Here is a 72,089-nt window from a genome sequence, read left to right as displayed (position 1 = left end):
TATAAATGTGACAGGTTAGCAATGATAATACACACATATACACAGAACTAGGGTAATAGGAATCAACCAAGCTCTATCGCAGTCTAGGGGTAAAATGATCAGGCTTAAGTGACGCAGAGTTCAGTTCAGTTTAGTGCAGTTCGCAGTAATCACTGTTGTGGTACCATTGGAGAGAGAGAGAGGGATGGAATTTGGATCAGACAGACCTTTGATGACTTCGCAGTTGGTTTCAGGCCGAACCTTTTATGTCTTCTATCCCACTGTGGTCACCCACTGTGACCGCTCCGTTCCGGATACGATCGTTCTTCCGCGGTGAACCTGGCACCCAGGCAAGGGCGGACACACACCCTAGGTTCCCACCGATCGTACCTTTACACCCTGTGAGCCTCTGGTCGGTTCCCGCGAACTGGACCTCCAAGCTCCCACCACTTGTGGGGGCACACCGCTCTTTCCAGGGTCTCATTGTATCGTGGTGTCATGGTGTCGTGGTGTGCCTTAGCGAACCTGCTCTTTTCATCCCCCTGCTGGGGTATCACCTGTCCATCAAACTTCAAACAGTTCAGGTTCAAAGTAACCTGTCTGTCAATATTCTGAATTGTGTTTCTTTTCCGTTAATCCCTCTCTTCTCTCTTATTAGCATTTTGAACATTCCTCCATTGTCTCTCTTATCTCTTTCATTAGCATCAATCGTCCGATAGCTTTGTTTGGCGTCACAACTCTTAAATGAAGATAAACTGTCTAATTCAAATGAACAAGGCCACTTTTCTTGAGTCTGTAACTTCGAGAACGCCCATGGATTTAACGCTGAGGTGGAAAGAGAAGCCAGGTGAGCATACAACCGACCTCCAATAGCTCCCTGACCTCCTCACTGCTGTTTGTAGGTATGGAAGTCAGGAACGGTTACTACCACTAACTGGTCATGCATTTTGGCCAATTATAAATGTCTGAGGTTTGTAATCTAATGATGGAGAGTGCAATTTGCAGAGGTTGCTTAAAGCATCAAGTCTGAAAATAAATTTCACAACTGTACAAGAGGGGAAGGAAGAACTACAAATACTCAGAAGAGATGCCAGGTATCTCTTTTAGTATTTGTTCACAGAGAAGTTCGCTTGAAGTGCTGACAATAGAACAGTATTAGATTGGCCACTAAGTGGATAGGTTTTTTCATCCATTAATGTCTGATGTAAGGGAAATAGGGTTCAGTATTCAATAGGCACTTTGTATCTCTACTTTACAGTGTCACTCAGAATTGAAATTACTGTCAAAAATTAAAATGTGAGCTATAGACTAAGGTTTCCATAAAAAATTATGTGATTGAAAGAGAAGCAGGAATGAGCAATGCTGTAATCTGGGAGTTAGGAGAAAGCTGCAAGAACATTGTTAAGGGTGAGGTGAATGTCATGTTGTCAACACCCAAAGGTTAAGGGAAATGGAAAGAGGTAGCTTTCTTCAGATTCTTTTCAACAAGGACACACAGAAAGCAGGCAGATCACATGTTTTCTGACATTTCCCAGGTTTCTGTTGGGATAGACAGTTATGGTCAAATGATTAGATATCACAGATAACAGGCTGCCAGTACTGAGAAAACAAACACTTAGTGAAAAGGTGAAGGTAGAGGAAGGGAGACTGCTGCCGTGATAACCCACTTCTGCCCAGATAATAAATGACAAGCTAAATCAGGTTTGATACCAGTCATTTCAATCCCAGTACCCTTCACAAATGTGGACATGGCAGGCAAGTCTCCATTGTCCATCCTTAATATGTCCTGGACAAGGGAAGCACTTTAGAGATGAATTGAATTCAATTCAGTTGACTTTATTTCTTACATCCTTCACATACATGAGGAGTAAAAATCTTTACGTGATGTCTCTGTCTGAATGTGCAATATGCAAATTATAGTAATGTGTAACAAATAGTATGTACAGTAAGATATACAACAGACCAGTCAATATAGCTAAGAATTACTATCGGCGTGAATTAATCAGTCTGATGGCCTAGTAGAAGAAGCTGTCCTGGAGCCTGTTGGTCCTGGCTTTAATGCTGCGGTACCGTTTCCTGGATGGTAGCGGCTGGAGCTGTTTGTGGTTGGGGAGACTCGGGTCCCCAATGATCCTTTGTGCCCTTTTTATGCACCTGTTGCTGTAAATGTCCTGAATAGCAGGAAGTTCACATCCACAGAAGCAATATGCTGTCTGCACCACCCTCTGCAGAGGAAGCACAGTTCTAATACAAGGCAGTGATACAGCCAGTTAGGATGCTCTCAATTGTGCCCCTGTAGAAAGTCCTTAGGATTTGGGCACTCATGCCAAACTTCTTCAACCTCTGAAGTGAAAGATAGGCTTTTGCGCTTTTTTCACCACACAGCCGGAATGTACAGACCAAGTGAGATCCTCAGTGATGTGTATACCAAGGAACTGAAAAGCTGTTCACCCTCTCGACCCCAGATCCATTGATGCCAATAGGGGTGATCCTGTATCTGTTCCTCCTGTAATCCACAACCAGCTCCTTTGTTTTTGCGACGTTGAGGGAGAGGTCGTTTTCTTGACACCACTGTGTCAGGGAGATGACTTCTTCTCTGTAGGCTGCCTTGTTATTATTTGAGATAACGCCAATCAAGGTAGTATCATCTGCAAATTTAATTAGCAGATTAGAGCTGTGGGTGGCGACACAGTCATGGGTATACAGGGAGTAAAGGAGGGGGCTTAGGTCACAGCCAGGAGGAGCTCTTGTGTTGAGGGTCAGAGGGGCAGAGGTGAGGGAGCCCACTATTACCACCTGCAGACCATCCAGGATCCAGCTGCACAAGGCAGGGTGAAGGCCAAAGTTTCTGAGCTTCTTGTCAAGCCTGGGGGTATTATGATGTTGAATGCTGAATTGTAGTCCAATAACAGTTGCTGGTATTGTTGACTGTTGAGTCACACATATGCCAGACCAGGTAAGCAAGGCAGGCTTCCTTCCCTAAAAACACATTAGAAATTAAGGATGATTATAAACACTGGTAAATTCATAGGTACTGTTTATTAACTTCAGATTTATTTGTTTTATCTGTTTATTTGTTTTACATAAATTCTCCTTTAGCATTCTGAGATTTGAACTCATGTCACTGGATCAATGATCCAGACCTCAAGCTGATGGTTAGGTATCCATCATACTACTCCTTCCATTCGTTACTGGTTCCACCATTTGTTTTTTCCTCCAGTACTTACTTTCACAACATTCCCTTGGTTAAAAAGCAAAAATAAAAGCTAATACAATAGGAAACCTAAATTTCTACATGAAATCATACCAAATTGCTTGCAGACTTAAACTAATCAATTTAGAGGCAGGAGGAGAAGATGGTGGCGCGACGCAGCGCGCGCAGCCTTTCCGGTGAAATGATAATCATAATTGTTAAATAGTGTACCGTGCACAATTCTGATTTGATGGAGACAGCCGTGAGAAGCACAGCGGAACATCTGGAGAAACTTCAGAAATGCCCGGTTCGCTGCCACTGCTACTGTGCGATTGAGAATCTCCAGAGGGAAGGCCCCAAAATACTTGGCTTTGCCTGTTGCTGACGGCCAGGGTTGGGGTCGAAGCGTTCGGCAGGGATGGTGGTCAGTGTTTGGTATCAGAGGGCTGGTTGGAGACTTGAAATTTTCAAATGACTCAGAGTCGGACTGTGGTCGGGCATAGCAGACAGAGTTTTCTTCCTTCTCCCGTCTGCGTGAGATGTGGGTCTTTCGAGAGACTTTGAACTTATTTTTACCGTGCCCATGGCCTGTTCTTCATCAAGTTATGGTATTGCTTGCACTGTTGTAACTATATGTTATAATTACGTGGTTTTTGTCAGTTTTTCAGTCGTGGTCTGTCCTGTGTTTCTGTGATATCAACTGGAGGAATATTGTATCATTTCTTAATGCATGCATTACTAAATGACAATAAAAGAGGACTGTGTGTCCTCATAATCTAATCTAATCACCCCTGTGCAATTTCTAATGCTTGTTACTTGTCTGTGCCAGTACATGCAGATAGTTCTGCACTGCTGGTTGCTGAATGACTGATAGAGGAATATTGGCTCCCAATGGAAAAGATTCCAAGCCTTGAATCCCCAGACAGCACATCTTGCTTTTTTTATATCAAAGTAAACTTTATTCATAATAAAGCATTATTTACAAGGATAAATCGTGCAGTCTTTTTCATTAGTCAATGCTTTAAGTAGATTTCCATTGCATTCCTCAAGACCAATAGGACTGTTGCCACTCAAATGGGCCCCTGGGGTGATGCACTTCTACAATAATTGAGAGAATTCCTCACCCAACCCTGGTCCCTCCCTGTCCAGTAAAGGGAGAAGCTTAAACTGTGGTTTCTCCCCCACCGGGCATTGCGGTGACTGCCCCAAGCTTCAGCATGTACTCCCGCAGCCTGGAATGTGCCGTCAGCAGCATTCCAATACAAACCTCTTGATGTGCGGTGTTCAGGCCGACCAAAGAGCATCTTTCGCCAAGCTGATGATCTGCCAGCAGCACTCATGACGTCTGTGATTATGCGTGCCCCTGGGAACAGCCTGTAGATCAGAAAGTCCTCTGTCACTCAGCTGCTCAGAGTTAACTGTGACACAGGTCCTTGCATCTTTCTGTACACCCTTTTCACAAATCCATGGCGGCAAGTGCCTCATTCCCACCACCGTCACCCTGCCATCATCCCGCAGTGGAAGTAATGGTCCAGGCATGCAGGCAGGATCTGACTGGGGGGCCCCCTCTCACTGCCAGGCAGGCAAGGTCTGGTGCCTGTTGCTGAGATCCAGCAGTGAGGCATTCTGCCAGATTGTCTGGCTGGTCTGCTCAGGGATCCACCCCACTGTGCCCATTGGGTTCTTCTCCTGCAGTGTCTGCATGATATCCCATGCTGGTTAAAGGTGTTGGTCTGGAAGAACTTTCCCACAAAGGACAGATAGTGTGGCAATGTCCAGACGACTTTGCAGTATGGACAGCTCCTGATAACCATAGGGCACTGTGAACTAACAACCAGAGCAGACACAGCCAACCCCTCAAACCGATCTGCCTTTTAATATTATGCTGATGTGATTGGAACTACAACTTCACATTCCTGTTTACTAGTGATAACTTTTTAATCATTTTGCATATTATTTATCTACATCTACCCTTAACATACTCATAGTCTTTCCTTCCACTACTTCTTATGGAGATAAGACCTCTGAAAGAAGACATTATATTTTACATAGAATACAGAATAACACTACATTACATGAACAGGTCATTTATCCCACTGTGATCATGCTGACCATGATGCCAATTTAGACTGCGTGTACTTGATCTGCAATTTCTCTATTCTCTGCCATATGTCTACCCACATGCTTCTTAAAAATTGCTATCACATCTCTTCTACCACCTCACCTGCTGTGTTTTAAGCCCCTACCACTCTATGTAAATTTCATCTCACAAATCTCCTTTAAATTTTCCCCCTCTTACCCTAAAGTTATTAACTCTGATGTTTGATATTTCCACCTGGAAAAAAAGTGACTATCTGCATTTTGTATCTGTCCATGGATAATCCCTTATGTTGAAACAGTGATCCACCAGTCCTCTCCCAGATCTTACGTTTTAAACTAGTCCCATTTCACTCTTCTAAACTTTCCTTAAGTCTACCTTTTCCTTAATCTATTCTATATATTGGTTCAGTAAACTTTCACTGATTTGCTTCCATGTATTTCCTCTAATAAGACCAATACTGCACAGAGTAGTGGTCTCACCAATGTCTTACATAACTCAAGCACAATCCTCCTTCTGCATTCAATTCCCATCTGAATACCAAGTAGCATTGTTCTCACTTTCTTAATTATTCACTGCATCTACATATTAATCTTCTGGCACTCAGATCCCTCGGCATTCTATCTGGAGTTTTTTATTCTTCCTGCCAAAGTGAGCTATTACATGTTTTCTTTCACGATCCTCCATCTGCCAGCTAATTACTTGATTACACAACCAACTTTATTTCCCTTTGTAGTCTGCACATATCTTCACAGCTCTCTTTCCTACCAACATATATGTGCCTTCAATAAATTTATTTTTTTAAGGATACTTTGTGGAATCGCCTCTTCCAGTCCTTTGAGCTACATCGCCCCAGCAGCCCCAGAACCTCAATTAACCATAACCTAATCACTGGACAATTTTACAAAGACGAATTAACCTACCCGGTATGTCTTTGGACTGTGGGAGGAAACTGGAGCACTCGGGGAAAACCCACGTATTGCACGAGGTGGACATACAGTGACTCCTTACAGAACGGTGCTGGAATTGAACTCTAACCTCTGGAATGCCCCGAGCTGTAGTAGCATCACGCTAACTGCTACACAACTGCGGGCAAATTTACAATCTCTGTAAGTGGGGCTGACACAGTACTGAATGCAGGGTGGCATATTGGAGCATAAATATTGCCATCCTAAAATTAAATTGTCACAACTATAGTACTGTTACTCCTTCAAAGTGATGAATCCATAATCTTCATCATGTATTGCATGACAGAGAGCTATCTATAGTTAATTACAAATTTTAAACACCAGCAAACACATTTCCTTTGACCTCAGTCTTAGCTAGTATTGCAACAAGCCAGACTTTGCTTTGAGCCCATAACACAGCATTCAGACCTTCCTGCTACAATGAGGTTTTGGCCACCACTCCTTAGAAAAGAATAGGCTTCAAGTTCTGTGTTAGCTTCTAGTGCCAAGTTAGCTTCAGGCAACATCAGCAACTGAGCGTTGAGAAATAACACTACTCTGGGATCAGTGCATGCAGACACATTTCTCCCTTGCCTGTCATTCCTGGTTCCTTCAATTGTGTGTCACCTAAAAGAGAGTAAATAATTTATTTGGCTATTATATTAATATTGCAGAAGGTATAATGGACTGTGGGATCTGGTGAGGAAAGATAGTTGCTGAAATTTTGTGGATGGTGTAATGCCTTTGATTTTCAGTGTTATTTCTCAGTGCTGTGTGTCCATAATTGATGGTTTTATAAATGGTAAATAAAAAATCATTTCTTTTTAATCTGTCACAGTTCTGTGGCTATTTTAACCCAATTTCATGTGAGATGAAATTGAACCAAAAAAAGATTCCAACTCTCACTCCTGCAGTACACAAATCGTCATTTTCTAGTTTGTCTTTTACAAATATGGAACACAATCTAAACATTCAGAAATGACCATTCTACACTGACACTTTTCTAACAGCCTTGCTTACAGGCTCTTCAGTGAAACAGAAAATATAACTTTACTGGATGTCTAATGTCGCTATCAATGGGGAAGCCTTAACATTTTTTATCAATCAAATTTGGTAATCAGTACCAGATATGTAATTAGAAAATGCATGGGGGTGTGTGGAGATAATCCAAAGGTGAGGAGAAGCCAGTTAGAACGAACATGTGCAAGGTCTGATTTTTCCCTTCACTGGATGGTTCTCACACCGGAAAGCTGTGAAAGAAACATTTGAATATACTCTGCCTACAGCTTTCTGATTTCTCAGCTGATGTCCAATAATAATCAATTATAGAGAAAAAAATAATCAGAAGAGCCAGAAGGGGCTATGAGAGGGCCTTGGCAGACAGGATTAAGGAAAACCCCAAGGAATTCTACAAGTATGTGAAAAGAAAGAGGATAAGATGTGAGAGAATAGGACCAATCAAGCGTGACAGTGGAAAAGTGTGTATGGAACCGGCAGAGACAGCAGAGGTACTTAATGAATATTTTGTTTTAGTATTCACTACCGAAAAGGGTCTTGGCGATTGTAGGGATGACTTACAGCGGACCAAAAAGCTTGAGCATGTAGATACTAAGGAAGAGGATGTGCTGGAGCTTTTGGAAAGCATCAAGTTGGATAAGTCACCAGGACCGGACAAGATGTACTGTGGGAGGCGAGGGAGGACATTGCTGAGCCTCTGGTGATGATCTTTGCATCATCACTGTGGACAGGAGAGGTTCCGGAGGATTGGAGGGTGGCAGCTGTTGTTTCCTTATTCAAGAAAGGGAGTAGAGATAGACCAGGAAATTATAGACCAGTGAGTCTTACTTCAGTGGTTGGTAAGTTGATGGAGCAGATCCTGAGAGGCAGGATTTATGAACATTTGGAGAGGTATAATATGATCAGGAATAGTCAGCATGGCTTTGTCAAAGGCAGATCGTGCCTTACGAGCCTGATTGAATTTCTTGAGGATGTGACTAAACACATTGATGAAGGTAGAGTCGTAGATGTAGCGTATATGGATTTTAGTGAGTCATATGATAAGGTACCCCATGCAAAGCTTATTGAGAAAGTAAGGAAGCATGGGATCCAAGGGGACATTGCTTTGTGGTTCCAGAACTGGCTTGCCCACAGAAGGCAAAGACTGGTTGTAGATGGGTCATATTCTGCATGGAGGTCAGTAACCAGTGGTGTACCTCAGGGATCTGTTCTGGGACCCCTACTCTTCATGATTTTTATAAATGACCTGGATGAGGAAGTGGAGGGTTGGGTTAGTAAATTTGCTGATGACGCAAAGGTCAGGGGTGTTGTGGATAGTGTGGAGGGTTGTCAGAGGTTACAGTGGGACATTGATAGGATACAAAACTGGGCTGAGAATTGGTAGATAGAGTTCAACCCAGATAAGTGTGAGGTGGTTCATTTTTGTAGGTCAAATATGATGACAGAATATAGCATTAATGGTAAGACTCTTGGCAGTATGGAGGATCAGAGGGATCTTGGGGTCTGAGTCCATAGGACACTCAAAGCTGCTGTGCAGGTTGACTCTGTGGTTAAGAAGGCGTATGGTGCATTGACCTTCATCAATCGTGGGATTGAGTTTAGGAGCTGAGAGGTAATATTGCAGCTATATAGGACCCTGGTCAGACCCCACTTGGAGTACTGTGCTCAGTTCTGGTCACCTCATTACAGGAAGGATGTGAAAACTGTAGAAAGGGTGCAGAGAAGATTTACAAGGATGTTGCCTGGATTGGTGAGCATGCCTTATGAGAATAGGTTGAGTGAACTCGGCCTTTTCTCCTTGGAGCAACGGAGGATGAGAGGTGACCTGACAGAGGTGTATACAACGATGAGAGGCATTGATTGTGTGGATAGTCAGAGGCTTTTTCCCAGGGTTGTAATGGCTAGCACGAGAGGACACAGGTTTAAGGTGCTTGGAAGTAGGTACAGAGGAGATGTCAGGGTTAAGTTTTTTTACGCAGAGAGTGTTGAGTGCGTGGAATGGGCTGCCGGCGACAGTGGTGTAAGTGGATATGATAGGGTCTTTTAAGAGACTCCTGGACAAGTACGTGGAGCTCAGAAAAATAGAGGGCTATGAGTAACCCTTGAGTAATTTCTATGGTAAGGACATGTTGGGCACAGCTTTGTGGGCCGAATGGCCTGTATTGTGATGTAGGTTTTCTATGTTTCTACGTTTCTATGCCCTGTGTAGTCTTGTTAGTTTATCCCACTCACAGAAAACACAAACTGGGTATTTGTGAGATTTACACTGAGTTAGTGATGATAGCTGACCTTAATCTTTCTTGTTAAGCAATTTTATATCCTAACATGATTATAACATTTTATTGGTAACATGACTTTCCATAATTATACACATATTGATTTGACAAGTTCAATTGCTTGTATGTAGTATTATTGTTTTGTGAAATGTAAGCATCCCTAACAAAACCATTAAGAAGGAGTTGTATTACAAGTTTCATGCTCTCAAATCATCCCTCTATACTTAAAATCCAAGTCAATAATTTAAATTGTGGCCGTGATCATAGCATATTAAACTTAACCGACAATCGCGTATAGTAAGGGCCCTTGGAGATTAATGGGCTTAATCAAGCTAATTAATAGCCATGGTCGTCAACCATTCGTAGCTCATCTTTTTGTAGACTTTGACACATGCTCGGCCAAACACAGTAATCCTAAATGAGCTGTAGGTGAGTTTCTGATGAACCTGACCTTTTGCTCTGCCACTGTGCTCACCATTGATTGTAGATAGAAGAATCAGCTACTTGCATTCATGAGAATTAAAGGTGTTTGGGTCATCTTAGGTTCCTAAGCCCCCACTACCTATTAGATGCTCCCAATGGTGTGTGCTTCAATAGCCTCTGACATCCAAGTCCAGTTCCTGGCCTTCACTGTGGCTCAGAAGGGGCAAAGGAGACTTACTGGTGCCTTAAAACCAGTAATGGTTTGGGTAGATGGGGCTCATCAGCCTTAGTTGGTAGCTGATCTGGGAGAAGAAGAACTTTGATCTCGAGCCTCTGCTGCCTTGCGGCCATACACGTTCACAGAGAAGGCTTCAGGAGTAAACCCCGAGGGAAAAATCTGGAGCTGGAGTCTCTTCAGCAGTCCTACCATTGAGTTCAACGTTGACTGGCAACTCCTGCAACACTGCTGGTGCCAAATTGTATTGGTCTCTACAGTTCCTTGGAGCTCATCTGATGGATGGAGCAGGAGTTCTTGCTACATGAGCAACAGCTTGCTCTTCATATTGTACTGCCCTGAATGAGTATCTAGACAGCTAGGACACAACATCCATGGCCTACCCTGACCGACAAATGGTTATCTTAATTTATTTTTATTTTTTTATTAGTATTTATCTTCTCCCAATATTTACCTCCTTTCAGTATGTTTCAATTATATTCACTTATTTGAAATAGTTTAATATCTCCAAATATATTATTAGACAGCTGAAATGGTGGATGTGGGTTCAATTTTTGATTGAGAACTGACTGCACAGGTTCGTGGACGTCAGCGAGTTAGACCGGCAGGAAGAGTATAAAAGGTGATCATTTTTTCTTCAGGGTTTGACTGAGGAACGACTGTGCAGGCGTGTGGACGTCAGCGAGGTAGACTGGCAGGAAGAATTTAAAAAGAAGACAGCTTTATAGACCGGGCAACGGAGTAGAGGGAAACAGAGTTGGAGGGCTTTGTCTCAATGGGGCTTCGACGATAACGGGTCGAGTCGAAGTAAGTTACTTGTGAAGAATAGGAATAGGAAGTATGTCTGTGAGGACAGTGTTCTGTACTGAGTGTCAGATGTGAGACGTTTGGGAAACTCCCAGCCTCAAGGACAGCCATATCTGTGCCAGGTGCGTCAAACTGCAGGGGGACTGGGTTGGGGAAATGGAGATGCAGCTCGATGATCTTCACCTGAGCAGGTAAAGTGAGGAGATGATAGAGAGGGGCCTCAGGAGACAGATAAGTGGGTAACAGTCAGGAAAGAGAAGGGCAAGAGTTAGATAATAGAGAATACCCCAGCGGCTGTCCCCCTTAACAAAAAGTACTCCCGTTTGAGTACTGTTGGGGGGGATGACTTACCTGGGGGAAGCAACAGTGGCCATGCCTCTGGCACAGGGTAGGGAAAGGAAGAGGATGGCAGCAGTGATAGGGGACTCTGTAGTTAGGGGGTCGGACAGGCGATTCTGTGGATGCAGGAAAGAAAAGTGGATGGTAGTTTGCCTCCCAGGTGCCAGGGTCCGGGACATTTCTGAATGCATCCATGAAATCCTGAAGTGGGAAGGTGAACAGCCAGAGGTCATGGTACATATTGGTACCAACGACATAGGTAGGAACAGGGACGAGGTCCTGAAAACAGACTACAGGGAGTTGGAAGGAAGTTGAGAAGCAGGACCTCAAAGGTAGTAATCTAGGGATTATTGTCTGTACCACGTGACAATGAGTGTAGGAATAGAGTGAGGTGGAGGATAAGTGAATGGCTGAGGGGTTGGAGTAGGGGGCATGGATTCAGATTTCTGGATCATTGGGACCACTTTTGGGGCAGGAGGGACCTGCACAAAAATGACTGATTGCCCTTGAATCCCAGGGGGACGAATAACCTGGCAGAAAGGTTTGCAAAGGCTATTGGGAAGAGTTTAAACTGGAATCACTGGGGGGATGGGAAACAAACTGAAGAGACAGAGGGAGGGGTGGTTGGCACACAAATCGAGAAAGCTTGTAGACCATGTGAGAGGGAGGATAGGCAGGTGATTGAGAAGGGATATGCTCAGTCTGATGGTTTGAGATGTGTCTTTTTTAACACAATGAGTATCACGAACAAAGCGGATGAATTTAGATTGTGGATCAATACTTGGAGCTATGATGTTGTGGCCATTACAGAGACTTGGATGGCTCAGCAGCAGGAATTGCTACTTAGAATGCTAGGCTTTAGATGTTTCAGAAAAGACAGGGAGGGAGGCAAAAATGGTCGGGGCATGGCACTGCTGATCAGAGATAGTGTCACGGGTGTTGAAAAGGAAGAAGTCAGGGAGGAACTGTGGGTGGAAGTTAGGAACAGCAATGGGTCAATAACTTTATAGGATGTTTTTTATAGACCACTCAATAGTAACAGGAACATCGAGGAGCAGATAGGGAGACAGATTCTGGAAAAATGCAATAATAACAGGGTTGTTGTAGTGGGAGATTTTAATTTCCCCAATATTGATTGGCATCTCCCTAGAGCAAGTGGTTTAGATGGGGTGGAGTTTGTTAGGTGTGTTCAGGAAGGTTTCCTGACACAACATGTAGATACGCATACAAGAGGAGAGACTGTACTTGATTGGTTACTGGCAAGTGAAACTGGTCGGGTGTCAGGTCTCTCAGTGGGAGAGCATTTTGGAGATAGTGATCACAATTCTATCTCCTTTACCATTGCATTGGAGAGGGATAGGAACAGACAAGTTAGGAAAGTGTTTAATTGGAGTAAGGGGAAAGATGAAGCTATCAGGCAGGGACTTGGAAGCATAAATTGGGAATAGATGTTCTCAAAGAAATGTATGGCAGAAATGTGGTAAATGTTCAAGGGATACTTGCCTGGTATTCTGCATAGATACGTTCCAGTGAGACAGGGAAAGGATGATAGGGTACAGGAACCATAGTGTACAAATGCTATTGAAAATCTAGTCAAGAAGAAAAGAAAAGCTTATGAAAGGTTCAAAAATCTATGTAATGGCAGAGATCTAGAAGATTATAAGGCTAGCAGGAAGGAGCTTAAGAATGAAATTAGGAGAGCCATAAGATACTACTCCAGGCTACTGTTGTAGGTGAGGGAGGAGATTGCTGAGCCTCTGGCAATAATATTTGTATCATCAATAGGGACTGGAGAGATTCCAGAGGATTGGAGGGTTGCAGATGTTGTTTCCTTATTCAAGAAAGTGAGTCGAGTTAGCCCAGGAAATTATAGACCAGTGAGTCTTACTCCAGTGTTTGGTAAGTAGACGGAGAAGATCCTGAGAGCCAGGATTTATGAACATTTGGAGAGGCATAATATGATTAGGAATAGTCAGTATGGCTTTGTGAAAGGCAGGTCGTGCCTTACAAGCCTGACTGATTTTCTTGAGGATGTGATGAAAGACATTGTTGAAGGTAGTTTGGTAGATGTAGTGTATATAGATTTCAGCAAGGCATTTGATAAGGTACTCCATGCAAGGCTTATTGAGAAAGTAAGGAGGCATAGGATCCAAGGGGACCTTGCTTTGTGGATCCAGAGTTAGCTTACCCACAGAAGGCAAAGCGTGCTTGTAGATGAGTGCTTGTAGAGTTTGGTGACCAGTGGTGTGCCTTAGGGATCTGTTCTGGGACCCTTCTCATTGTGATTTTTATAATTGACCTGAATGGAGGAGAAGATGGCGGCACGACAGCAGCGTGCGTGGCCTCTCTGGTGATGAATATCTGTTATCTGTCAAGTAGGGGACCGTGCACAATTCTGATTTGATGGAGACAGACGTGAGAGTATGGAGGAACATCTGGAAAACTTCTGAAATGCCCACTTCACTGCCGCTGCTACTGTGTGGTAACCGGAATCTCCAGAGCAGAAGGCCCCAAAATCCTGGGCTTTGCATGTTTCAGTGGCCGGGGCAAGGTCGAAGGCGCTCGGCAGAGGATGGCGCTCGGGAGGCTGTATCGGAGTGGCTGGTCGCAGGCTTGAAGTTTTTGGACGGACGGACCCAGTATCGGCTGTGGTTGGCTGCTTCCAAGGCATTGGCAAGTTCATGGTGCCTGGAGGTTTATGGCAGGGAGTTTCTCCCTTTTTGCCGCCTGCTATCGGGGACTCGGAAGTTGATTGACTTGGGGACTTTGAGACTATTTTTACAGTGCCCAAAGTTTGTTCTTCATCAAATTATGGTATTGTTTTGCACTGCTGTAACTATATGTTATAATTATGTGGTTCAGTCAGTGTTAGTATTTGGTTTGTCCTGTTTTCTGTGATATCACTCTGGAGAAACATTGTATCATTTCTTAATGCATGTATGCGTTTCTAAATGACAATAAAAGAGGACTGAGTGTTCTCATGATCTAATCTAATGTGGAAGTGAAGGATGGGTTAGTAAATTTGCTGATGACACAAAGGTTGGCATATTGTGGATCATGTGGAGGGCTGTCAGAGTTTACAGTGGGACATCAATAAGATGCAAAACTGGGCTGAGAACTGGCAGATGGAGTTTAACCCAGATAAGTGTGAGGTGGTTCACTTTGGTAGGTCAAATATGATGGCAGAATATTGTATTAATGGAAAGACTCCTGATAGTGTGGAAGATCAGAGGGATCTTGGGGTCCAAGTCCATAGGACACTCAAAGCTGCTGCGCAGGTTGACTGTGTGGTTAAGAAGGCACACGGTCCATTGGCCCTCATCAACAATGGGATTGAGTTCAAGAGCTGAGAGTTAATGCTATAACTGTATAGGACCCTGGACAAACCCCACTTGGAGTTCTGTGCTCAGTTCTGGTCACCTCACTACAGGAAGGATGTGGAAACTATAGAAAAGGTGCAGAGAAGATTTACAAGGATGTTGCCTGAATTGGGGAGCATTCTTTATGAGAATGGGTTGAGTGAACTTGGCCTTTTCTCCTTGGAGTAACAGAGGATGAGAGATGACCTGATAGAGATGTATAAGATGATGAGAGACATTGATCATGTGGATAGGCAGAGGCTTTTTCCCGGGGCTGAAATGGGTAACATGAGAGGGCACGGTTTTAAGGTGCTTGGAAGTAGGTACAGAGGGGATTTTTTTTATATAGGAAGTGGTGAGTATGTGGAATGGGCTGCCAGTGACTGTGGTGGAGGTGGATACAATAGGGTCTTTTAAGAGGCTCCTAGATAGGTTCATGGAGCTTAGGAAAATAGAGGGCTATGGGTAACCCTAGTTAATTTCTAAAGTAAGTACATGTTTGGCACAGCATTGTGGGCTGAAGGGCCTGTATTGTGCTGTAGGTTTTCTATGTTTCTATATTAAGAGAAATTTGGATAGGTACATGGATGGGAGGGGTAAGAAGGGCGGTGGTCCAGGTGCAGGCCAAATAATAGCTTGATATAGACTAGATGGGCCAAAAGGCCTATTTCTTTGCTGTAATGTTCTATAACTCTAGGACTCTAAATACTAGGGACATTTGAAAGCCGTTCATAGGTTTTTGACAGCAGTAGTCTTCCAGATTTGTAGAAATGTTCTGGAGGGGAAGCCTCAAACTACACCAGCTGAAGCTTACTCATTACTTGGAGCGTACCTCACATCATGTAATGTCTTCCAAGTTGTTCAGCCATCTGCATCCAGAGGTAGTAAGCTCAGACAAAACAATATCTCAGGCAGCAAGTATGGACAAGGATACAGACCTAGAATGAGGAATAAATTTTAGACAAGTAATTGAGAATAATTTCCCAAGCTCCTTTAGGAGAATATACTACAAATAATGTGTGATACCTTGTTAACCTCCAACAATCTAATGCACCAAATTATTTAAGAAGACACAGGCATTCAAGACTAGAAAGAGCTTCCAGCTTCCAGGCAGTTTCCCTATACCAGTAGTCCCTTGGTATTTTGCGTGTTCCTATTACAGATTTCAGTTTTATATTTATTTATCACATGTGCATTGAAACAAAGTGAAATGTATCATTTGTGTTAACAACCAGCACACCTGTGTACGTGCTGGGAGCAGCCCACAAGCTTTGCCACATTCTGGCATCAAAATAGAATGCACACAAATCGAGACAGAACAACACAAGCAACAAGATTACAAAACAATAGCCCCTTACCTCCCACCCACTCATACACAGACAGTCCTCCAACTCAAGGACAGCCTCCAGCCTTCAATATCAAGTCTCCAGGCTTTGGCTATTGGGCTTTGACTTCCAGACTTCCAGATTTCCAATCGACTTTGGAGTTGGACCTTTGGTATGGACTGATGGACCAGCCAATGACAGGAGCTTGACATCTAGACTGACTCAGTGGCCCTCATGCTGTCTGCTCGCATGGACACCATATCCGGGATCCACTGATCTGGGACATCCCAACATCCACGGATGTTCTTTGTTACCCATCCATCTCACTGGCCTTTTCAAGTGCATATCAGAGGCACAGAATCAAGATATCCTTCAACACCTCTCCATGTCACTGGCCTTCAAAGCCTGAGTGCAGAGCAGAGGCTATTTAAGTGCAAAGTGTTAATGTTATGTGACACCTTATGAGGGATTTTGATAAGGAATTCCTCATAAGGAATTTTCCTGATGAGAAAGTTGCTATGACTTTTGCCAAACTATATAATAAGAAATGTAAGAATTTAAGAATAATATAAAGTTTGGTCAAGTAAACATTCATTGAACACTGGGATAACTTTCCAGTGATTCACAAGCACAGACACCTCATTGCTTTTCTCATTAGAGGAGAATGTCCCTCTGTCGCGATTTCCTCCACCTGAACCCCCACTATGAGGTCAGAGGATTTGGAGTCGGCCTTGCAACTTATTATTGCAACCATTTGTAATAACATTATGGCCAGTAATCTGATGGAAATGAATTCTTCCTTTCTTTAAGAAGCATGTTTATCCTTCAAATATGCTTGTCAAAAGAAGATAGAAAGTGTTCTAATGCAATGGACACCCTAAAATTAGGTAGGCAATTTATTCTAGAGTGAAGGCAGATTTAGGAACATTAAAACTAAAATTACATATTGATTCTGGGTCCATTTGTTAATTATTGTGATCCCACCCCATTCACCCCTCGCTCCAGAATCTGATGGAGTTAAAATTCCCATCCTCTAAACCCAAAGTTAAGGAGATGCTAAATCATACATAGTAATTCCACTAGCTGTGAATGTTACTTCAGTTCTTGTATATTTATTCTCAACATGATGGCGTAGCAGCTACTTTTTTTTAAAAAAAGTGTCACAAAAAGAAGAATATTTACAGACATAGAATAAATGTAGCTTTGAACTTTACACTTGCTGCAGATATAATACTGTGTCTCTGGGATCTTATTACAGATAATAATCATGGCAAAGTCAACACTGTGCTTCACCCTTCAAAGATTTCCTGCCTGCCTTGCCTTGTTGCATTTCCATTCTCTGTATTTATAGTTTGAACTCAAAGTGAAATTCTAAAATGCAGGAAAGGATTGCCTGAAACTATTGTATGTCAAAAACCCTTTATTGAACAGTAAACTTACATGCCTGAAGCCAGTACATTAAGGTTACTTGCTTCAGCTAAAACTCTCATGGAATCTGATGCTCCACGGTGAAGCTGAAGGCACAGTGCAGATATGAAATAAGTTCCTCCTGACATGATAGCATTTTATTATATTTATATCTTTAGGATGGACATTAAATCAAGAGCACATTCATCTGAATGGTTTATCAGCATCATTTCAGTAAGAACTTTTTCCGGATTCCTAAGCAACACTTTACTTTCAGCCAATACTCACCAAACCAAGGTCTGACTATTGCTTATGGATTACCATTATAGAAAACAATAATGATATTTGACTTTTTTTTAGTATTTAGAGATACAGCATGGTAAAATGAGCCTTCGACACCGAATTGCACCCACGAGACCAATTAACCGACCAATGCATTCGTCTTTTGAATGTAGGAGGAGACTGGAGAAAACTCACGGGGAGAACATACAAACTCCTTACAGACAGTAGCGCGATTTGAGCCCGTATCAATGGCACTGTAATAGTGCTATGTTAACTATTATGCCACGATGCTGACTACAAGCTGTATTTTTTTAAATGCCGTTTTAATTTGAAGTATGCTCTGATTTTGCATGTGGAAATATAGCACATTAAGTGTTTCAGTATAAAAGTTGGCCAGTCATGTTGCAGCAGTATAAAATTTTAGTTCAGCCACATTTGGAATACAGCATGAAATTCTGTTTGCTGCATTACAGAAAGGATATAGAGGCTTTGGGGAGAGTGCATAAAAGGTTTACACATGTTTTTTTTCTGATCTAGAGAGAGTATTAGCTATAAGGAGAGATTGGATAAACCAGGATTGTTTTCTCTGGAGCATTAGAGGCTGAAGGGTAACCTCAGAGAAGTTTAAAAAATTATGAGAGACATAAATGGGGTAGATAGACTAAGTTTTTTTCCCCAGAATGGAAATATCAGATACTAGAGAGCATAGGATTAAGGTGAGAGAGGAAGGATTAAAGGAGGATTAAAAGCAAACTCATTTACACAAATAGGGCTAGGTGCCTGGAACATGCTGCCAAGGGAGAAGGTGAAATAACAAACAATAGCAACATTTAAGAGGCATATAGACAGATGAATTAACAGGGAAAGGATGGATGAATTTAAATGACGTGCAGGCAGTTGGGATTAATTTAAATTGGCATCATGGCCACCATAAATGCCATAGGCTTTTGGGTCTGTCCTACATGCTCTAATCTAAGCCCTGAAGACTAGTGGTAAGTCTCTTTTCTCCAGCTGATGATTCCTTTCAAAGTTCAAAGTAGATTTATTATCAGAGTTCATACTTACCACCACATACAACCCTGAGAGTCTTTTTTCAGCAGGGATACTCAGCAAATCTATAGAACAGTAACTGTAAACAGAATCAATGAAGATCAATAGAATAATAACCATAACAGGATCAGTAAAAAGAGCACCAAAAGAAGGCATTCAACCAGAGTGCAGAAGACAACAAACTTTGAAAATAGAAAAAGTATTAATAATAATAATAATGGTAATAATATTAAATAAGCAATAAATATTGAGAACATGAGATGAAGAGTCCTTGAAAGTGAGTTCATTGGTTGTGAGAACATTTCAATGATGGAACAAGTGAAGTTGGGTGAAATTATCCTCTTTGGTTCAACAGCCTTATGTTTGAGGGGTAATAACTGTTCCTGAACCTGCTAATGTGAGTCCTGAGGCTCCTGTATCTTCTTCCAGATGGCAGCAGTGAGAAGAGAGCATGTCCTGGGTGGCGGAGGTCGACGATGGATGCAGCTTTCCTGCCACAGCATTTTATATAGATATGCTCAATGGTTGGGAGTGTTTTCCCCATGATGGACTGAGCTGTAATGACTATTTTTTGTAGAATTTTCCAATCAAGGGCATTAGTGTTTCTATACCAGGCCGTGATGCAGACAGTCAATATATTCTCCACTACATGTCTACAGAAAATTGGCAAAATTTTAGATGTCATGCCAAATCTCTGCAAACTCCTGAGGAAGTAAATATGCTGTTGTGCTTTCTTCGTAACAGCACTTATATGCTGGGTCCGAGACAGGTCCTCCAAAATAATGACACTGGGGAATTTAAAGTTGCTAACCCTCTTCACCTCTGATCCCCTGATGAGGACTGGTTTATGGACCTCTAGATTCCTTCTCCTGAAGTCAATAGTCAGCTCCTTGGTCTTGCTGACATTGAGTAAGGATGTTGCCTGGATTGGGGAGCATGCCTTATGAAAATAGGTTGAGTGAAGTTGGTCTTTTCTCCTTGGAGCAACGGAGGATGAGAGGTGACCTGATAGAGATGGATAAGATGATGAGAGGCATTGATTGTGTGGATAGTCAGAGGCTTTTTCCCAGGGCTGAAATAGCTAGCACGAGAGGACACAGTTTTAAGGTGTTTGGAAGAAGGTACAGAGGAGATGTCAGGGGTGTTTTTTTACGCAGAGAGTGGTGAGTGCAAGAAATGGGCTGCCGGCAACAGTGGTGGAGACGGATACAATAGGGTCTTTTAAGAAACTCCTGGATAGGTACATGGAGCTTAGAAAAATAGAGGGCTATGGGTAACCCTAGGTAATTTCTAAAGTAAGTACATTTTCGGCACAGCATTGTGGGCCGAAAGGCCTGTATTGTGCTGTAGGTTTTCTATGTCTCTATGTTTCTAAGAGGTTGTTTTTATATTTCAATTTCCCTTCTCTATGCTGATTCATCATCACCTTTGATCAGCTTATGACAGCCCGCAAACTTGACTACGGCAATGGAGCTGTGCTTCGCCATATAGTCACAAGTATAACGTGAGTAAAGCAGGGGCCTAAGCACACAGCTTAGTTTTGCACAAAAAGAAGCAATGGGGGGAAGAACAAAAGATGGCACGGGAGAGCAACTTCTCCCAGCCCAACAGCGAAACAGTTCAATTCTCCCTCCTTTTTCCTGTTCAGGGTGGCTGGGATCCTGTCAGGGGACTTTGATTTACAGTGGCATTCAAACTGCTGTTCTGCACAGTGGGGTGTTCCGCTTCTTGGAGCTCACCGTTCGGCCACATTTTTGATAGTCCTGGGTTCAGTCTAAAGTTCGGTGCCTTCAGGGTGCGGCTTTGCATGGGTCTGTGGACACAAATCCTCGCTGGCATCATGAACTAAATTGCAGCAGGAGCCGAAACATCGATGACAATGTGAGTGGCTGTTGGAGGCCTCTGCACTCAATGATTGATCGTCTCTCATTCTCTCGATGGCAAGTGAGAGTTGGCTGCCGATTCTCGAGTCAGGGAACTCGAAATAAAAAGCAAAACTTCAGACTGCCTGTTTGTCTCTCTTCTCTCTGTGGAAGGAGTGATAACTGTCGAGAGATCCTGAAGGATATCAAAATGTTGGAGAGAACGGTTAGTTTTTGATATTCTGTAGACCCTGGTCTCTGTTTGGGGCTTCTGCTATTGCTAGCATGGCTGGTGGTGGAAATGCTCATGCTTTGTGCTAGAATAAGTGGGGGGAGGGAGGGAGGAAGGTTGGGGGCTTTGCGGTTCTTACAATTTTTCTGTCATTCATTCGTTGGGGTTTTTCTTCTGTTTCAAGAATGTCTGTGGAATGAGAATCTCATGTTGTATATTGAATACATTTTCTAATATTAAATGGGGGCATTGAACCTGTATGGATAGAGATTATGGAGGAGATGCTGTTGCCAATCCGAACTGACTGGGGTCTGCAAGTCAAGAAATCCAGGTTCCAATTGCACACAGAGGTATTGAGGCCAGGATCTTGGAGCTTATTGATTAGTTTTGAAGGGATGGTGGTATTGAATGCTGAGCTGTAGTTGATAGAGAGTATTCGGGTGTGTGTGCCTTTGCTGTCTAGATATACAGGGTTGAGTGAAGAGCCAATGAGATGACCTGTTGCTCAGGTAGGCACATTAGAGTGGATCTAAGTTGCTTCTCTGGTAGCAGTTGGTATGTTTCATCACCATCCTCTGAAAACACTTCATCACTGTGGATGTAAGTGTTACTGAGCGATAGACCTTCAGCAGGACACCACACTCCTAAGATAGCAGAGACACAGAGAGGCACGTTGAGGCAGCAATAGCTTCACCTTGAGATCATAGGTTTCGGAAGAGGTTTACAGTATAAGGTTTTTAGCAATAGAACTGTTTACACAATCCTCTATAAATTGGCAACTGAAAATTGAATTTGGATTTGTATCCAACACGTTTGAAACTCCAACTTTGAAATACTGCAGTTGCTAGTAAACTAAGAAAAAACAAAAAAATACCAGAAATGCTCAACAGATCAGCAGCATCTGCAAAGAAAGGATGAACGTTAATGTTTAACGTCAATCACCATGATAACCAGTCGGGGCCATGGAATAAAATACAAGTACTAAAAGAAAGCAATTTTAAGATGCAAAAAAAGTCTAAGTGGAAGAGAGAACTCAAAGGAACACAAAGTGACAGGGTGGATCAGTAGGGATCTCTTGACAAAATGGTTGAGAGTCCATGGAAAAAGAAGGTGGGAAAGGGATTATTGACTGTATGCCAGCCTAGACAGTCTATCTACCCTATGTTTAACTCTCATAATTTTTAAGGGACTAAATGGGTGAAAGAAAAACTGTAATTACCAACTAAAGAAAAACATGGAAAATAACTTTCTGCACATTTACTTCAGCAGGTCAGGAATTGTAGAGAGGAGAAGGCAGGATTAACATTTCAGAACAATCATCTCTCATCAGAGCAGCAAGGCTCTCCAGACAGAATGAATTAGTGTTGCAGAAAATACGAAGAAACATGATGGCTCAAATGAAGCTTAAGCCCTTGTTTTAAATTATTGAAAAGTCATACTCTGATAAGATTATATTGTATAAATTAATTAGCCTGTTTCATTAAATGTTTTAAGTATTGCACATGTGTATTGTTGCTGGCGTCCATTATTCAGACATTAAAATTACAGGTCAGTGATAACTTGCTCTTGATTCTTAGCCTGTGGGACGCAGGGAGGTGGAACAGAATATAATGTGTTGACTGTTGCAGTGATAGAGTGTTGATGGGAAGCCTGGAGGCTGATATCATAGTGAATCTGAACTGACAGTTACACAATAAAGACACTCTCCTATTCCTTAAGCCCTTCACTGTAGACCATTTTTCTCCCCTTTGAGGAACTCCTGAATAAAAGTGCCTTTTGTACTGGAAACAAGATAGTACAGTGAGCTGGGAGGCATGGCACTTATTCTGGCTCAGGCAAGATGTTAATGAAGCTCTCAGTTACATTCAGTTTGCTGCCATGAATAGTAACTCCAGAGTCTCAGCAGGTAAGTGATGTAAACATGAGGTTTGCAATAACACTGGGTCTGTGATCGAGGATTTCAAGTGAATTGGATAATTTGGAGAAAGTATTTTACCAGGTCAGCAAGAAAATTTCATAGTCTTAAAATAAGTGTTCGGACTTCAGCAGGAAACTGGAAAGCATAGTTCATTATTTACAAAATTGCCATCTTTTTCCACTCATGCACCCTTGTGCAATAATCTCCAGCGCCGACCAGCATTGGAACTTTCTGATTGAGACTGACCTGATTTTGGTGGGAAAATGTATAAAAGTTAATGATAGGACAGGTAAATAGAGTTGAGAGCAGAATGATCTATAATTGAATTGAACAACAGAGCAGTCTTGAGGGACTAAATGACCTATTCTTAAAGTCTCAGACAAGGTTGTAATATTGTGATTGGTAGCAACATGCACCATTGACCAGACCAGAACTTTGACAGCAGCACCTCCGGTTGTTCGGCACAAGGCTGTCTGGTATTCAAGACATTGTCCAGAAATCTAAGCCACTGCCAAAGTACCATAAAAGGTAGTGCAGGGTGCCTCAAGACATTTTGAGGAAAGGGATTGTAGAACATTTGGTGTTACCTAAAACAGTATGATTTGATGCAAAAATATTTCAAAATGGAACGAGTGAGAGAAGTTTGGATAAGTGCATGAATGAGAGGGACTTGCAGGGCAATGGTCCAGGTGCAGGTCAATGTGATGAGGCAGAATAGTAGTTCAGCATGGACTAGAAGAGCTGAAGGGCTTGTTATATATATGGTGTAGTTTTTCATGATTCTATGACTCTAAGTGTACATGCAAGGATTCTGAATGTAAATGTTAGATCCTGAGTAGATCTTAGGAATAATAGACTATATGACATATTGACATTATTTATTAAGATTTGGAACAGATTTTCAATGATTGTGAAGCACAAGGTGGTGCCAGAGAACCACATTCATTCCCCACCTTGGATGCCTATAGAGAAGTTACATATTTTCACTGTGATTACATGGGCTTCTTCTTCGTACTCCCAACTCCCAAAAGTTCTGTGGCTCAATAGATTAATTGGCCAATATAAATTTCCCCTTGTGTGCAGGATGAATCTGGAAGAATAACATTAAATCACTTTAACGCATGATTAGTGTAAATGGTTGGTGCAGATGAGGAACGCCGAGTCTGTTTTTCCTGTTCCTCTCTATGACTGTATGACACAGGTAAAATATACTCAGCACAACAAATGATGAGAAACTAAGTGAAACTCAGATACTGGGAATGTCCTTTTAAAATTTATCTGAATTCAAATATACCCCAAAGGAGGACGTACAGCATCCTGAAGAGCCACGCTCAATAATTCAGAAACAGCTTCTTCCCCTACCCCATCAGATTTCTGAATGGTAATAAACTTCATTGTTCCTTTTATGTTGCACTATTTATTTATTGTGTAATTTATAGTATTATTTTTCTTTGCACTATACTGCTGCTCTAAAACAACAAATTTCACATCATATAAAGCAGTGAGAATAAACCCGATTTTGATTCTACAGATAGGGAGTGCTTGTAGAACAATAACAAGCTTATCACCAGTTAGAGTAACAAATAGATTAACAGCAGAATCAGTTTATAGAGGAAATGATGGTGCTGATGGAACACAAATCAGGACTGCGTTGGTGATCAGCAGCAAAGCCAATATGATGTGTGATAAGAAAACTTCAATTAGTATCTGAATACAGATGAAAGGGAGAAACTTCAAAAACATTGGTGCATGCTAGAGGACTTCTGATGGGGAAAGATGCCAAGAATTATTTTAATTTTATTTCCTCTCAATCATGCATTAGAAAATAAAAAAAGCTTGGATGACAAAAAAAATCTGATCCTTCTGATATTCCAGCTGGCATCTTGTCACACATAACTAAATTATTCAACACCCAAATCATTTTGGGAACTTGGGAGTCCCAGTGCAGGAAATCCTAAAGGTTAACTTGCAGGATGAGTTGGTATTGAGGAAGTCACATGCAAGGTTAGCATTCATTTTGAGAAGACTGGAATGAAAGAGCATGGACAAACACAGGAGGTTTTGCAGATACTGGAAATCTTGAGGAACGCACACAAAATGTGCTGGAGGAAGTCAGGAGGTCAGGCAGCATTTATGGAGAGAGGTAAACAGTCGATATTTTAGACTGAGACCATTCATCAAGACTGCAAAAGAAGGGGTCAGAAACCAGAATAAGAAGGTGGATGAAGCGGAGGAAGTACAAACTGGTAAGTGATGGGTGAGATCAGGTGAAGGATTAGGAGAGATGAAGCAAGAAGATGGAATGTGGTAGGTGAAAGTGGTAAAACACTGAAGAAGGAATCTGATAGCAGACAGTGAATCATGAAAGAAAGGGAAAGAGGAGGGGCACCAGAGAGCTGTCCTAGGCAGGTGAGGAGAAGAGAGGGGGTGAAATGGGAACCAGAATGGGAACTGGAAAAAGAGAGAAGGGGTAGGATGAGAAATTACCAGATTAAAAAAAAATGCCAGTCATGTCATTGGGTTGGAGGCCACTCAGCTGGAATATGAGGTGATTGTGGCCTTATCGTGGTAGGAGAGAAGGCCATGGACTGACATGTCAAAATGGAAATGGGAACTTAAATTGAGATGGGTGACCATTAGGAAATTTTGCCTTTTGTGGCAGACAGAGCAAAGGCATTTGATGAAACGGTACCCCAATCAATGCCAGGTCTCTCCATTATAGAGGAGACCACACTGAGAGCACCAGCACAGTAGATGACAAACTCATAGATGAAGTGTCTCCTCAACTGAAGGCCCCAAATAGTGAATGGGGGGGTAGATGTAGGGGCAGGTGTAATACATCCTGCTTGCAGAGCTATGTGCCAGGAGGGAAACCAGCAAGGGGGGGGGCAAGGGGACAAAGAGTGACCCCACAGAAAGGACAGAGATAGGTGGAAATTATTTGCCTATTCTGCTGATCTGTTAAGTCCTTCTGCAGCTTCCCTGCTTCTTCAGCACAACCTGCCTCTCCACTTGTCTTTGTATCATCCACAAACTTGGCCACAAAGCCATCAATACCGTCATCCTAGTCACTGACATATAACGTATAAGAAGCAGTCCCAAGAAATACCCTTGTGGAGCACCACTAGTCACTGGCAGCTAACTAGAAAAGGCTCCGTTTATTCGCACTCTTTTCCTCCTGCCAATGAGCCAATCCTCTCTCTATGCTAGGATCGTTCCTGTAACAACAAAGACTCTAAAAAGGCACCTTATAGGCATTCTACAATTTGTCTCTTGGAATCTAGGACCAACTTGATTTTCCCAATCCACCTGCATATTGAAATTCCCCATAATTATCATAAAATTTCCCTTTTTACCTGCCTTTTCTGTCTTCCATTGTAATTTGTAGTTCACATCCTGGCTATTGTTGGAATGCTGTAAATGATTCCCACCTGTGTCTTTACACCCTTGCAGTTTCTTATCTCTACCTACAAGGATGCTATATCTTCTGATCCTATGTCACCTCCTTCCAAGGATTTAACTTCATTTTTTAACCAACAGAAACACTCCACATTCTCTGCCGACCTGCCTGTTCTTCAATATAATATGTAACCTGAGATGTTAAACTCCTAATTATGTTCTCCTCTCAACCATGACTCAGTGATGCCCACAACATCATATCTACCAATCTCTAACTGTGCTACAAGATTATCTATCTTATTCCATATACTGTGTGCATTCAAATATAACACCTCCAGTCCTGTATTATTCAACATCTTTTTTGATGTTGGCACAATGCAGCCACCCTCAGGGTGGGGGAGCAACACTTTACATTCCACCTCCAAACCGATGGCATGAATATCGATTTCTCCTTCCAGTAGAAATATCCCTCTCCCTCCCCTCTTCTTCTATTGCCCACTCTGACCCTTCACTTCTCCTCACCTCCCCCTGGGTCTTCACCTTCTCCTATCATCCACTCTTCTCTCCTGACAGATTCCCTCCTCTCCATCTCTTTACCTTTCCTACCCACCTGGCTTCAACTAGCACGTTCCAGCTACCTCCTTCCCCTAACCCCTCATTTTCATTCTGTCACTTTCCCCCTTCCTTTCCACTCCTGACCTTTTGGCCTGAAATGTCGACTGTTTGTTCATCTTCTTAGAAGATGTCTGATCTGCTGAGTTCCTCTAGCACTTTGTGTGTGTTGCTTTGGATTTCCAGGATCTACAGAATTTCAAAGTTCTAAGTAAATTTTATTATCAAAGTACATATATGTCACCATATACAACCCTGAGATTCATTTGCCTGTGGGCGTAATTCCACAGATCTATAGAATAGTAACTATAAGAGGATCAATGAAAGATGAACTAGAGTACAGAAAACAACAAACTGTGCAAATGCAAATATAAATAAATAACGATAATAAGGACATGAAATAACAAGGTAACAAGAGTCCTTAAAGTGAGATCATTGGTTGTGGGAACCTCTCAATGGATGGGCAAGTGATTAGTTAACCCCTTTGTTCAAGAGCCTGATGGTTGTGGTGTAGTAACTGTTCTTGTACCTGGTTGTGTGATTCCTGACAGTCTTGTACCTTCTTCCTGATAGCAGCAGTGAGAAAAGAGCATGAGCTGGGTGGTAAGGATCTCTGATGATGAATGCTGCTTTCCTACAGCATTTCATTGAGATTCTGTTGGTTCAATGGTTCGGAGGGCTTTACCCATGATGTACTAGGCCGAATTGATTACCTTTTGTAGGACTTCCTGTTCAAAGACATTGGTGTTTCCATAGCAGACAGCAGTGACGTAGCCAATCATTACACTCACCACCTCACATCTATAGAAGTTTGTTCAAGTTTTAGATGTCAAGCTGAATCTTCGCAGATTCCTAAGGAAATAGAGACATGTTGTGCTTTCTTCACAATTGCACTTACGTGCTGGGTCCAGGACAGGTCCTTTTAAACAGCACTGCCCTGGAATTTAAAGTTACTAACCCTCTCTGCCTCTGATCCTCCAATGAGGACTGGGTCATGGACCTTTGGTTTCCCTCTCCTGAACGCTACATTTCCTTGTTTTTTCTGACATTGAGTCAGAGGTTGTTGTTATGACACCACTCAGCCAAATTTTTAATCTCCCTCCTGAATGCTGATTCATCACCACCTTTGATTCAGCCCACAATAAAGCTGTCATCAGCAGACTTGAATCTGGTATTGGAGCTGTGCTTAGCCACGCAGTCATAGATGTGAAGTGAGTACGATTGGTTGTCTGACTGGCCAATGGCTTCACAGCACAATTTCCAGAAACAGCTGCAACATTTTTTATTTATAGGATGATTGCATGTCTTGAAGGGAAACTGCTTTCATTAAATTTCAGCAGTATGCTCATACTGAATTCTTATCACAGGAGATGTTAGAGTTATCTGCAGGGAGTTATTCCAAGTTTTCCATTGCTTTCCTAGCAGCTGTCAGGACCAAGAGGGATATTTAACAGGGTCTCAGAGAAAAGTTGTTTTTAGGTAGTTATTGTGGAACAGGTAATTACTCACACACATACATCCATTCTCAGGTAAAATAGAAGAATGTTGGTTCATTAGTCTTTCTCCTGCAGGCCTGTTTGACCTCATGGGTGCAGTGCACACACTTTAACTGGTGAGACTGGACTCAATCATAGAGATAAACAATTATAATTTTATCAATGTAAACCATTAGGACCCTTGACTGTGTTGATATGTAGAGGGACCTTGGGGTTCAAGTCCATAACTCCCTGAAGGTTGCTGCAGAGGTTGACAGGGTGGTTAAAAAAAAAAGTGTGCTTGCCTATACTAGCCAGAGCACTAAGTTCAAGAGTCAGGAGGTTATATTGCAGCTTTATAAAACTCTGGCTAGGCTGTATCTGGAGAGTCGGATGCAGTTCTGTTCACCCCTTTATAGGAAGGATGTGGCAAATTTTGGGTGGCAGAGTGGAGGTACTTCTCTACCAAAGGAGCTGTAAAGCACTTCTTTCCTCTGCTACCCTGCAGGTCACCCTTGGGCAAAATATACACCTGCTTAGCCCCCGCCCTCCAATCAGGGCCACATGAAGCCATGGGAGTAGGCCGTGGATGGTTGTACAAGCTTCTGGTTCACATCACAAGACCTGTGATGTTATGTGACGACTGACCCCAGGAAGATAATCTCTGAAGGGTATTGATAATGGCTGGGGTCACCCATTTTGTAAAGACACTGTCCACAAGAAGGCAATGACAAACCACTTCTGCAGAGAAATTTGCCAAGAACGATCATGTTCATGAAAAGACCATGATCACCCACGTGGTACGACATGGTACATAACAAATGGTTGTTGAGACTCTGGGGAGGGTGCAGAGTAGGTTTCTCATGATTATGGAGGGCATGTGCGATCAGGAGAAGCTTGACAAACTTAGATTGTTTTCTCTAGAGTGGTGGCGGCTGAAGGGACATCTGAGAGAAGCTTAACATTCTGAGAGGCATAAAAAGGATTACACAGCAATATCTTTTTTTTCCCCAGGACCAAACAGACTTTAGAATTTACAGAGAATGGTGTGAAAAACAAAAAAAAAAACAAATCCAGTGAGCCGCGGTTCTGTGCTTAAAAATTCCAGGAAATCAGCAGTTTCTGAGATACTCAAACCACCCTGTCCAGTACCAACAATTATTCCATAATCAGTCACTTAGATCACAATTATTCCCCATTACGATGTTTGGACTGAACAACAATTGAACCTCATGTTTCTGAAACTCAATGATCAGTACAGGGTGGATCAGTTGTTAAATTCCTTGGTTAGTAAATCCAGAGGTTTGATTTAGAATTATAAGGAACATTAGATCTTTAAATTCAAGTAACTAGATAAATACAGGTTCCTGTAAAACGTTATCTTCAGAGTGATAGTAAATAGAAAGTTTTATTTCAACATAATGTTAACAATGAAACTGATGGATTCTTCTAAAATGTCACCTGGTTAATTAATGTCCACAGGTTAAGAAAATTAATTTTCTGAAATACTCTACCTTCTATGTGTCTGAAGTCCCAACATAACGAATAACTTTTTTTTCTTTTCCCAGATCAGGGGTAATTGAGAATGAATGATAGACACAAGAGGAAATTCTTAGCAACACACACAAAATACTGGGGGAATTCAGCTAGTCAAAGAGTAACTTTGGAGGAAATAAACTTCATCAAGACTGGAAAGGAAGGGGGCAGAATAAGAAGATAGGGGGAGGGGGAGGAGACAAGCTGACAGGTGATAGGTGAGACCAGGTGAGTGGAATGTTAAATGATGGGTGGGGTAGGGGGGATAATGTAAAAAGCTGGGAGTTGATAAAACCATCATACCAATGCCCAGGAAGAGCAGGATGAGTTGCTTCAACAGCTAACACCCAGTGACACTCACATCAACTGTGATGAAGTGTTTTGAGAAGTTGGTCATGACCAGAATAAACTCCTGCCTCAGCAAGGATCTGGAGCCGCTGCAATTTGTCTATCGCTACAGTGGATGCAATCTCACTGGCTCTTCATTTGGCCTTGGATCAGGACAATAGTAATACTTACATTAGCTCGCTCTTTATTGACTACAGCTCAGCATTTAACACAATCGCACCATCAGTTCTAATCAAAAAGCTGTAAAATCTCGGCCTCTGAATCTCGCTCTGCAGCTGTATCCTTGACTTCCTCACTAGAAAAACCATAGTCTGTGCGGGTTGGAAATGACGTATCCTGCTGACTGACAATCAACACTGGCACACCTCAAGGATGTGTGCTTAGCCCACTGCTCTACTCTCTCTACACCCACGAATGTGTGGCTAGGCGGAGCTTAAACACCATCTATAAATCTTCCAATGACACAACTATTGTTAGCAGGATTTCAGAAGGTGATGAGAAGGGTTACAGGAGCAAGATAGATCAGCTGCTTGAAGAGCGTGTCGCAGCAACAGCCTTGCCACTAAGACCAGAAACTGATTGTGGACTTCAGGAAGGGGAACTTGAGGAAACACACACCATTTCTCATCAAGGGAGAAGAAGTGGAAAGGGTGAGCAACTTCAAGTTCCTGGGTATCAACATCTCTGAAGATTCTATCCTGGGCCCAACATATTGATGCAATTACAAAGAAGGCACAGCAGTGGCCATATTTCATTTGGAGCTTGAGGAGATTTGGTATGTCACCAAGGACACTCACAAAATTTTACAAATGTATCATGGAGAGCATTCTGACTTGTTGCATCATCACCTGCAATGGAAGAGCCACTGAACTGAATCAGAAAAAGCTGCAGAAAGTATCCAATATACCTTCAAAAGGCAATGACTAAAAGGTGGCATCCATCATTAAGGACGCCCATTACCAAGGACAGGCCCTCTTCTCATTACTACCATCAAAGAGGAGGTACAGAAGCCTGAAGTCACACACTTAGCATTTCATGAAGTTTCTTCCACTTCACCCTCTGATTTCTGAATGAACAATGAAACCATGAACTCTTCCTCAGTATTTTTTACTCAGTTAAGTTTGTAAGACAGAGCATCCCCCCCAGAAAGCCATGTTAACTATCCCTAATGAATCTAAGCTTTTCCACATATTGAGTAGGTCCTGTCTCTAAGAATCTACTCCAATGATTTTACAACCATAAGTTGCTTTGCACATTGATTGTCAATGATTTGGATAATGGAATTGATGGTTTTGTGGCGGTTTGTGGATGATATAAAGATAGGTGGAGGGGTACATAGTGCTGAGGAGGTAATGCATTTGCAGCAGGACTTAGACAAATTGGAAGAATGAGCAAAAATGTGGCAATGGAGTACAGTGTTGGGAAATGTATGATAATGCATTTTGGTAAAAGGAACTTATTATCTAAATGAGGAGAAGGTTCAAACATCAGAGGTGCAGAGGGACTTCTGAGTCTTTGTGCAAGGCTCCCAGAAGGTTAATTTACAGGTTGAGTCTGTGGTGAAGAAGGCAAATGCAATGTTGGCATTTATTTCAAGGGGACCAGAATATAAATCAAGGGGATAATGCTGAGCATTTATAAGACACTAGTCAGAATGCACTTAGAGTATTGTCAACAGTTTGGGCCCCATATCTCAGAAAGGATGTGTTGTCATTAGAGAGAGTCCAGAGGAGGCTCACGAGAATGATTCCAGGAATGAAGGGGTTAAGATATAAGGAGAAGTTGGCAGCTTTGGGCCTGTACTCACTGGAATTTAGAAGAATGTGTGGGGACCTTATTGAAACCTACCAAATGTGGAAAGGACTAGATAGGGTGGATGTGGAGATGTTTCCAATGGTGGGGAGGGTCCAGAACAAAAGGGTACAGCCTCAAAATTGAGGGAAACCCTTTAGAACAGTGGTATGGAGGGGTTTTTTTAGCCAAAGAGTAGTAAATCTGTGGAATGCTCTGCCGCAGACATCAGTGGAGGCCAAGTCCGTGCATATATTAAAGGCGGAAGTTGATCATTTCATGATCAGTTAGGGCATCAAAGGATATGCCGGGAAGGCCAGTGTATGGGGTTGAGTGGAATCCGGGATCAACCATGATGGAATGGTGGAGCAGACTCAATGGGCTGAATGGCCTAATTCTGCTCCTATGTCTTATGGTCTTACCACTGATATAAAGCTCAGTAACATATAGAATATGGAACACAGGACAGATCCTGCAGCCCACTTTGTGGTGCTGAACCTACTAAATTATTGATCGAACGACTAACTAAACTAATCTCTTCTGCCTATGCAATTTCCATATCCTTCCATCTTCTTCACATTCATGTGCCTATCTGAACATCTCTTAAAAGTATCTAATGTTTCTGCCTCTAGCGCTACCCCAGGCAGCACGTTTCAGGCACCACCACTCTCTGTAAAAAACTTGCCCCTCGCATCTCCTTTCAAATTACCCCCTCATCTTAAATACATGCTGTCTGATATTAGATATTTCAACCCTTGGAAAAAGATAGTGTCTGTGTACTCTATCTATGCCTCTCATTATCTTATAAACCTTTAGCAGGTCTCCCCTCAGCCTCCACCGCTCAGGAGAAAACAACACAAGCTTGTCCAACCTCCTGTTGTAACACACGCTCTGTAATCCAGGCAACATCCTGGTAAACCTTTTCTGCACCCTCTCCAAAGCCTCAATATCCTTACTGTCATGGGACAACCAGCACTATATGCAATCTCCCGGATATGGCCTAACTAGAGTTTTACAAAGCTGCAACGTAACTATCTGACTTTTGCGCAGAATGCCTTGAAAAATAAAGGCCAGTGTTTCATTTGCCTTCTTAACCACTCTATCGACCTGTGTAGCCACTTCCAGGGAGCTAAGAAGTTGGACCCCAAGATCCCCCTGCGCATCAACACTGTTAAGGGTCTTGCCATTGACAGTGTACTATCTCTTTGCATTTGACCTACCAAAGTGCAACACTTCCCATTTGGCCGGTTTAAGACCATATGGTCTTATGGTCTTAAACTCCATCTGTCATTTCTCTGCCCATACTGTATCTGCAACTGATCTATATCCCGCTGTATTCTTTGCCAGTCTTCTACACTATCCACAAGATCTCCCACCTATTTTCATATTGCCTGCAAACTTACTAATCTACCCACCTACATTTTCATCTGGAGCAATAATACACTTCACAAACAGCAGAGATACCATTACAGATCCCCTTACTACACAACTAATCACAGACCTCCAGCTAGAACAAGTGCCTTCAACCATCACTCTGTCTTCTACAGGCAAACTAGTTCTGAATCCAATTGGCCAATTCACCATTGATTCCCTGCATCTTAATCTTTTGGATGAGCCTCCCATGTGGTAACTTGTCAAACACATTATTAAAATCCACGTAGACAACATCCACAGCTCTATCTTCATCAATCACCTTTGTCACCTTGTCAAAAAACTCAATCAAGTTAGTAAAACATAACTTGCCCCACCATGCTGCCTCTCCCTAATGGAACACTCACAAAATGCCGGAGGAACTCAGCAAGCCAGGCGGCCAGGCGGCATCTGTGGAAAAGAGTAAACAGTCAATGTTTCGGGCTGAGACTTTTCATCAGGACTGGGAAAAAAAAGAGGTCAGAGTAAGAAGGTGAGGGGAGGGGAAGAAGTACAAGGTGGTAGGTGATAGGTAAAACTGGAAAAGGGGGAGGAGTGAAGTAAAGAGCTGGGAAGTTGATTGCATTGGTGCTGCTTCCTGCATACATGCTGAGCTCGTCAACTTCATCAACTTTGACTCCAATTCTACCCAGCCCTCAAATTTACCTGGTCTATTTCTGACACTTCCCTCCCCTTTCTCAATCTCTCTGTCTCTATCTCTGGAGATAGTCTATCTTCTGATATCTTTCATAAACCCACTGATTTCACAGCTACTTGGATTATACCTCTTCTCACCCAGTCCCTTGTGAAACTGCATCTCTCAGTTCCTCCATCTTTGTTGCATCTGCTCGAGGCTTTTCATTCCAGAACTAATGAGATTTCCTCCTCCTTCAAAGACGGGGGCATTTGTTTCTCCACCATCAATGCTGCCCTCACCCACATCTCTTCAGCTTCACATATGGTTGCCCTCATACCATCCTCCCACTGCCATACCAGGGACAGGCTTCCTCTTGTCCTCACTTATCACCCCACTAGTCTCCGCATCCAGCACATAAGTCTCCATAACTTCCAGCATCTCCAACGGGATCCCACCACCAAGTACATCCCTACCTCATCCCACTTTTTGCTTTCCACAGAGATGACCCCTTACATGATTTCCTTGTCCACTCATCCCTGCCCAATGATCTCCCTCCTGGGACTTATCCTTGCAGGCAGAACAAGTGCCACACCTGCCTCTTCACACCCTCCCTCACTGCCATTCAGGGCTGCAAACGGTCCATCCAGGTGAGGAGATACTTCACCTGTGGATCTGTTGGGGTCATATACTGTATCTGGTGCTCCTCATGTGTCCTCCTGTGTAAAAGTGAAACCTGATGTAGATTGGAGAACTGCTTCACCACACACTTATGCTCCAACCGCCAGAAAATACAAGATCTCCTGGTAGCCACCCATTTCAATTCTGCTTCCCATTCCCATATGCCTGTCCAAGGCCTCCTCTACTGCCACAATGAGGCCACACTCAGGTCAGAGTTGTAAAACCTTCTATTCTGTCTGGGTAGCCTCCAACCTGATGACATAAACATTGATTTCTCAAACTTCCAGTAATTGCCCCACCCTCCCCATTCCTGTTTCTCTCTCACGTTATCACCTTACCTGCCCATCACTTCCTTCTGCTGCCCCTCCTCCATCCCTTTCTTCTATGGTCTTCTACCCTCTCCTATCAAACTCCCCCTCTTCCAGCCCTTTATCTCTTTCATCAATCAAGTTCCCTGCTCTTTATTCATCCCCTCTCCCTCTCCCAGTGTTACCTATCACCTACCACATTGTACCTCTTCATTCTCTCCCCCCAACTTCTTGCTCTGTCTTCATCTTTGTTTCCAGTCCTGATGAAGGGTCTCGGCCCAAAACCTCAACTGTTTACTCTTTTCTATAGATGCTGTTGGTCTGCTAATTTCCTAAGGCATTTTGTCTGTACAGATTTTCTCGAGTTTGTGACTCTCCCTGATGGTTTTCCAAAGGCTTATAAATCCTATCCCTAAGAATTCTCTCCAGTAGCTTCCCTCCTACTGATATGGGACTCAACAGTATATGCAGTAGTCTCTGAGATTATCCCTTGTTGTTCCCTTCTTGAATAATGGAACAACATTAGCTTCTTGCCAGTCCTCGAGGACCTTGTCTATGGCTAGAGAGGGTACGAAGATATTGGTCATGGCCACAGCACTCTCTTTTTTTTGCCTCTCCCAATAATTTGGTGTATATCCCATCAGGTCCTGGGAACTATCCACATTAATGCTCTTCATGAAACTCAGCACTATCTCCTTCTTTACTTTAAAATGCTCTAGCATATCAATATGCTCAGCACTGATCTTCCTATCATCCATGTCCTCTTCCTTGGTAAATACTGATGTAAAGTACTCATTAAGGACCTCACCAATACCCTCCACACCCAAGAAAATGTTGCCCCTTTATGCCTTAGTGGACCCACCCTCATCCTAGTTATCCTCTTGTTCCTGAAATACTGTATGTTTAGAATACCTTGCAATTCTCTTTAATCCTTCCTGCCGATGTCTTTTCATGGTGCCTCCTGACTTTGTTAATTCTCTTCTTGAGCTTTCTTCTGTCTTCTTTAAAATCCTCAAGGGATCTGTTTGATTCTAACTTCCAAAGTTTTACATACTTCTCCTTTTTATTCGACTAAATTCTTCACCTCTCTCAATATCCAAGGTTCTCTTACCTAGCCGAATATGTCCTTCCTTCTGACTGGAGTATACCTGTCCTGTACTCTGTGCAGTTGCTCTTTAAACACCTTCCACATGTCAGATATGGACTTGCCAAAAAACAGCTGCTCCAATGAACTCTCCCTTGTTCCTGCCCAATGCTTTCATAATTTGTGCTGCTCAAATTCAATACTCTCCTGCATGTCCATATTTATTCCTATCTATAGTTATCTTAAAACTTAAGGAGTTGTGGTCACTGTTCACCCACTGAAAGGTCAGTCGCTTGGCTAGGCTTGTTAACCAACATCAGGTCCAGTACAGCCTGATGTACTATCTACATATTATTTTAAGAAACCTTCCTGGATGCACCTAACAAATTCTGCCCCATCTAAGTCTCTTGCACTTAGAAGGTCCCAACTTATATTAGGGAAATTGAGGTCCCCCATAACAAAAACCCTGTTGTTTTTACATGTTACCTTAACCTGCCTGCATATCTGTTCCTCAATGTCCCAGTGGCTATTAGGTAGTCTGTAGTACAATCCAGTCAGAATGATTGCACCCTTCCAATTTATAAGTTCTACTCATATAAACTCAGTGGACAAGACGTCCATTATGTCCCCTCTAAGTGCAGCTGTGATATTGTCCCTAATTAGTAGTGCAGCTCCCTCTCCACTCCACTCTTTTGCCTCCCTCTCGATCTACTCTAGAACATCAAAACCCTGAGATATTAAGCACCCATTCCTGACCCTCTCTCAACCAAGTCTCTGTAATGGCCACATCATCATAATCCCATATAGTAATCCATGTTCCAAGTTTATCACCTTTACCTATAATACTCCTAGAATTAAAATACACCCACTTCCAACTATCTGTCCAGTTGTATCTGTTAGCCCTGCTCTTACTGGCCCTGATATCCAGCTTCCTCTCCATCCTTCCACTTTCTGACCTGGTGTCTGGTTCCCATATCCATGCCAAACTCACTTAAATCCTTGTGAGTAGCACTAGCAAACCTCCTGGCCAGGATTTTGGTTCCTTTAGGTGCATACTTTCATCCTTGTTTTGGTCACCACTGCCCCAAAAGGGGTTCCATTGTCCAAGAATCTAAAAGCCTGCACTTAGCACCAGGTCCTCAGCCACTCAGTCATCTGTACCTTCATCTTATTCCTGCCCTGACTAGCACATGGCATTGGGACTAATCCAAGGATTATCACTGTACCTTGGAGGTCCTGCTCTTCAACCTTTTTCATTAGTCCCTACAGCCACTGCACAGGACCTCTTCCCTTTTTCTACCTATGTCATTGGTATAATATACATCACTACCTCCAGCTGCTCACCCTCCCTCTTTAAAATATTCTGTAACCACTCTGAGACATCCTTGACCCTAGCACGTGGGAAGCTACACTTCATCCTGGTATCTCTTATGTGGCCACAGAATCTTCTGCCCTTCCCCCTAACAACTGAGTCTTCTATCACTACCTGATTTTTACCCTTCCCTGCTGAGCCTCAAAGTTGGCCACAGTGCCACTGACCCAGCTGCTGCTGCTATGCCATGATAGGTCTTCTCCCAGTAGTATCCAAAGGGGTATATTTGTTGCTGAGGGAAAAGACCACAGGGGAACCCTGCACTAACTGATTACTCCCTTACTTCTCCTAGTGGTCATCCATCTACTAACTGAAACCTGCACTATGGTGCAACCACCTCAGTAAACATCTCGTCTATGAAGTCTTAAGCCACCCAGATTTTGCTGAGTGCATCCAGCTCTCGCTCCATTTCTTTGGCCTTGTCAGTCAGGAGCTGAAGTTGGGTGCACTTCCTGCAGGTGTAGTCATCTCCACTACTCATGCCACACCTTACAGGAGGAGCATTCCATGGCCGTAACTATGATCCTGCCTACGCTTGCTATAAAATCCTGCTTTGTCTCTATTGGCTTTCTTCAACAATGGCATGGTATTGGTTATTCTCCTTTTCTGGGACCTCATCTATGGTTGACAAGGAATACAAAGATCTCTGCCATTGTCCCAGCCATCTCCTCTCTTGTTTCTTTAAATAACCTTGGATAGATCCCTTAAGACCTTGGGAATTTATCCACTTTAATGCTCTTCAAGAAGCCCAACACTGTGACAATTCACAGTAAAATGATCAAGAAGATAAGCTGCCAGGTGACGTGGTGAACATGAATGGAAATTTCTCAAAACAGATCAGTCTTCAAAAGTAAAGGCAGCATTATAATCAGCCTTGATTTTTTTCTGCATCTTTGGTATTAACACAAGAAGGTTATTGCTGAGAATAAACCATGGCACAGAGGATAATGTGGATTCATGAATTTCAATGTAAGATGAGTTAAATGCATTGAAGGCAGAAGGAAAGGATTTTGTATGTAATAATTTGTAACAGACAGGAATACAGGGTGGATTTCAGGGGAAAGCTGCAGTTAAGGAATTTTGAAAATCACATTGACATAGTTGTTCATTGGTAGTGTGAACAAAATGCATGTGCAATCTGTCAAATAGACTACAAGACCATAAGGCCTAAGAACAGAGCTAAGCCATTCAGCCCATTAAGTTTGCACTGCCATTCCATCATGGCTGATTTATTATCTATCTCAACCCCACTCTCCAGCATCCTCTCCTTAACTTTTGACACCCTAACTAATCAAGAACTTATCAACCTCTGCTTTAAGTATACTGAATGACTTTGCCTCCACAGCCCTCTGTGGCAATAAATTCCACAGATTCACTACCCTCTGGTTAAAGAAATTCCTCCTTATCTTTGTTCTAAATGGATGGCACTCTATTCTGAGGCTCTGCTCAGTGACTCCCCCGCTATTGGAAACATCATACTCACATCCATTATATCTAGGCCTTTCAATATTCAATAGGTTTCAATGAGATACGCCCTCATTCTTTTAAGCTCTAGTGTATACGGGACCACAGCCATCAAATGCTTCTCATACATTAACCTTTTTAATCCCAGAATCACTCTCATATACCAGGTCTGGTCTCTCTCCAATGCCAACACATATTTTCTTAGATGGGGGGGGGGGCTCAAACTGCTCGTAATATTCAAGTGAGGTCTCAACAGTGTCTTCTAAACCTTCAACATTACATACTTGCTTTTATATTCTAGTCCTCTTGAAATGAAAGATAAAACTGCATTTTCCTTACTTCCTATCACCTCACCTACAAGTTAACTTTTAGGGAATCCTGCATGAGGACTCCCAAGTCCTTTTGCACCTCTCGTTTCTGAACTTGCTCCCCAGTTAGAATATAGTCTATGCCTTTGTTGCTTCTATCAAAGCGTGTGACCATAAACTTCCCTGCACTATATTCCATCTGCCATTTCTTGCCCATTCTCCTAATCTGTCTAAGTTATTTTGTTGTGCCCCAGCTTCCTCAACACTACATGTTCCCCCATCTATTTCTGTATCATGCACAAACTTGGCCAGAAAGCCATCAATTTCAGCATCCATATCATTGACACATAATCTGAGAAGAAACAATCCCAATACTGACATCTATGGAGCACCACTGGTCGCATGCAGCCAACCAGAAAACCTAAGAGCGTGAATGATTCAGCACCAGATGTGTAAAGTATATTTTCATTAAAATTTTGGATGACACACTTGCACAGTTGGTACATTCCTGCTTCCCCTTCCCCACCGTCTTCCCCCGTCACCTAGCTTCACTTATCGCCTACTAGCCTGCATTCTTTCCTCTCCCGCATCTTCTTATTCTGGCCTTCCCCCTTCCTTTCAAGTCCTGATGAAGGGTCTTGGCCCGAAACATCAGTTGTTTATTCCCCTCTACAGATGCTGCCCGACCGGCTGCAGATGATAGGTGAAAGAGCTAAGGACTGAAGTAGAAGGAAACTAATAGGAGTTACCAGGTTACCAAGATTGTACTTTATACCCACATAATAAGGGCAAATTACTGACCAACATGTCTTTGGGATGTGGGGGCAAACCAGAGTCCCTGAAGGAAGCCTATATTGTCCAGAACATTTAAACAACATAAAGACAGCACCCAAGGCCAGAATAGAGTCTAGCTGTCTGGACCTATGAGGTAGCCTCTCTACTAAGAGAGGAAAACACAAGAAGTACTGCAGATGCTGGAAAAATTTATAACAAATACAAAATGCTGGAACCTCACCAGTTCAGGCAGCATCTATGAAAAGAAATGAACAGTCAATTTTTCAGGCCTAGATCTTTCATCTTTATATTTGTTTTTCTTTTATATTCAGGATACCTTGGATTCCATCTGCACAAAACAGCACTCTTTTAATGATAAAGTGGTTACCCTGGAAAAGCATTTCTCAGCCATTGATCATAATCCAAGAAACAAAACTGATATTATGGATACCAGTGTTGTTAAGACAAATTTATAAAAGCTACTTGTAATTTGAATGAAGTACTGTAGATCCCATAGCATCAAAACTGCAAGTTAGTATGAAATGGCAACAATTGAAGCATTCATACCAAATTATAATTGGCATTACCCAGAACTACACTTGGCATTTGTTTTTTGCCAAAGAAATACCGGGGTCAAATGGTTCTCTCCCTTGAGGAAAATTTATTGGCATCCCTTATAGCAAAGATCTGTGTGTCATGGCATATAGCACAGAAGCAAAAAAGGCTTCAAAATGAATATTTATCAGGATCACTACAAGTGCACATTTATAAACTGTTTTCAGCCTTACCTGGTATACTGTTCATTGATGTCAGTGGAAGGGAATATTAGCTGAAGTGTATACAATTTGGTCGCCTGTTCACCACTAAACCCCCGGGTGAATTTCAGTCCCACAGACTCTTACTGAATGTTGATATCAGTAAGAATTTCTTCTCATCAGCTGCTGTACAAATGGGTATCTGCCAAAAGCACCAAAGTATGTTTGTACATGTCACTCCATTATTCTCGGCAAAATGTGCAAGATTTTTAATCACTATTTTAATTGTCCAGAAGTCAATGGGAAAATGCTAAATTTCCAGCATTCTCAATGCCTTTTTCCACACTCAGTGGTAATTTATCTTGAAGTAAGTGCCTGCTTTTAGTCTCTAGGTCTTAGCATTTTACTTACTAACTTCTGTTTATTTCTGTACAAAAAAGATTTAATATAAAGCTTTAAATATAATGTTCCCCTCTCCCCCCCAGCTTTAAATTTATTGGGTTTGAAGCCATTACTTAAATTTGCATAATTGACATCATTATCTGTCAGCTTGCTCAGCTCAGGCTGACAGTCATTAAAAGATCATTATAAACAGGCCTGTAATAGGTTCATGAGGCCAAATGGCTGCATTTTAATCACTAGCGAATGATAAACTGATGGTGGCCTAAGGGGGAAAGATCCTCGTGACTGGCGGAGTTAATGACCAAATCAGGTTAGGAAAATTTACCACCTGTGCCTGAATGTACCATGTAATTGAGACTGCAATTTGGAAGCTCTGAGCCAGAATGGAAATACATGTTATTACTGAGGTCAGTGTTCAGGAATGGCACCCAAGTGACTACAGCCTCTGGGAAGTTGTCCACTTTTCTCAGAACCACTGGTACTGATACAAAAGTATTTTGCCTGTTAAACATGTGAATGATTTCTTACCTCTCAACAATGAATTTTGTAGTTTTCTAATATAATGGGCAGCAAAATGATTATGTGGGATAATCACACAGGGAAATAGTTATTTTTCTGAAGTTAGAATTAAGGTGCATTTTTGGAGCATAGGTCAGAAAGGTTTAATCTGCGTAAAACCTATGTTATATCTAGCTTTTGTTCTAAAAAGCCTAGATGCAAGGCTGAAAAATGCTGGAAATGACAATTGTTTTTGTTCTAAGTATAACCCCGAAACGGCAGAAGTATGGCAACTAGAAAGAGTGAAGGAGAATTCCAGCACTCAAACAAATAATATTAAGGTGTCTCCCAGCCCATTAATTGTTTGATGGGATAAGGTAGTTTCTCCTTTGCTGAGTGCACGGATAGGTGATCACACATTGTTGGTCACTATTGTTACTTTAGTGAGGCCTCTGTCGGTCAGGGTTGAACATTGATTGGACAGTGGTGCAGACGCAGTAGAAGCATTCCCATGCAGATCTGGAGCGGAGCTTTAAAAACCCGTATAGTGGAGCAATCATTGTTAGAGTGGTCAACAGGCTTCAGCAAGAACAGGTGAAGACGAGATAAATAGGTAAGTTTAATAGTAAGAACTCTGGCCTCCACGATGGCCACATCAGCACAAGGTGCATCAAGATGCAGCTCCTTTGAGACCGCATTAGGGAACTGAAGCTGCAGCTCGATGACCTTTGGCTTGTTGAGGAAAGTGAGGAAGTGACAGACAGGAGCTACAGGGAGGTGGTCACCCCAAGGCTACAGGAGACATTTAAATGAGTGACTGTCAGGAGAAGGAAGGGAAAATGTCAGATAGTGGAGAGCACCCCTGTAGCCATCCCTCTTAATAAAAAGTACTCCATTTTAAGTACTGTTGGTGGGGGGGGGGGGGGGAAGCAATGGCGGCCATGCCTTTGGCACTGAGTCTGGCCTTATGGTTCAGAAGGGTAGGGAACTGAAGAGGATGGCAGCAGTAATAGGGGACTCTATAGTTAGGGGGATGGATAGGTGATTCTGTGGATGCGAAAAAGAAACATGGATTGCAGTTTGCCTCCCAGGTGCCAGGGTCCACAAAGTTACTGAATGCGTCCACAATATCCTGAAAAGGGAGGGTGAGCAGCCAGAAGTCGTGGTACATATTGGTACCAACTACAATAGTAGAAAAAGGGAGGAGGTCCTGAAAACAGAATACAGAGAATTAGGAAGGAACCTGAGAAGCAGGAACTCAAGGGTGGTAATCTTGGGATTGTTGCCTGTGCTATGCGACAGTGAGGATAGGAATAGAATGAGGTGGCAGACAAATGCATGGCCTCTCCTACTGTAAAGATGAAGCCACACTCAGGTTGGAGGAACAACACCTTGTATTCTGTCTGGGTAGCCTCCAACCTGATGGCATGAACATTGACTTCTCTAACTTCTGCTAATGCCCCACCTCCCCCTCATACCCCATACGTTATTTATTTATATACACACATTCTTTCTCACCCTCTGTCCCTCTGACTGTACCTCTTGCCCATCCTCTGGGTTTTCCCCCCCTCCCACTTTCCTTCTCCTTGGGCCTCCTGTCCCATGATCCTCTCATATCCCTTTTGCCAATCACCTGTCCAGCTCTTGGCTCCATCCCTCCCCCTCCTGTCTTCTCCTATCATTTTGGATCTCCCCCTCCCCCTCCCACTTTCCATTCTCTTACTAGCTCTTCCTTCAGTTAGTCCTGATGAACGGTCTCGGCCCGAAATGTCGACTGTACCTCTTCCTAGAGATGCTGCCTGGCCTGCTGTGTTCACCAGCAACTTTGATATGTGTTGCTTGAATTTCCAGCATCTGCAGAATTCCTAGTGTTTAGGTTCCTGATTGGTCAGGGTATCAAAGATTACAGCAAGAAGGCAGGTATTTAGGGTTGAATGGGGTCAGGGATCAACCATGATGGAATGACGGAGCAGACTCGACGGGCTGACGGATCTAATTCTGCTCCTATATCTTTTGGTCTTGTCGACCATGGATGTTTCATCCTATCTATTTAGGTACACAATCCTGGACATTATGACATGGAGAGCAAGCTTTTGCCCATGTAGCAAGCTCAACTCTCTGTGCTTCTGATGAACCCAAAGGAATGGTAAAGACTGATACAATTTGTTACCAGCAGCATCGCAGGATTTGCCAATTAGTGTTGAACATGTAGGACAGCCTTAGGGGCCTCAGCTCCGGATTTTTCCCTCAGGATTTACTCCCGAAGCCTTCCCCATGAGTGGGTATTGCCGCAAGGCAATGGAGTTTTGAGATTGGAGTTTTGAGATCAGAGTTTTCCTTCTCCTAGATGAGCTGCCAACCACAGCTTAAAAAGCCTCATCTGCCCAAAGCAACTAATTTTAAGGCACCAGTAACCCACTTTTGCTTCTTCTCCTGTCAGTAGAAGTGGGTTCTGCTAAGCTTAGTAGCTAACTCACATGTGAAAGCCAGGAGCTTGACTTGGTTGTCAGAGGCTATTTGAGGTGCATGCCATTAGGAGCATTTAATAGGCAGTGGGAGCTTATTCCCATTACCATCCCCGGTTATAACAACTAAATGTTAGATAACTAAATGTCTTTTTCTATTCCACATTTTCATATTGCCCAATGTAAAATGTCAAATATTGTAAGTGACTCAAGATCTCTGATCGATTACATTAGGAAAGCTCACTGCCAACACAGGATGAAGCACATTTAAAGATTGAGGTACAGGAGTCTGCAGATGCTGGAATCTGGAGCAGCACTTAAAACACCGGAGGAACTTAGCTGGTTTAGGCAACATTTGTGGAGGGAAACAGATAGCCAATGTTTCCGGTTGAGACCCTTTACCTGGGCTCTAAAATTACTCTGCTTGTGTACCTGATGTGCACTTTGGGAAACTTATCGTTCCATATACACCTAATTTGAAGATAACAATATTATATTATCCTGATTTAGCATCATATGAGGTTGCATAATGCATTCAGGCATATTTTGGAGATATGGAATATAGAAAATATTAATTTCAACAGTCTTCAGAACTGAATGTGGATTGTAAATTGAATTTAAAATGCAGCTCAGAACAATGTTCTTCCTGGAACTGCAGTCTGGGGTTGTTTGCAGACCAGGGAACACTCCCTTTCACCTGAGATGTCTGCATATGCATGAATGCAGCTCAGAGACAGTGGTGATTAACATTTATTTTGGATGTGTTGGTGTGAAGATCTTGGTGTTTGAAAATTACATGTACTATAACTCAAAGGAAGCATTATGAATGCATTATAGCTATAGAAATTATCTTGCCATTACTTTTGATCTTCAGTATATACAGATGTAATGTTGGGTCAGGGAGTCTTCTCCAGGTAAATAATGTCAGCTTGTGTATGCTGAATAAAGACTTTTATACCACTAACAATGTGCCTCTCCGGTGGCCTTTGTTGACAGTCACAAGAATGAATGAAGTGGATTATACATGATTAGTGAGCAGCTAATACTTGGGTGCCACCAGGTGATGAGGCTCAAGAGAGGAAAATTGTTCCTTGAATATGTAAAATTTACTCATTGGATAACTTCTGTTTCATGCTTGCAATTGTATTCTCAAGATGATCAGTATATATTACCCATCCCTGCCTGGCTGTAATAGAGTGAATTTCAAAGGGCTACAGAACACTGGCAAAGGTACTCCCACAGTACTGACATGTAAAAAATGTCAGGATTTTATTATCTAAGTGGTAACAAGGTACAAGATGGACAGGATATTTGAGGTAATTGTCTCGCCATGTGCTTCCTGCTGTTATCCTGTCAGATGGTTGATATTATGCGTGTTGCTTCTTTAGTCAAATAATTCCTGCAGTGTAGATTTTGTTTTTAGCTTGTAGGTGGTACAGCCGGAAGCTACAATATACCAGAGATAGAGGGGTGGTGAAGGGGATATTTGAAACAGGAGAAGATGTCAATGAAGAAAATGACTTTATCATTGACAATGTCAGTTTCCTTGAGTTTGTTAGAGATATGCCCATCCAATGCAGGCGTTTTTATCATCCTCCTTACTTCACCTTTGTAGTTGGGGAATTGGAGGTAAATGATTCGATGGAGAATACTGAGCCTCTGATCTAACCATGAGTGTTCATTCGGTTAGTCCAGTGAAGTTTCCAGTCAATGACTACTGTGACTTTTAAATGAAATTTTCAGAACTATTACTGTAATATGTCGTTATTCAGCACAAGCAGGTATCCAGGAGGAGACCTAATAGAAGAATCTCCTGGGAGATTTTGGTGATAGAATTTCTCAGAAGAATCTGTTTCAACTAAAAGCACATCAAACAGTCTTAAAACTCAAAGAAAGAAGACTGCCAGTTCTGCAAAATTATATATTTACATTAGGAACACATTTGGCTGACCAGACTAACCCGGAAGATTGAAATATATTTGTTACAAATGCAGACACAGGAAAGAAAATTTTTGTCACTGTATTGTGGGATGGCTCTGAATACATATACAACCACCCCAATAATTGACAGAACAAATATCTTTGAACGCGTGTTATGTGACAAGATAGCTAGTCTTGACCCCTTCCCAGATCTCATCCTGCATATAACATAAACAGTTATCGTTATATAATTCACAGTGGGAGGGGGGAAAAGCTCAAGATGTCTTGATCTAGCTGGGGTATGCTACTTATGCCATTTTTAGTTGTATGACTGAGTCTAGAGAAACATTTGACATGAGAGGACAAATTTCAATGGGTATACCATCACACAAAAGTTATTATATTTCTTGTTGCAGCAGTAAGTCAAGGCAACTGGACTTCCTGTCTTGTCTGGAAGATGTTTCGAGAAGCTTCTTTAGTTCTGATCCATGTTGGGTAGTTTTCCAGCTTATAAACTCTGAGTTGTTTAAAGGTATAGCAACCACATGAGGGTCATTAAGAGTCGTAGAGGTAATAAGATGGTCATTAGTCTTATCTTTGCATGAATGGATTTGTGAACTATTGAAGAAACACTGGGGCAGAGATGTTAGGACTGCGTAGGGGCAGGCTGATAGCTGGTGCATATTTTAAACAGGGAGGACTGGTGGCTTGAAAGAGGGGTTAAAGAAGCTATCTTTGTTAAACTGGAAAACCCATCCCTGAACAGAGGAGGTGGGGTATGACACCACCTATCAGATACTTACAATGCAGTCCTAACATCTCTACCCCAGCGTCTCCACAACAGTTCATACTTCCATTCATGCAAGGATAAGAATAATGACCCTCTCATTACCTCTATGACCCTCGTGTGATTGATATACCTTTAAACAACTCAGTTTATAAATCAAAGCCTCTCGCATGAGTGGCAAAATGTCTTCTAAACGCAGTAAGTCCAGTTGTCTTGACTAGCTACTGTTTGATGTACAATAACCTGGATGACTGAGAAGCATCATAAGCACACAACTGATTACTTTGTGATCTAATTTAGTTTATATCATTTATATAGATGACTCGCACATGATACTAATGACCAATTTCTTATCTATAATTTGGATATTGTTAATACCCTGCATTCAGCATATTTTCATGACAATTAAGAATGCTTTATTATGAGACTCTGCAAGAGTATGGACATGACCTCTATTTGCTGAGTTTGTAGAGAAAACATTTAAATAGATTTTGTTTTTTTTGTGTAAATAGACGCTGTTTGCTAGATTAATCCCAGCTAGAAATTCTACTCAAGTTCTTGTTTGATGGAAGGTAATTCATTGGGTGGTGCAATTGTTTTAATTATTCTATTAATTAAAGGGATGATTTGCTCTAGATATTACATGCTCTGTTCTTAATTAACATCTATAAAACTGTATGAATCTACACAAATGCAGCAGCTCATCTCAAAATAAAACATCTCACAAATCTGTTCACATGCTTGTATGGAAGGTAATGTAATGTTGCCGAGCAGCACCACATATAGAACACAAAACAGTACAGCACAAGAAAAGGCCTTTCAGCCCACAAAGTTGTGCCAAACCAATTAATTAGTAATGAAATGGCTATCTAAACTAATCCCTTCAGCCTACAAAATGCCCATATCCTTCCATTTTTCTCACATTCATGTACCTATCTAAAAATCTCTTGAAAATGTCTTCACTGTTTCTGGCTCTACCGCCACCCCAGGCAGCACATTCCAGGCACCCACAACTCCCTGTGAAACAACTTGCCTCACATCTCCTTTGAAATTACTCCCCTCATCCAAAATACATGCTCTCTTGTATTAGATATCTTAACCCTTGGAAAAAGATATTGTCTGTCCACTCTATGTCTCTCTTAATCTTATAAACCTCTATCAGATCTCTACTCAGCTTCTGTCACTCCAGAGAAAGCAACCCAAGTTTGTCCAACCTCTCGTTATAGCGCATGTCCTCTAATCCAGGCAACGTCCTGGTAAACCTCTTCTGCACCCTCTCCAAAACCTCAATACCCTTTCTATAATGAGGCAACCAGAACTTTATACAATACTCCAGATGCAGCCCAACTCGAGTTTTATAAAACTGAAGATGACTTCCTGAATTTTAAACTCAATACCTTGTTTTTTTAAAAAAACATGCTATATGCCTTCTTAACCACCCTATCAACTAGTGTAGTCACTTTCAGAGAGCTATAAACTTTCCCAAGATCCCTCTGCTCATCAACACTATTAAGGATCTTGTCATTAACAGTGTACAGTCTCTTAACATTTCACCTGCCAAGGTGTAACAGTTCATATTTGGCTGGGTTAAATTTCATTTGCCATTTCTCCACCCATATCTGCAATTGATCTATAACCTGATCTATTCTTTGCCAGACTTCTGTGCTATCCACAACACTATCCATCAATATTATACTTAATATAATCTAAAAAACTTACTAACTCACCAATCTACATTTTCATCCATGTCATTTATGTACATCTCAAACAGCAGAGCTCCCAGTACAGATTCTTGCAGAACACCACTAACAACAGTCCTCCACTAGAATAAGTCCTCTAGTCAAGTACCCTCTTCAAGCCAGTTCTGAATCCAAATGGCCAATTCACCATGGATCCATGCACCTCAATCTTCTGGATGAGCTTCCCATCAGGGACCTTGTCAAATGCCTTATTAAATCCATGTAGGCAATATCCACATTCTCTACCTTCACTAATCATCCTCATTACCTTGTCAAAAAACTCAATCAAGATAGTAAGACACAACTTGCCCCACACAAAGCCACGCTGGCTCTCTCTAATTAATGATTTTCCAAAGGTTCAAATCCTAGCCCTAAGAATTCTCTCCAGTAACTTCTCTAACACTTACATGAGACTCACAGGTCTATCATTTCCAGGATTATCCCTGCTTCCCTTATTGAATAATGGAAAACATTAGCTACTTTCCAGTCCTCCGGGACCTCGCCTGGGGCTAGAGAGGACACAAATCTATTAATGCTCTTTAAGAAACACAACACTACCTCCTCCTTTACTTCAAAATGCCCTAGCATATCAATACTCTCAGAACTGATCTCTTTATACTTGTAAACACGAGGAATTCTACTGTTTCTTTTTTTTATTTTTGTTCCTACTGTTTTTTTTTGTTAGTAATAGAGTTACAGATTTGGATCTTTGATAATCCAAGGACTTAGGTTCTTGGTTTGTAGTGTAGGTATTTTTTAATATACTTTTTGATTAAAGTTTTTCTTTCTTAATGATTCTATCTGTTTTTCTTTAATTTCTATTTTTATTCTTACTTCCTCTGCTTTTGAAGGTAATTAAGGAGAAGATTTGGGGTTTAATTTTGTTTTTGAAAGGTTTGGGAAGTATTTGGTTCTTTTCATTTCTTTACATTTCAAGATAGTGTTTATGCCTTTCTTCCCCTACACTGTTTTTTCTATCTTGTTGCATCATTTTCTTATTGTTTCGATTTGAAAAGTACTAACAATATTAATTGACGTTTTTTTTTCTAAAAATAATAATAAAATGGTATTTTGTCCTATGTTTTCAATGACTGTAGCTTTCATTTACTAGATTAATTTTATTTTTTGGGTGTTTTTAAAATATAAATATATATCTTTTGGGCTGCCTTTTAGAAAAATGGGGTTAGATTTAGTGTTGGATTACTTTTTTGCTTCTTTGTCTTTTTTCTGGGTCTTTATGGGTGGAGGGTGGTGGTATTTCTATTTTTACTCTAATTTTTCCAAAGGGGCTAATTTGCAACTAAAAATATGTCCGATATGTCGTAACTTCCAGTTCCTCTTCAAACCCTTTTTCTCTCTTCCGGAGTTGTGAGTTTGTACGCTGGTTAACCCTTTACATACCAAATAATTAACTTTAGTAATATGTGCAAGATTATTAACTTTGTTTCATGGAATACAAACGGTTTAAACCACCCGATTAAACGAAAAAATAATGTTAATGTATTCCACAGAATGAATGCTCACATTATTTTTGTACAAGAAACTCATGAGGAGAGAGGATAAACAGCGTTTTTTAAGGTTTTGGTGGGATCAACAATACCATTCGAACTAGGATGCCAAAGTGAAAGGAATTTACATTTTCATAGATTCTTCAGTATCATATATTCATTACGAAACTATTTCAGACCCAAATGGTAGATTTTTTGTTAATTACCAGTTTACTTTTTAATAAAAAGGTTATTATGGTGAACGTTTTTTCTCCAAATATTGACAATCCTGAATTTTTTAAGTGTTTGTTCACAGCTCTTTCTAATTTAAAATGATTATATGCTGATAATGGGTGGAGATTTTAACTGTTGTTTAAATACTTTGATGGATAGATCTGTTTCTAATCAGACACTTCCAAATAAACCTGCTACTCTTATCAATTCTTTTATGGTTGATACAGGAATTGTAGAACTTTGGAGATTTTTATACCCCAAGGATAAAGAGTTTTCATTCTTTTCTCATGTATAATCATAAGTACTCGAGAATTGACTATTTCTTTATTGACTCGTTTAATTCCATTTGTTATTGACTGTAACTGTCACTCCATCTCAATTTCTGATCATGCGCCTTTGAAACTATCTATCAAATTAATGGATACATTTTCTAATTTTAGACAATGGTGGTTTAATTCTACTCTTCTTCAAGATACGAAATTTGTTAATTTCATTAAGGATCAGATCGATTTTTTTTTAAATTTTTCTTTTCAACAAATGCTATGGAAGAAATTTCTAGTGGAATATTATTGGACACTTTTAAAGCATATATACTTGGACAGATTATTTCATATTCTGCTGGACTGAAAAAACAAATTAATAATGAAATAGAAATGTTGGTTGATAAGATCAAAGAAATTTACAAGGAATATTCTATTGCTCCTAGTAAGAAGCTTTATAAAAAGAGAGTTGAGCTTCAAATGGAGCACAACTTATTACTAACATCCTCAATCAAAAATCAATTAAGTAAAACTAGGAGTCTGTTCTATATACACGGTGATAAATCTGGTAAATTATTGGCTAATCAACTGGAAACTGCTTCTGCTAAACGCCAGATTCTTAAGATTCGTAGAAGTGATGTTGTCCTGACCATTGATCATGATGAGATAAATAAATCCTTTCAAGAATTCTATACTTCACTATACCAATCAGAATCTCCCGATTATCTTACATTGATGCACGAATTTTTAAGGAAATTGAATTTTCCAAAATTATCATCTGATGAACGTTTAATATTAGAAACTCCCATTACTGAAGATGAATTTAAAACTGCTATTTTTTTGATGATTCAGGTAAAGCACCTGGTCCGGACGGTTTCACAATAGAATTTTTCAAATCCTTTTCTAACATTCTTTCACCTTGGCTATAATAGAAATTTGAAAGGGTGCATTATCTATAGATTAATTACCACAGTCCTTTTATGCTGCAATTCTTAAGAAAGATAAAGATCCCACTGAATGTGTATCATATAGGCCTATATCTTTGTTGAAAATAGATTCCAAGATTTTTTCTAAAATATTAATGACCAGATTGGAAAAAGTATTGCCTCAAATTATTTCTGTTAATCAGATAGGATTTATTAAAAATCATTATTTTTTAGTATTAGATTAATGAATATTGTTTATACTCCTTCATCTAGAACTCCAGAATGCGTCATTTAACTAGATGCTGAGAAAGCGTTTGACAGGGTTGAATGGATATATTTATTAAGTGTGCTTGAAAAATTTGATTTTAGTCTGACATTTATATCTTGGATTAAATTAATATACCTTACCCCTTCGGCATCGGTATTTACCAATAATCAAAGATCTCCCTTTTTTCAGTTGTTTTGCGGCATCAGGCAAGGTTGTCCTCTTAGTCCATTGCTATTTGATATTGCTTGAGAACCTTTGGCCATTGCTATTCGTGAATCAACTAATATATTTGGTATCACCCGTGGGAATGAAACACATAAGTTATCACTATATGTTGATGATTTATTACTATATATTTCTAACCCCGAAAAATCTATTCCAGCACTACTATCCTTGCTTGATAAGTTTAGTAATTTTTCAGGCTATAAATTGAACCTTAATAAGAGTGAACTCTTCCCTTTAAATATGTAGATTCAAATTTATAGAGGTTTACTATTCAGACTGGTTAATGATTATTTTACTTATCCGGGTGTTAAAATTACTAAGGAACATAAGGATTTATTTAAGCATTTTTTTTTACCTTTAATTGATCAAATTAATCAAATTTTTATTAAATGGTCCCATTATTTCTATCAATGCTTGGTCGAATTAATGCTATTAAGATGCTTCTCCTACCAAAATTTTTATACTTGTTTCAGGCATTACCAATTTTTATTTCTAAATCTTTTTTTGATACTTTAGATTCTAAAATCATATATATATCTCTATCAGAACAAAAATCCTAGATTAAGTAAAAAATATTTACAGAAGTCTGAAAAGGACAGTGATTTGGCTTACCAAATTTTATATTTTACTATTGGACAATTAATGTCCGATATTTAATATTTTGGACACAAGATTTGGATATAACTTTATGCCCACAATGGGTAAACCTGGAATGTAAATCTATACAAGAGTTTTCTCTGACTTCCATTTTAGGGACGTCTTTACCATTTGTTATTTCTAAATTAAATGAACAAATGTTTAATCCAATAATTAACCAATTTCCCCCGGGATCAATAAAGTATGACTATGACTATCACTAATTAAACATACAATACGAATATGGTTTCAATTTCGTAAATATTTTGGCTTGACCCAATTTATTTTATCAAGCCCTATTACGTCTAATTTTTTCTTTCAACCTTCTATTATAGATCAAGCTTTATCTGTATGGAAAATGAAAGGTATATTAAGCTTTCGTGATTTATTTTTGGATAACTGTTTCATGTCTTTTGAACAGTTATCTAAATTAATTTGTCTAGATCTCACTTTTTCAGATATTTACAAATTAGAAACTTTTAAAATATTAATTTACCCACATTTCCAACTTCACATCCAATTGATACTACGGAAAAAATTCCAAGTTTAAATCATTTTCAGAAGGGTTTAATAGTATTCATTTATGATTTGATTATGAAAATAAATTCAGGTATATCTGATAAAATTAAGATTGAATGGGAAAGAGAACTACAACTTCATTTACCTATAGAAAAATGAGGAAAAAATTTCAATTAGTTAACATGTCCTCTTTATGTGCCGAACGTACATTGACATAATTTAAGGTGGTGCATAGGGCACACGTCTAAAGTCAAGTTAGCTCATTTCTATTCACATATAAGCTCAATTTGTGATAGATGCCATTCTGAATTTGCTTCCTTGACTCACATGTTTTGGTCTTGCCCTTTCTTGCATAAATATTGGAAAGATATCTTTGATATTATTTCTACTCTTTTGTGTATTAATTACAACCACACCCTGTTACTGCAACCTTTGGGTTACCAATGATGGAAGGTAGTTACTTATCCCCTTCAGCCTGTCGGATGATTGCCTTTTTGACATCAATGGCTAGAAAATTTATCTTATTGAACTGGAGAGAGGTCAATCCCCCTACTACATTTCAATGGTTTTCTCAAACTATATCTTGTTTAAATTTAAAGAAAATTAGAAGTGGCACCTCCGACCCTTCGATTAAATTTGAAGAAACTTGGAGACCATTTATTCAACATTTCCATATGATGTAGTTTGACCTTTTCGAATTTTTTTTTTTAAACTTAAAATACACGGATAGAGGAGTGGAGTTAACGGCTTTAATGATTCTATCCAATGTAATATGTTAGCCTGTCTTTTTTTCACTATAGTTTTGTTTTTAGTTTTATTTAGTTTAGGTTAATATCGCTTAGTTTAATTAATGTTTCTGTTCTTTTCTAATTTGGGGATTTTTAAAGATTTTTTTTTCTCATTTATCCCTTTACTATGTTTAATTATATTTAGAGTCTGGGAAACTTTATACATCTGTATTATTACCAATGCTATATTTGCAATGTCAATTATTAATGTAATCACAATCTCTGTTCAGTATTATTGTCATGTTTATAATTTTGAAAACTAATAAAAAGATTGGAAATGATGCTGGAAATTCAAGCAACACACACACAATGCTGGTGGAACACAGCAGGCCAGGCAGCATCTATAGGAAGAAGTACAGTTGACGTTTCGGGCCGAGACCCTTCGTCAGGACTAACTGAAAGAAGAGATAGTAAGAGATTTGAGAGGGGGAGGGGGAGATCCCAAATTATAGGAGAAGACAGGAGGGGGAGGGATGAAGCTAACAGCTGGAAAATTGATTGGCAAAAGGGATACAAGGTTGGAGAAGGGAGAGGATCATGGGGCAGTAGGCCCAGGGAGAAAGAAAGGGGGAGGGAAGCACCAGAGGAAGATGGAGAACAGGCAAGGAGTTATTGTGAGAGGGACGGAGGCAGAAAAAAAGAGGGAAAAAAGGAAGTGTGTGTGTGTGTGTGTGTGTGTGTGTGTGTGTGTGTGTGTGTGTGTGTGTGTATAAAAATAAAAATGGGGGAGGAGGGGCATTAATGGAAGTTAGAGAAGTCAATGTTCATGCCATCAGGTTGGAGGCTACCCAGACGGAATACAAGGTGTTGTTCCTCCAACCTGAGTGTGGCTTCATCTTGACAGTGGAGGAGGCCATGGATAGACATATCAGAATGGGAATGGGACGTGGAATTAAAATGTGTGGCCACTGGGAGATCCTGCTTTCTCTGGCGGACAGAGGAAGTGTTCTCTTCCTCTTCTCCTAGGTGAATACTGATGTAAAGTAGTCATTAACAGCCTCACCAACATCCATGGCATCCAAGCGAAGATTCCTCCTTTTATCCATGAGTAGTCCTACCTTATCTTCTCACTCTTGATGTACTGATGGCATAAGCAGCCTTGGAATTCTCTTTAATCCTACTTGCCAAGGACTTTTCAAGGCCCTTCCTGGCTTTCCAAAACACTTTTTAAAAAATATATAAATTAGAAAATGTAATGACTTGTTGATTTGCAGCATGCCTCACATTAGAAAAAGATTTAGGAGAATAGGAGAATAAGAGCATAAGGCTGAACAGAAAGCAAAACCTCTGTATATATTGGCCACTAGAATTTCATATCTCTGGGTTTGTTCCTACCTGGTTAGGTGTCTATTTTCTCTTATCCCACCTGAGATAGCAATCAGCATCTTAAGTTTGTGTCCAACTCAACAATTCTCCAGCAGTTGACTCGTGTTTTCTTTGTGTTCAATTACCATAGACATCATCAAGGAAAGAATAAACCCACTTACAATACTTCTAAAAATAATTGTAAAGGCCAGTACAAGGTCCATAAGTGACCAGAAAGGAATCAGACATTGACCGACAGCTGTAATACTTCAAGAACTAAGTGTAAAGAATGGCAAAAGTGTAATATTACATAAACCAAAGCATGGAAAGAGTTAGAATTTATGTATGCACTTCGATGTGTATACACAGATCACAGGTTAATCATGGCAAATGAGAGTGAGGAAAAGTACAGTGTTATTTGCTTTGACTTTAAAAGTTATTATTTCATATGCCACAGTGCAAGAGAGGAGACATTTCTTCATTTTAGATCTTATTGTATCCAAACAGCTTGGCTTATATTAAAAGCAGTGCTGGTTGCAGTACCTGATACCATGTGCTATTTCTCTGCATTTAATCTAAATCAGGTTGTCTGAACACAAGTGCTTTTTGAAATGAAGTTTTCAAGTATGTCATATTGTTGTAGATAAGGTGACTTCCAAATGTTATACCCCATAAGCTTGAAAATCGGTGAATCTTGTATGTTAGCATTACACAGCTTGCCTTCACTAAAAGTCTCATCTTCATCTCAGCTGTTATCTATAATAGTATTTTCTCTGCTTCTCATTTCCACGCGCACTCTCCTCTACACTCATACTCTTCCTATGACACTAATGTTTCAATGATAGGCATCCCTCACAAATTCTGTTTTCATGTCCTTTCCTGTTAGTAGGCAGCAGGTCTTCCCAATTTTAAGATATTCATGGAAGAACAGACTGTCAGTTTTTCCTTGGACCTTCCAAACAGCCATCACTACAATTAGGTCCAATTTGTTCAGGATCTCCTTGGGCTGGTGATTATTTTTTTCTAGAATTTATTTTCCAGATGAAAAATTAATGAATTGAAATAATGAATGACCGGAGAGTAAAGAATGTAATAATTTGCTATGAATTTAATGCTACTTTCAGAAATACTTTGAAGGTGATTGGAAATATTGATTCAGTAGAATTGGCAGTCAGAAGAGAAGAAAAAAAATGAGTCTAACCTGTGAAGAATCTTTGCAATATAAATATATCCTGATTATGGATTATGTTTATTAGGTTGGAGGAAGCAGGTGTAAAATGATAAAATAGTAGTATGTGCTACTGCAACACTTTCACTGGGGCTCATATAGCTACTTGGCTCGTTAGCTAAACCTGCGATGATTGGTATGATTTTGGGATTCAACCAAACTGGAAGGTTGGGATGTTCCCATTAAGGAACATTGGGAAAAGGACCTCAGCAATTGTGGGATGACTGACAGCAGAGTAAAACACTTGAGCATTTAGACATTAAGAAAGATGATGTACTGGAGTTTTTGAAAAGCATTAAGTTAGATAAGTTGCCGGGATCAGATGAGATATACCCCAGGCTACTGTGGGGAGCAAAGGAGGAGATTGCCGAGCCACTGGCAATGATCTTTACATCATCAATAGGGAAGGGAGAAGTACCAGAGGATTGGAGGGTTGCAAATGTTTTTCCCATGTTCAAGAAAGGGAGTAGACATAACCCAGGAAATTATAGACTTATTTCAGTGCAGGGCAAATTGTTGGAGAAGATCCAGAGAGGCAGGATTTATGAGCATTTGGAGAGACATAATCCAATTGGGGATAGTCAACATGGCTTTGTCAAGGGCAGGTCATGGCTTACGAGCCTGATTGAGTTCTTTCAAGATGTAACAAAACAAATTGATGAAGGTGGAGCAGTGGATGTAGTGTATATGGATTTTAGTAAAGCATTTGATAAGGTTCCCCATATAAGACTCATTCAGAAAGTAAGGAGGCATGGGATCCAAGGAGATCTTGTTCTGTGGATTCAGAATTGGCTTGGCCACAGGAGGCAAAGGGTGGTTGTAGATGGTTTGTATTCTGCATAGAGGTAGGTAACCAGTGGTGTTCCACAGGGATCTGTTCTGGGACCTCTCTTCTTTGTGATTTTTATAAATAACCTGGATGAAGAAATAGAAGAGTGGATTAGCAAGTTTGCTGATGACACAAAGGTCAGGGGTGTTGTGGATTGACTGGAGGGTTGTCAGAGGTTACAGCAGGACATCGACAGGATGCAGAACTGGGCTGAGAAGTGGCAGATGGTGTTCAGCCCAGATAATTATGTAATGGTTCATTTCGGTGGGTCAAATTTGAAGACAATAAAATATTAACAGTATGACTCTTGGCAGTGTGGAAGATCAGTGAGATCTTGGAGTCCATGTCCACAGGGCATTCAAAGCTGCTGTGCCGGTTGACGGTATTGTTAAGAAGTCGTATGATGTGTTGGCATTCATCAACCATGGGATTGAGTTTAAGAGCCTTCAGGTAATGTTACAGCTATACAAGACCTTGGTCAGACCCCATTTGGAGTACTGTTTTCAGTTTTGGTCACCTCACTACAGGAAGCATGTGGATGCTATAGAAAGAGTGCAGAGGAGATTTACAAGAACATTGCCTGGATTGGAATGCATGCCTTATGAGAATAGGTTGAGTAAACTTGGCCTTTTCTCCTTGGAGCAACGGAGGATGAGAGATGACCTAATAGAAGTGTGTAAGATGATGAGAGTCATTGATCGTGTGGATAGCCAGAGGCTTTTTCCCAGGGCTGAATTGGCTATCACAAGGGGCTATTACAAAAGTATAAAAAATGCTATGAGCAGTCTTCGCCACTCTCCCTTTATTTCTCTCCCTTTCTAGGACCCCATCACAGTTAGTACTGTAAGATTTCCACGGCTATGCTGCGAGATATTTGTATTTTAGCAGTTTTCTATAAAGGCAGTGTGTCTTGCTAGCAAGAGTGTTTTAGCATTGGCTAAAGATAAGGTGCTTGGAAGTAGGTACAAGGGGGAGGCCAGAGATAGGTTTTCACACAGAAAGTGGTGGGTGAGTGGAATGCACTGCCGGCAAAGGTAGTAGGGGCGGATACAATACGTTTTTTTTTTGTTTGTTTTTTTTTAAGAAGACTCTTAGTTATGTACATGAAGCTCAGAAAAATAGAGGGCTATGCAGTAGAGTAATTCTCTATGCAGTAGAATAATTCTCGGCAGTTTCTCGAGTAGGTTGCGTGGTCAGCAAAACATTGTAGAATTACTTTTGGGGCACCTCAAGGAGACTCGTGTGGCAGCAGAACTCTCAATGTATTCCATTATTAAGGACCCCCCAGCACCCAGGGCATGCCCTTTTCTCACTGTTACCATCAGGCAGAGGTACAGAAGCCTGAAGGCACACACTCAGAGATTCAGGAACAGCTTCTTCCCCTCTGCCATCCAATTCCTAAATGGACATTGAACCCATGAACATTACCTCATATTATTTCTGTTTTTGCATGATTTTTAATCTATTCATTATGCATATATGTAATTGATTTACTTATTTATTATTTTAATTTTTTTCTTCTATTTTATGTATTTCATTCAATTGCTGCTGCTAAATTAACAAATTTCATGACACTTGCCGGTGATAATAAACCTAATTCTGATTATGAATGGCCTGTAATCTGCTGTAGATTTCTATGTTCAATGATTGTAGTAAATGCTGTGTAAATATCGAATATACACAATTATCGGTAGCCAAGAAATGACAGATCATACACCAATATAAAATTTAAAAAGTATATTTACTAATTTCAACTTTATCAAACAATTAATAGGAAAACAAAGAAATAAAAATAAACAGGCTCATTAGAGTTAACCAGTCTAAATGGGCACATAAACATTGGAGCTTGTTTCTGTTGTAGCTGGGTGCATTGCTTTACTCACAGCACTGAATTCCCATCACCAACCATAGGTAAAACTTCCCTCCTTCATCTTGCAAAGCACTCCTTGCATTGGGGTCTCCCCTTCAGATGGGATCCTCCAGATGTCTTCCCTGGTGCTCTTCTCTCTGCACCTCCCACTAAATGTCCCCAAACCAGCCTACTGTCCTTCAGAAATCTCATCCTGCCTAGCTCTCTAGAATCTTCTCTCACATCACACTGGGCAGAAAGTTACAACATGTACCTAGACAGTTCTGATTGGCTGACACAAAATTCCTAAATTGGCAACATGGCTCCTTATCTTTAGCCAATGCTAAAACACTCTTACTAGCAAGACACACTGCCTTTATAGAAAACTGCTAAAATATAAATATCTCGCAGCATAGCTGTAGAAATCTTACAGTACTAACTGTGACGGGGTCCCGAAAAGGGAGAGAAAGAAAGGGAGAGTGGTGAAGACTGCTCATAGCATTTTTATACTTTCTACCACGAAGCTGCCTGCTTGGAAATTCTTACAGAGAGAGAAGGGAGGAGCTGTTTGAAAGACAGTTGGTATTCAGCACGGTGAGATAAATAGAAGGTCAGATGATAGACCTACAGACACATGGTTTTGGACACTGAACGAGCTTTGTTATGCCCACAGAAAAAGTGGGTTTTGGAGGATCAGTCAGGCGGATTGATCAGTGGCTCTCACAGTGTGGAAAAGGGAGCAACCGGTGGGGAGTTATTTGTGTGTCCAACCCTCGCCTGGGTTGATAATTCCACCACAGAAGAACGGTCCCCTTTGTGGTAGTCACAGTTGGTGACTTCTAAAGGATTTCGAAGGACAACGGGAAGATCAATGGTGTCAGCTCACCTGAAGACTCAAATCTCTCCCTCTCTCTCCATCACTACTCAACTCAATACCACGAATTGAACTGAACTTTAATCATCATAAGACTATCTATTTACCCCTAGAACTGAAGAAGCTTGGTTTTCATATATTTCCACACTTACTTGTATATAATCATTGTTAACCTATTTGATTTATCTGCATTTTTATTATTATTTTGCATAGTTTCTAATAAATACCATTAGTTAATAGCAATACTGGACTCCAAAGTGTTTTCCATTTCTGCTGGTTATTTAACCCGTCACAGGATACGTGAAAAAATTGGGGCCTGCGTCTGAGATATGAACGAATTAGTTGGGGCTTATGTGGAATTGATTGGGGAATATCCCTTTTGATTTGCTTGTGTGGAAAAACAGCAGAAATGGATGTTCTGGAACTTCTGGAATCGCCAAACCCTGTGACCTTGACAAAAGCTAGAAAGTATGAATTGCGGGATATTGTTAAGGAATTACAGCTTACGACGGTAAAGAAGGGTATGACTAAGGTAGAAATTCAAAGAAAAATAGTTGAATATTATGCTTCAACGAAGCAATTTACTGAGGATGTGTTGAAAATGTTTGCAGAAGGTAAACCTACTGAGGCTGAGTTTCAGCTTCAGTTGGCAAAATTAAAGATGAAGCATGAGTTGCAACTGAAACGGCTCGAAGCCACTGAGGCAGAAAAACAGAGACAGTTTGAGAGAGAGATGGCGCAGCAAGGTGTTCCAGTGCCAAGCCGTAGTAGGGAGCTGGATCTACCGTTTAATGTTAGCCAAGAAATTAAGTTGGTACCTCCATTTGAGGAAACAGAAATCGATAGGTATTTCCTACATTTTGAAAAAGTGGCCATAAATCGGAACTGGCCGAGAGATCAGTGGGCTGGTCTGTTACAAAGTGTGATTAAGGGGAAGGCTCAATGAGTGTATTCGGTGTTCTGTATTGCAGATGCAAATGATTATGATACCGTGAAAGGTGCTGTACTTAAAGTTTACAAGTTGGTTCCGAAATTTGAGGAAGCCTTGAGATTGCACGTATTTAGAGTTTGCCCGTGAGATGCAGATGTACTTTGATTGTTGGCGTACCTTGAAAGGGGCAAGTGAGAATATTGACGATCTAAAAGAGTTGATATTGATTGAACAGTTTAAAGGTTGTGTCCCTGATGGTATTAGGACGTACTTAGATGAAAAAGAGGCCGTGACACTGTCAGAGTCTGCTAGATTAGCAGACAAGTATGCCTTAACTTATAAGGTTAGGTTTGTTCCAAATAGAAGTTCCCAAAAGGGTAATAAAGATAACCCATCGGATAAACCAGAAAGTAAGCTGGGGACTAGTGACAAGAGTAAGGAGGAAGGAAAGCAGTCCGGGTGGGGGGGGGGGGAAATTTCCCAGTTTCAAGTGTTACTTTTGTGGGAAACCTGGTCATGTCGTGTCCAATTGTTTTGCTATGAAAAGGGACAAAGGAAAAGAGAAAGAGAAAACCCCAAATGCCAGCGTTCAGACGGTTAAAACACAGCTGAAGAAGGAGGGGCCTGACCGAGTTCAAGAGGGAGTCGAGAGATTTATTTCAGATGGGTTTGTGTCTGTGAAGGAGGGGTCAGCCCCAGCTCCAGTGAGAATCTGGAGAGATACTGGAGTTTTTCAGTCACTAATATTAAAGAGAGTTTGGAATTTGGTGCTGAGACGGAGATTGGTGAAGTAAATATCATCAAAGGCATTGGAAAAGGAACTGAGGTCGTGCCTTTGCATAAGATAGTTTTGAAATGCGAATTGGTATCCAGACCAGTCACAATAGGGGTGCAATCTGAACTACCGATAGACAATGTTGATGTCTTACTAGGTAATGACCTTGCAGGTGGAGATGTTTATCCAGCAGTTCAGCTCATAAGTAAGCCTGCTGCTGCTGTGGACCCGCCCATAGATGCTGACATCTACACTGTCTGCGCAGTAACCAGAAGCATGTCGAGAAAGACTGCTAATGCTAATGTTGATTTATCTGAGACTTTCCTACCATCCCTATATCAACAGGACTTAGAGGGTAGTAGGGCTGAGGTGAGTAAGGAGGATGAGAAAGACCTATCCTTATCAAGGAAGGAATTTATAGAGGAACAAAATAAAGATCCTGAAATTGTGGCTTTAAAAGAGACAGCTCTCTCTGAGTATGTAATCCAGAATGAGTCAGTGGGATATTACCTTAAAGATGGGGTGTTGATGAGGAAGTGGAGACCAGCCACTGTGCCTGCAGGTGAGGATTGGGCTATTGTGCATCAGGTAGTGGTTTCAAAGGTTTACAGGACTGAAATTTTAAACCAGGCCCATAAGATGCCTTTAGGTGGACATTTTGGAGCAAAGTAGACAGTACACAGGATTATGAGGGAATTTTATTGGCCTAGCATGAGGAAAAATATTGTCAAATACTGCAGAGGGTGTCATACGTGCCAGGTGGTGGGAAAACCTAACCAGGCCATCCCAAAAGCACCACTTTGACCGATACCTGCTTTTGGTGAACCATTTTCTAGGGTCATAGTGGATTGTGTAGGCCCATTGCCAAAGACTACAGCTGGTCATCAGTACTTGGTAACAATTATGTGTGCTGCATCTTGGTTCCCTGAAGCCGTGCCTCGCAGAAACATCCAGGCCAAGACTGTGGTAAAGGCACTCAGCAAGTTTTTCGCACTGGTATGTCTATCTAAAGAAATTCAATCTGACCAGGGTAGTAACTTTACATCAAGAACATTCCAGCAAATAGTTTCTGAGCTGGGGACTAAAATTGTGTCATCTGCCTACCACCTGGAGTCTCAAAGGGCTTTGGAGCGGTTTCATTCCACTTTAAAGACCATGATTAAAACTTACTGTTATGAGAATGACAGGGACTGGGATGAAGGGATACACTTATTACTTTTTGCTGTGAGAGACACCATTCAAGAATCCCTGGGGTTTAGTCCATTTGAGCTCATTTTTGGCCATAGGCCCAAAGAACCTCTGACCTTGCTCAGGTAGCAATGGTCTAACACAAAAGTGTGTGTCAGTGTGTTACATTATGTTTTAAAATTCCATGAAAGACTTAACAGGGCTTGTGACCTTGCCAAGAAGAATTCGCAAAACTCCCAAATTAAAATGAAACATTGGTTTGGTAAGAGGGCAAGGGAGCAGGTGTTCAAGGTTGGAGATAAAGTGCTGGTGCCGTTCCCCCTTGTGACCAATCCCCTCCAAGCACAATTTCATGGACCATACCACATAATTAAGAAAATTAATTCTTTGAATTATGTTATTGAAACAGCCGACAGAAGGAAGGCGACTTAATTAGTACATGTAAATATGCTGAAGCCTTATAATGACTCAGACAGTAGCAATAAGTACTGTTATGAAAACAAATGGGGCTGTGGAATCTGATAATGAGGTGCAAGATCATTTTGACAAACTGAGTATTGTATCAACAAGACTTGAGAATTCCACTATTTTGAAAGACCTTATTGATAAAGTCTGTCATCTAGAGCCTACACAGAGAAAACAATTGCAAGAACTAATTAGCAAGCATAAAGATTTATTTCCTGACATTGCAAGACAGTGCACAGTTGCAGTGCATGACGTCATTGTAAATTCAGCCCAGGCCATTAAACAGCATCCTTACAGAATGAACTGAGAGAAAAGTAAAATGGTTGAAAAAGAAATTAGCTACATGCTGACAGCTGGTATCATTAGACCCTCTACGTCAGACTGGGCGTCACCCTGCATCCTTGTCCCTAAGCTGGACGGTAGCATGAGATTCTGTACTGACTACAGGAATATCAATGCAATAACCAAGACAGATGATTATCCTATCCCGAGAGTTGATGACTGTATTGATATAGTGGGAAAGGCTATGTACCTCACAAAAATTGAGCTGTTAAAAGGATATTGGTGTGTTCCTTTGACCGAAAGGGCCAGAGAAATCTCAGTGTTTGTCACATCTTCGGGGCTGTATGAATATAATGTTTTACCCTTCGGGATGAAAAATGCTCCAGGGACATTTCAAAGAATGATCAATTCTGGGATTAGAGGTTTAGAAAACACAGGGGCTTACATTGATGATTTAGTGGTCTGGAATGACACGTGCAAGAGCATATTGCAGCGGTAGAAAAACTGGTTGGAAGGCTGTCCAGGGCTAATCTTACTGTGAAACTCGCTAAAAGTGAGTTTGGCCATGCCTCAGTTACATATCTGGGCTATGTAGTAGGCCAAGACCAACTGGTTCCTGTACAGGCCAAGGTTCAAGCTATTGCTGAGGTTCCCATTCTGACTGGCAAGAAAGCTTTAAAGATTTTTGGAAATGGTTGGGTATTATCGGAAGTTTTGTAAGAACTTTGCTGACATCGCTCTCCCGCTAACAAAACTTCTAGGGAAGAGTGGAAGATTTATATGGAGTGATTTTTGCCTCTTGAACACCTGAAAACCATCCTGTGCTCAAGGCACCTGATTTTTCCAAGCCATTTTCTATAGCAACAGACGCTAGTAATGAAGCTGCTGGGGCAGTACTGTTACAGAAGGGAGTGGATGACATTGAACACCCAGTAGCCTATTTCTCAAAGAAATTTAATGTGCACCAGAAAAATTATTCCACTGTTGAAAAGGAACTGCTAGCACATATTCTGGCTTTACCACATTTTGAAGTCTATGTTTGTCCTGCCCAGAGACCACTTGTGGTTTACACAGATCACAATCCATTGGTGTTTCTAACTGAGATGGAGGATAAGAATAGACGGTTATTAAATTGGAGTCTGATATTGCAAGAATATGACTTAAAAATCAAACATGTGAAAGGTACTGACAATATTATAGCTGATTGTCTATCCAGACGTAAAGTTAGAAATTGTACACATTTCTGCTCTGTCATCTGATGATTATACATGTATTGTTTCAAACTCTGAAATTTCCAGTTAAACAAAAATTTTGCCTTTGTCAAAATTTTTTTGAAGGAAGGGGGTGTGATGGGATCCTGAATTACCCCTATGAACTGTGCTTTTGAAAAGAGAGAGAGAGGTGCCCAACACAAACACCTTGTTAAAAAGAGAGAAAGAAAGAAAGAGAGAGACAGAGGCGAGGACTGCTCACAGCATGTTTACACTTTCTACAAGGACGCAGCCTGCTTGGAAATTTGTACAGAGAGAGAGGAGAGGAGCTGTTTGAGTGGCAGGTGGTATTCAGCACTGTGAGATAAATAGAAGGTCAGATGATAGACCCACAGACATATGGTTTTGGACACTGAATGAGCTTTGTTGTGCCCACAGAAAAAGTGGGTTTTGGAGGATTAGTCAGGCGAATCGATCAGTGGCTCTCACAGTGTGGAAGAGGGAGCGACCAGTGGGGAGTCATTTATGTGTCCAACCGTCGCCTGAGTTGCTAACTCCACCACAGAAGAACTGTCCCCTTTGTGGTGGTCACAATCGGTGAATTCTAAAGGATTTTGGAGGACAACAGGAAGATCAATGGTGTCAGCTCACCTGAAGTCTCAAATCTCTCTCTATCACTGCTCAACTCAATACCACGAACTGAACTGAACTTTACTTATCATCGTAAGTCTATCTATTTACCCCTAGACCTGAAGAAGCTTGGTTTTCATATATGTCCATACTTACTTATATATAATCATTGCTATCCTGTTTGATTTATCTGCATTTATTTTACTGTATTGCGTAGTTACTAATAAATACCATTAGTTAATAGCAATACTGGACTCCAAAGTGTTTTCCATCTCTGCTGGTCCTTTAACCCTTCACAGGGTATGTGACAAAACAAACTTCAAAAATTACACAAAATTTCACATTTGAGATTAAGTCGGAATTTTTTTTGGTTACACTAAGATGCTAATCAGAAGCAGATTTAATATCACTGACATATATCTTGAAATATGTTTTTTTTAAGAAGTACAGTGCAAGAAGAAAATTGCTATGAGTTCAAAAATAAGTATATAGTGCAAAAGAGGAATAACAAGGTAGCATTCATGGACCATTCAGAAATCTGATGGTGAAGGGGAAAATGCTATCCCTAATCATTAAACGTGACAAATATTCAATAGATTGGAATGCAAATGTTCTAAGTTCAAAGCAAGTTTTATAATCAAAGTATATTTATGTCACCATGTACAACCCTGAGATTCATTTCCTTGGGGGCATACTCAATAAATACTTACTACACTTTCAAAGCTGTGCACTTCTAAATTTCTCTACTTGGTCCCTGATACTCCTTCAGTTCTCCACCATATTTGGAAATAAAAGTTAAATTCGATATAAATGTTTTGATAACTAATGCAGAATTGCAAATGTGCATAATAGAAACACAGAAAACCTACAGCACAATACAGGTCCTTCTGCCCACAATGCTGTGCCAAACATGTACTTACTTTAGAAATTACCGAGGGTTACCCATAGCCCTTTATTTTTCTAAGCTCCATGTACCTATCCAGGAGTCTCTTAAAAGACCCTATCGTATCCGCCTCCACCACCATCACCGGCAGCCCATTCCACGCACTCACCACACTGTTTAAAAACAAAACAAAAAACTTACCCTTGACATTTCCTCTGTACCTCCTTCCAAGTACCTTAAAACTGTGCCCTCTCGTGTTAGCCATTTCAGCTCTGGAAAGAGCCTCTGACTATCCACATAATCAATGCCTCTCATCATCTTATCCACCTCTATCAGGTCACCTCTCAACCTCTGCTGCTCCAAGGAGAAAAGGCCGAGTTCACTCAAACTGCTTTCATAAGGCATGCTTGCCAATCCAGGCAACATCCTTGTAAATCTCCTTTGTACCCTTTCTATAGTTTCCACATCTTTCCTGTAGTGAGGTGACCAGAAATGAGCACAGTATTCCAAGTGGGTTCTGACCAGGGTCCTATATATCTGTAACGTTACCTCTCGGCTCTAACATAGGCAGACTGAAAGTAACAATGTAACAATCTGTAACATTGTCATCCAGATCGTTATCATAGATGACAAACAACAGTGGACCCAGCACCAATCCCTGCAGCACATACCACTGGTCACAGACCTCCATTCTGAAAAATAATCATCCACTACGACTCTCTGACCCCTACTGTAAATCCTGTTATGTATCGACCTGGCTAACACATTCTGGAACCAATGTGATCTGACCTTCTATGTGAGACCTTGACAAAACCCCCGCTAAAATCCATATAGACAATGTCTACTGCCCTGTCTGCATCAATCTTCTTGGTCACCTCGTCAAAAAACTAAGTGAACTATGCTGACCATCTGTAGCCAGACCTTGCTTTCTAGGTGCAGTGAGATCATGTTTCTCAAAATCCTCTCCAATAACACACCCACCACTCACTGGTCTGTAGATCTATTGCTTGTCCTTGTAGGTACAACATCAGACACCCTTCTGTCTTCTGCTACCTCACCCAGAGCTGTGGAATATGCAAAAATCTCTGCCTGGGCCCCAGCAATTCCTTCCTTTGCTTTCCATAACTTCCTAGGGAACATTTGGTCAGGTGCCAGGGATTTACCCATCTCTACATGCCTCACGACCACCAACTTTGCTTCTTTTGTTATATGGGTGTTTCAGAACGTCATCAAGTACTTCAACTGACAAGCTTTGCATTTAATACAAACTATGTGGAGAAATGTGGGCAGTGATCATCACTATATTTACCCATAGATTTTGAAAAATTGATATATTTTCATTTAAAGATGATATGGTGTAAACTTTCATTCTTAGTTGATGTAACAGCTTATGAGTTCATTATTCTATCCTTGCTTGGGATGTGTTCACGTCCAAGGAGACGAATGGACAAGCAGTGAGCTTACATTTATCTCACAGGGTATTTGAGTGCCACATACCATCAACAAATGAAAATGAGGTAACCTCCAAGACATAAACAAAATGTCCACCATCTCTGTTCAGAAAAGACTAGGAGTATCATATAAATGTTATTATCCATTGTATTTTTAAAGCAATGGGAATGAAATTAGTATTCAAGGTTAAAACAGCATAGGAGCAATCCTCAGCAGCCTGTTTTATTTTCCCCTGGGGAAACAAACATACCCTGAGTCAGAATGTGCTGGACTATCAGGCAGCCTTGTGAATGAACAGTTATGACAATGATAAAATCATGATGTGTCATGTTTCGCAGAGTATTTTACTGAAGCAAGAATTAACAATCTATCCTTTGCAAGAGAAGAAAATCAGTCTTCTGCAGCTTTGGAATGTGTAAAATTTAGAGGAAAAAAACTCTTTGAAGGTTTCTCCTTAATGTAACTGCAGCCACGAAGAAACAGAACTTGAGAAGCATCTAATTGCAGATACATCTGACCATTTCCCATGTCCAGAAACGTCTGAGGAGCTCAGCTTCTGTGCTGCAGCAAGGCAGGATTTCTCAAAGAATAGCTAATGCCTCATTTATTTTGCAGTTCTGGTGCTCAAGGCAAGCCCATCATCATTCTGATGAATCCTTTTACCTATTCATTCAGAGAATGTTACATGAAAAAAAAGACAGAATTTGTTGGAAACTGTCTGCAAGCCTGGTTGCATCTGTACGAGGAGGGATGATAACTTTTCAGGTCGAAGACTTCTAGTCAGAATGCTTCACTGCTGGTTAGATGAACATTTATTGTCCATCTCCACATAGCCTGTGAACTGAGTAGATAGCTGGGCCATTTATGAGGACAATTTACAGCTAATAAAAGATTTAATAATAGTAGACGTTTTAATACAAAACAAAAACATAGTTAAACTAGATTAAATTAGTTTAAACAGTGTGGTTGCTGATATGATTTTATGAATTGTAGAAGGGTGATGTTTTGGGCACTGAAATAGATTATTGATAAGTTCTTTTTCCCTGATGGTTTGGTATGTTTAGTGGATGAAGGATCATAACTTACCCAGCAAGATCTGAAGATTAGAAGGAAGAGAGGTTAAGGCCCAGAAATTCAGTCACATGTGCTTTTCTTCAAAATGACATGAGTGAAAAAATGCTTATTTTTAGAATAGGATATGTTTACTGCTTCTTCTGGGAAGTGGCACCATAACTGAAATTGGACTGGTTCCTCCTATTCACAAATGACCTTGCACTGATGACATCCTTTCCACATTCGTCGCACTTGGGATAATGTGATTCCCAAGAAGCACCCGAAGGAAGCTTGGCCTGGAAAATTAAATGAAATCATGCTGAGGACCAGTTGTAATGATTACTTTGTCACTCCTGGATGAATACTGAGACAAATATCACATGCTGCTGGTGGATCATCAACTGAGTGGAAAATGCACTGAGGTCAGTTTAAACTTTGTTGGTCATCCGCTATAGAATGTCAGCAAGAAAATGCTGCTGGTTGACACAATACAAGAATGCCCTGAAGCCTGTTAAAGCCACAGCAAAGTGGACAAGGGGCACAGTCTCGAGTCCTTCTACCGGGACTGGACCCTGAGTGACAGCTTCTCAAAGCTGTATTGTTCAAGGAGGAAAGGTGAGTGGCATTTGCACGTTGTAAATGAATGTACTAAACTGATGATACAATGAAAGTAGGAAGATGTATATTGATTTTATTCAATGTGTACATATAATGAATAAATTGAGTTTTCAAAATATAAAAAAAACATTGAAAATATTGCTATCCTGGAAGTGACAAAGTGTTGTTGCAGGGGAGCCTGGAGAAATCTTTGCCCTCTGATGTAAGTGTTGCTTGGCTCAATACTTGAGTACAAGGAAATGTATATTACTTTCAGAGACCCAATTATCAAGCACCACAAATTCAAACTCTCTGCCCATAGAAACGCTTGGTTGCTGGCAACATAGCTGGAAAGGCCAATTGCATGCTCTATCTCCAAATAAAAGAGCACCCCAGTGTATTGAAGTGTCTGCATGTTTCCTAAATTGTAACTATGTTGTCACATTACAATTAAATTGTTAATGGTGTATCCTTGGTTTTAATGCATTTTGAGGTGTTCTCATTTTGTAGAAGTCACTGCCCCTCTCTCAAATAACCTCAAAACATCAAGAACTGAGTAATCAGCTCAATTTGTACTTGTCACTTTCAATATCCATCAGTTCTGGATGCTGTAGAATGTGTTATTGCAACAACTTACACACTTGCTTCAACCATACCTGCTGTTTATACATAACCAAAGATAAGAAGAAACAGGCATCCTAATCTGGATTTATATTGAATGATTCATTTTCTGTATGTCTACGTCCTGGGTTTCTCTCCCTGACTCCATTGGGAATAACACCATAACCACACGAATCCTTTGGTTTAAGAATGCCCCTTATATTTCTTTTTAGAAAAGCCCAGAATTGGTATTATTATTGGTTTGTTATTGCGACATGTGTCAAGATGCAGTAAAAAGCTTGTTTTGTATACTGTTTAGACAAATCAAACCATTACACAGTGCACTGAGTTAGAATCGGGTAAAGCAATGAAATGTAAGAACTACCCAAAAAAGTGCTGTGCAGGTACAATGAAGTGCAAGGTCATAACGAGGCAAGAGTCCATTTTATCATACAAGAGGCCTGTTCATGAGTCTAATAACAGCAGGATTGAAACAGTCCTTGTGCCTAGTGGTACCTGCCTCAGGATTTTGTATCTTATGCACAATGGAAGAACGGAAAAGAGAGAATGTCCGAGGTGGATGGGATCTTTAATTATGCTGGTTACTTTACTAAGGCAGCAAGAAGTATAGATGGAGTCCAAAGAGCTGAGGCTGGTTCTTATGATGTGCTGAGCTCTGTCCACAACTCTCTGCAGTTTCATGTGGTCACTTGCAGAGCAGATGCCTTACCAATCTGCTATGGATCCAGAGAGAATGCTTTTTAAATAAAAATAGAACTACTATCTGGAGGAAGTTTAACGAATAAATGGGTAAATGACGTTAACTTAGCTGGCACCTTGGCTGGTATGGACAAGTTCAGTGAAAGTTTTTGCACTGTATTGCTCTGTTGAAAGCTTTTATGACTCTAAGCCAGAAACTACAATATCTTTGAAATGTGGTTTATTTCTATTCATTTGTGCTTAGCATTAACTTGAAGCAGATGTGATGCCAAATCCTTTTGTAAAGGTTAAGAGACACATGCCCATCCCTTTAGCTGCCTTGATATCTCACTTAATTATTGATTCTATTGTATTTCTTTGTTTTCCTGTGAATAGCTGCAGGAAAATGAATCTCAAGGTGGTATATGGTAACATGCTTACTTTGATAATAAATTTACATTGTTCTTCTTGCTGTAACATGAGTGAAGAATTATGCATTATTGCCATTATATGATTCCATTAGCCTCAAGGAAACTCTTAACCGCATGCAATTAGATATCTTTGCTATTGAATGTATAAACATTCACCTTGATCACTGTTTCACAATAAACTCATTCAAATAAAAATACAAGTTCCTACTTGTTAAGCATTAGAATCAAGGAAAACATCAATACCCCTATTGCCCTTTATTTTGAAGATTTGTTTACTTTCCTGAGATGTGGCAGGAGATAACTGAACTAACACTGTTATGACACCACTGAGCAGTAAATGAAAGGGCAGGCAATTTAACAGATGATAAATAATTCAAGAAAATTACAATTATGCTCAAAAATTTGGTTAAATTTAAACAATCAGTAACCATGTTTGAGCATTCTGACATTGTAACCTCAGTGAGGTTAAAGGAGGTGTCCATAACACACATTGAAAGACAAATGTACTCTAGACCCTCACCTAATCAAATCAAAGGAATCCACACAGTATTATCTTTAGTTGGCATCTTAAGAGATTGGTATTACACAATTGCTGTTCCGCTGATTTCCAAATCCTGTGGATAAATAAAAGTAAATAGTTGTAGTATTGTCCATTGAAATTTCAAGATGCAGTAATTTAAAATAAACTGAGTAAACATTCTAATAATTAAAGTATTCTGTGTATTTTTTAAAATCTGAATGCAAAAATGTTGAAATATCATTTTCCTATTGCACCAATCAGAATGCTAGTGCTTTCAGGTCAGAGATTGGGTTATGTGGTGCACACAATTACACCAGACTCATTAACTAGGTAAACGTTGGAATCATATTGCTCAATTTCTTTATAAGAGAAGATGGCCCTGATGTGCCTCACCACCCCAACGCAAATATAGTTTGCTGGAATAGGCCAAGCA

Source organism: Mobula hypostoma, chromosome 1, assembly GCF_963921235.1.
Source record: "Mobula hypostoma chromosome 1, sMobHyp1.1, whole genome shotgun sequence".
Taxonomy (NCBI): Eukaryota; Metazoa; Chordata; class Chondrichthyes; order Myliobatiformes; family Myliobatidae; genus Mobula; species Mobula hypostoma.
Note: the sequence above shows the minus strand (reverse complement) of the source record.